Source organism: Hippocampus bargibanti, linkage group LG11 (assembly GCF_051943395.1).
Source record: "Hippocampus bargibanti isolate YZ-2025 linkage group LG11, ASM5194339v1, whole genome shotgun sequence".
Classification (NCBI taxonomy): domain Eukaryota; kingdom Metazoa; phylum Chordata; class Actinopteri; order Syngnathiformes; family Syngnathidae; genus Hippocampus; species Hippocampus bargibanti.
In genome coordinates, this window is record NC_142744.1 from 17026971 (window position 1) to 17099059 (window position 72089).

General features: G+C 44.3%; 2 protein-coding genes across 4 annotated transcripts; both read right to left on the reverse strand.

The window, feature by feature from the left end:
* Window positions 1-3525: 3525 nt before the first annotated feature.
* On the reverse strand, window positions 3526-35305 carry kctd1 (potassium channel tetramerization domain containing 1). Of its 3 annotated transcripts, none has more exons than XM_089008917.1 (5): window positions 35047-35305; window positions 11405-11583; window positions 8637-8781; window positions 6936-7241; window positions 3526-3946 (listed from the first exon to the last, which is right to left on the reverse strand). In XM_089008917.1, exons 2-5 carry the CDS (start codon window positions 11566-11568, stop codon window positions 3782-3784), a joined length of 780 nt encoding a protein of 259 aa, XP_088865043.1. In that variant the 5' UTR covers window positions 11569-11583; window positions 35047-35305; the 3' UTR covers window positions 3526-3781. The 3 variants fall into 3 exon arrangements, with proteins under 3 accessions (XP_088865043.1, XP_088865042.1, XP_088865041.1); XM_089008916.1 differs by lacking the exon at window positions 35047-35305 and adding an exon at window positions 26469-26599; XM_089008915.1 differs by lacking the exon at window positions 35047-35305 and adding an exon at window positions 12884-13540.
* A 24206-nt stretch (window positions 35306-59511) lies between these two features.
* Window positions 59512-66093, reverse strand: aqp4 (aquaporin 4). Its single transcript, XM_089007629.1, has 5 exons — window positions 66005-66093; window positions 63854-64304; window positions 63616-63780; window positions 61337-61417; window positions 59512-59745 (listed from the first exon to the last, which is right to left on the reverse strand). Exons 1-5 carry the CDS (start codon window positions 66091-66093, stop codon window positions 59512-59514), a joined length of 1020 nt encoding a protein of 339 aa, XP_088863755.1.
* Between the last annotated feature and the right edge of the window lie 5996 nt (window positions 66094-72089).

Here is a 72089-nt window from a genome sequence, read left to right on the forward strand (position 1 = left end):
GTTCGGCTGACATAAAGAGGCAAAATCGTTGCCCTAAAATGGCTAAAAATTGGTCGATTTTGCTGCTTAACTCATATTCCAAAAATCTAAAAATAGTCTGAATGTCACGTTTAGCGGATGCACATCAAACATACTGTTGAAAAAAAAAAGGTTGTCTTCCCTTTAAAGTTGCATTAACGTGTTCCAAGTGTCCCGATTTAAATTGCGCTTGTAGAATCATTTATCAATACATGGGCTGGGCCATTTTAGTAGAAAACATCACAATCGTTACTGTATCATTGTCACACACACACAGATTCCTGCGTATGCTGCGTTATTAGTCTCGCTGTGGAGAAATGTACATTTCATAGCAGCAAAGTGATGAAAGGAAGAGAAGAGGAAAGGAAGAAGTGGAAAAACAAACTACAGGACCTGCTGTAAAGGCAGCCACTCTCGAGGCGCCATCTTGAAGTCAAAACTACCGTAAATAAATAAATACAACTATTTATCGTGAGTTCTACTCTCTTTACGTTCTACACAAATCAACCCAGAAACCACCCAAATGTGAATTTAATTTTTAATTTTTAATTTTGATTAAGAGTAGCCTATTTGTGATCAGGTATAGTATCCATTCTACCTGCTCAGTATTTATTAACTGATTTGGAAAGCAAAATAAATGTGGTGCACCTGCAACCTTGGAAAATGAAACTCAACCTAAAAAAAAGGGGGAACAAAGAAATAATAAATTAAAAAAGAGGGAAACTGGGGCACAAGAGGCCTGAAAGCTAGACATAGCGGAGCATCAAGCAGCAGATAGCCACAGAAAGTAGCGATTCTGCCACGAGGGATGAAGACAAGATGACAGGACTCTGTGTGAGATTTCACTTTGGATTTTTTCGGGAGCCCCGCTGGGACTGTGTGGAAGCGCAGTTGACAGGACTCACGTGGAGTCGGCTCTGTTCATCGCAACTAAGTAAAGAAGGCCTCGGTGCAGCCTTTGGTGCACCAGCGTGAATTCTCCGAGGGAGCGAGCGTACGCCTGGCTAATGTTGGTTTTGCCTCTCGAGTGTTTGACTGACAAATGAAACCACATCAAGACATTCAATACTATGTTGTTTAGCTGTATTGTACATGTATCAAGAATGGCAAGTCATTGCATAATTGACTCATATTTTATGATTTATCACTTTATTTATGCTTTTATTTTTCTGTGTATTGTTCTTTTAATTGTAAAGATTCCTTGGGTGTTCAGAAAGGCGCTTGTAAATTAAATGATTATTATATGGGTCATTTGGTCAGTTATTTACAAAAAAACTGCCACCTACACAAACTCAATAACTAGAATGACCCAAATTTAACTGGTCAGACTTGGACTTATTTGTAATGGCCACGTTGGTACTGTAATGGGTGTTACATCCAATGTTTCCTTTCATCACTTATCAAATTGAAGTTTATTGGAAAATTACAACATCGCTGATACGTCTGTGTAAGCTCTCAGTCGTACAGGAGTGGTCCATCGATGAGAAGGTTTCTTCAGCCGTCATCTGTACAAAAGTGAAGGTTTCGGACGTTTCGCCTCCTATCCAAGAGGCTTCGTCAGCGAACTAAAGTCTGACTGGTCGTATCGGCCCCATTTATATATCCCTAATGTCCAGACATGGCGGCGCCGGACACAGCTAACATCGCTGATAGTCACTGACAACTGGTAATACCGGAAAGACGGGTTGGGGGAATAAATAAACGAAAGTGAAATGAAATGAAACTTATCTCCACGTGGCAGACAAATAATGATAACGTAATTGAAAATTCTTGAAAACACATGGCAGTTCACTGGAAAACAGGCAACCAAACAGCTTGGCAAATCTGACATTTATTTCACATTTTTCCTTCAGATTTTCTTTTTTTAATTTATTTATTGCTGCATGCCTCTTTTGGTCAAAACTTGGGAGTGCAGGTCAGTCAATGGTCTTTGAAATAATCCAACTTCATATCAGTAAATGCCACAAATGGATATCCATTTCAAAGTGGGCAAAATTGAATTCATTCATGTCTCAGGAAATGAATTGGCTTGTAAATGTCAATTAAAATCACAAACACATAAACATTGAAAACATTGACAGTCATGTTGTTATGATCACATTTTTAATTCCCTTGCTTGCCTGAAGGGCCAGAAGATGGTAATCGCTTAATTATTTAGAATGGTATTTTGATTTAAATGTATATCTTTAGGCAATTAAAAAAATTATTTCAGTACAAAACACTTCATTGGTATCATAATATTCGGTGTGAAAAAGGTGCGGCGGCGAAGCTAACTTTTGGTGACAACTCAGACATTTTGCACCATGAGAAACATGGGTGGCCTTTGTACCATGAGCCGTAATCCCATATACTTCATCAGTGGTCCAATCATTCACAAGTCAGAGTCAATTGTCAATGCAATTGAATTCATGAAATATGATTCTGATCATACACATCCTTTTTTTGAATAGTGCTAGAGCTTCTCCCATCTGAATTTGGCAGAGAATTTGGGGTACACCCTGGACTGGAAGGAAGCTAATTGCAGGGGACATGCACAAAAAATAAGAAAACACACACACACACATTCATTGCTATGGAGTTTTTTTTTACCTGTGTTATTCAATAGTTTTTTTGGGCGATTATGTATTTAGTTGTTGGGTTTCTTTTGACCCCTCAATGCATTCTCGGGGTGGCCCAGTCCCTATTCAGAACTACAGTATGGTAGTGGAAAAAACAACTATTCACTCTCATTTACACTATGGACAATTTTAACTTTAACTCTTAAGATGAACTCAGGAAAAACTTTGAGAGCACACTCTTGACTGGTTATCATCCAAACACAAAAGGGCTGATAGAGTCACTAAATAAACCAAACCAAAAGCATTTTGGTTTACTTTTTCATATATATATATATATATTTTAATCCTCAATCTGCCACTTTTTTCTTCACTAGGACACACATTTTAATAACAAAAATATGTACACGCTAAGAGTAAATTTGTTTGTAATATTTATTAATTAAGTGTTAGGTTTAGGTTAGTGTTAGCCAAAAGGTCCTATTTATTCTTGAAACCTCACAACTATAAATTTAAACTCATATTAAAATCCATGCTGCACAGGATTTTATCAATCAAATGTAAAAACTTGGTAAATGTAAAAACTGGGTAACTTTTCTCCACCAAGACTATTTTTGTTTTGGGTCGCACGCGACATTGCTGATCTTTGATCTATTATGAGCTTACTAGTAAGTAGAGATAATTATTTTTAGAAGAGTAACACATAGATAAAAAAAAGGGAAGCTTGTATGTCTGTAATTAATGGAGACTGAATTTTGGAGACAGAATTGGGACTGGTCGCTAGTTAATTGCAAGGGGCACATAGACAAACAACCATTCACATCCATGGACAATTTGGCATATTCAATTATCCCATGCAAGCACGGTGAGAACATGTAAACACACGACAGCCCGAATTAACTGTGATGGTGACGTGCTGCTGATTTTAACTCATATTCAACCTAAAGTAGGCTCAAAGTTTTAAAACAAACTTTATTTCGGGAAACAACATATATAAATCTTTTTCAGTTATGTTTTATGGGTTGTGACAATCACAAATGTCCTGGCAATTTCTAATTCAGACGTCGCAAATCTTCCCACAGCTGATGCACCTCTTTTTTTTTATATTCTCTAGAGGATTTTATAAGAAAACACAAACATCAACAAGAAAATAACAAAAGTGGACAAAATGGGAGGAGTCCATAGCATGGAAAAGTCCAGCAGAGTCTTTAGTCTAGCTGCTCTTGCTTTATCCTATTGGAATTTGGTCCGCCACGCTGAGCGGTCCTCCTCAATTCCCGCCGCAGAACGTACTCGCTGAACTGGGACGAGTCCACGCCACCACCGCAGGAGCCGGCGATCTCGAAGCCTCGCTGCTGCAGGCGCTCCAGAACCTGAAAGAAGGCAGAGAAGTTAATTGAGGCCGACAAAAAAAAAATGTATGGCTGCTTATTTTATTTGCATCATGTGCGAGGTCAGCTGAAATATGAGCACAGTTGCAGAGAGCAGAGACAATTGTATCTGCGAGATGGGATTATTTCTTGAATTGCTGGGAACACAATGAAAAAAACGAGCACTCACACAGCAATGAACAATTTCAAGTCCTCAGTGAGGCCGGAGGTCTTCAAACGAAACCACAAATTCCACATGGGGCGACGAGTTTAAAATGCCGAACCGCAGACTGTGAGCCAGACGTGCTAAATGTTAGGGACACCGTGTTGACCCCACTGAGTTTTGCTCCCATGGCATTTGATTAAAACCTGCATTTGGTCTGATTTATGTGGAAAAAGTATGTGATTGGCGTAGGTTTGTCACAAAAAAAAATCACCTGAAGGTTGTAATTTGCAGCCTACATCCAAATCAAGCCCAACCTGTGATTGTGCAACTGCAATAACAAAAACACTTTCATCGTGGTCTCTGCTTGGTATTGAAATCCATTTTTGTCTCCTATGTGTGTCGTGCTGGTTGCGTGTTTGCGTTGGTCTGCATATGTGTTGGTGAGTGAGCTGCCTTGCAGACATCCACAGACGTTCCCTGGGGGCCTGTAGGATCACATTCCATTGAAGAAGCCCGAGGGAGCAGTGTGGCTTTCTCTCCTCCAGCTCTTGGCTCAGCGTGGGCTGCTCAACCCACCCCCAACCCGTTTTCCCTCTTTCTGCCCCTAGCCCCGAGGCCCAATCATCCGTCGAAACTACAAAGGTCCCCCATCCTGCTGGCTGCCCCGCCTCCCTCCTTTCCTTCACTCCACCCCCCTCTCCCTGCCTCCATTAGCTGCAGATACAGCATCCACCGCCGGCGTGCTTTAATAACCAAACAGGATTATGGGCCGTGCCTGGGGACAAGCTGCCAGGGAGCACGCTCAGTTTCTCTCTTGCACTTCAGAGACGGTTTTGTTGTTTTTATTGGAGGGAGGGGGGTCTTTTTCAGGCGGTCCAGATCAATGCCAAATCTATTCAAATGTGCCTCAACGTCTTCAATAATGTATAAGATGAGAAGTGAGAACAACTAAAAAGCTTTTTTTTTTGGAACAGATTGACTGCTCAATGTCATGTCGGTCTCCGCCCAAGTTGTTTGTCCATTTTCGACAGAGCTTGCCCTTGTTCAGGTCGCGATTGAGCTGCAACTTATCGCAACTGACTTGAAGTGAGGTGCACCCTGGACTGTTTTCTAGACTACTGTAGGGCACATGTATGCAAACAATTCATTTGTACTAATAATGATACATTTTGAGTGTGGAGGACAGAAACTTCGAAAAGATGCAAGGACTGGAGTTTGAGAAATATAATAAGGGCAAGGATTCGGGCTCCCTTCATTTGTAAAATAAATTTTAATTAAACCTATCTACTGTAAGCAAGTGACTTACAGAAAACCCCCACATGGAAAAAAACTCATCATGAACCGTTTCTTCTCAACAGAATTTGTAAAAATAAAAATAATGTTTAAAAAATGTATTAGTATTAGTGATGAGTTTTATGTCAGCTCCTTCTGTAAATACAGGACCCAAAATTAGTGTACCCATGAAAATGTCAATTGTGGGTTTGATTAAAAAAGCTATTTATTTCAAATTTGAACCACACATTATTCAGTTTGTATATAGTTTGTAATAGTTTTAGCTATTTCTGTGAATTTTTAGTCAATTTATGGCTTTCCCAAGATGTGTTCCAAATGTCCACCATTTCGTTGCAAGCAAACCTGTACTCGTCTGACAAAGTTGTCAATAATTTATACACACTCCTCTTTCGCGAGGGTGACCCAAAAAGATGCATCCTACTGAGTTCCTCACTGCAGCAATGTTTTCTCCCGAAAGATGATTGTGTGAAAGTGATTGGCAACAGGTTTGCTTGCAATGAAATGATGGACATTTGGAACACATCTTGGGAAAACCATAAATTGACAGAAATAGCTAAAACTCTGGTGAATGGGCTTCCATAAACTGAATAATGTGTGGTTGTAATTTGAAATAAATAGCTTTTTAATCAAAGCTACAATTGAAATTTTCATGGGTATGCATTTTTTTGGGTCACCCTGTATATAGAAATACACCTTTTCAAATCATATGACTTCTTCAAGGGTTTGTTTTGCACGTTTGTTTTGGCAAACATTTTACATTGGATGCTTACATTTCCCATTGTGGGACTATTAAAGGCTTTCTTATCTGATCTTGTCTTAACTTTTTTCCTTTTTTCATCAGCGTAGACTCTCAGCTTGTGTTCAAACACCAATTAACAATGTTTTTCGTGAGCCCATTTATGCTAATTTGCTCTGTGCAGTATGGTAGCATTAAACTGGTCTTCTTCTTCTTTTCCTTTCGGCTTTTCCCTTCAGGGGTCGCCACAGCGAATCAATGTCCTCCATCTATCCCAGTTTTGTGCATCCTCTTCTTTCACATCAGCTACCATCATGTCCTCTTTGACCACCCTCTTTGGTAGAGTGAGGTTCAATTTGGATCATTCATACAATAGCCTGCTTAGGCAAAACAGGTTAGGCAACGTTCGTAATGCTGATGAGGTGATACCGGAGGGAGGGGGGCAAACAGGCCAGTCGTTAGTCAGGAATGTAGGAACAATCAGTGGGGCCACAGGGAGTGGTCCTCTGCTCCCCCCAAGCTGAGAGTAGGGACCTATCATAGCTGTGTGCGCCGCCATGCCTGGACATTAGGGATATATAAATAGGGTCGATACGACCAGTAAGACTTTAGTTCGTTGATGAAGCCTCTTGGATAGGAGGCGAAACGTCCGACACCTTCAAAAAAGTACAGATGACGGCTGAAGAAACCTTCTCATCGTTGGACCACTTCTGTACGACTGAGAGCTTACACAGACGTAGTAAAATAAAATGTATTGTGGCTTTGTCCCTGCGATGTAAGTAGTGGGTTTTTCTTACTTGCACAGAGTTGAGGTGGCAGTATCCATTGAGCGGGAAACGGATGACGTGCGTGGAGTCGTGGTTCCAGCCGGCGTTGACCGAGTTGCACATGACATCGCCGATTTCGGGAAAGACGTCCTCGATCAGCGCCTTGTCGCCACTCAGCGTGATCCTCTCGCCTAGGTCGGGCGCCACACGCACCACCACGCACTCGCAGGGGCGAGACACCCGACCCAGTTCCTGGTCCTGGCGCCATTGCTCCAGCTCGGACAGCATGGGTTGCAGCTGAAAATATCTGGCCTCCTCATACAGCAGGCTGTAGTCCTGCAGGGGACAAGCGCACGAGGTACATTAGTACTATAACACAAGTGAGTGATTGTGACTTCCAGGTCATCTCAGGGCAATACTCTGTTTAGCATGAATAGCAAGGCTGTTTTTATTTATTAAGCTTATCTGTGAAACTTTTCAGTTGGCAATACAGATGAGCAATCTTCAAAGCGACATGTTACCAAAGGAAATCCACCGATGGCAGTGACGTATAATGTCTTGTTCTGGGGTCAGCGTGTATTCTTCCACAATGCCATCACTTGGGTTTCCCTCTCTCTCTGTCTATTGCACAGACTGTAGTGTGTGGACTGCTTTTCTGTCACTGTCCATGCTATCATTGGGTGGCCTTGTGTCAACCATTACAGTAGTACCACTGATTGGTTCTAATGTCATTCATGTTGATCAATACTCATAGACAAGCAGTATTATATTTCACTTGACTATTCATACACCCATCCGTTCATCTGTCTGTCTGCCCAATTCATCCATCCATCCATCCATCCATCCATCCATCCATCCATCCATCCATCCATCCATTTTCTGAATCGCTTTATCTGCACAAAAATCCTGGAGCATGTTGGATGACGAACCTACCGCAGTAAGCAGGGCAGCCCTGATCCGGGTACACAAAGACGAACAACCATTCCCGGTCCCACTCACATCTATGGACAATTTAGACTGTTCCAGTAACCTGCTATTTGTGTACCAGTAGGAAACCCATACAGCCCTCCCCATGGCTGTATGGGTTTCCTGACATGCACATTCCACACAGGGAAGGCTACATTTTTAATCTTGAAAAAGTATGTCAGAAAATGTGAATCACGATAAAAAACAGAATCCCACTTGAGAATGTGTGCATTGTTTGTACAAAAGCATGACGTAAGTGTACAGCTCTTTATTTTTCCAAGCCTTAACATTTTAACAAAACAATGATGTAAAAGACAAAAGTTGATAAGTTTGCATGGGCACTGTTTCAGCAGAAAGCACCGCCGGGCTTTCAAGGCATTGCATTAGAGTTCTCAATGCTGCTTGACTCGGGCTGACATACTTTCCATTGATGCAGCCTCAGTGTGGATAATCTATCAGATGATGTGCGTCTTTACTTTCTCCCCAGGGACAATTCAAGTAATTACGGCCTGAATGGTACACAAGAGTTAAATGATAGAAACACTGATGGGTCACATGTAGTGTAATTCACCCTTGGCACAATGACGGATTGTTTGTTTTCCTCCTTGGCTATCGTTCATCTTTTTGGCCAGTGGGATCCTAACTTGGAAGACCTCCGATGTTTGCCACAATTCGAACATGGTATCATCACCTAAAGGGGCGCGTTATTGTGCATGGCGACTTGCAGAAGCGCTGAGTGGCCAAGGAGATTTTCTGTCCGCTTACTTTGAAGTCGTCTGGGATGAGCAGCTTGGACGTCCTGAGGAAGTTGAGAATGTAGCGGAACATGTGTCCGTCCCTGTCAATGAAGTAGTGCTGCTTCAGGCTGTCCAACACTATGGGCTCGGTGCCATCAAAGAGGCGGCCGATTCTGTGCAGTGACAGGAGACATGTGGGAGGCAAAGAGAGTGTCAGCGTCTCAACAGAAACCGTCTCTTTAGTTTTGCGTGATGTTATGATGGCATGTAAAGGGGACATTCGGATTTTGGGAAATGGGCTCGTCGTGACTTGTACGCAAATGGTTTAGTCATTGGTCTGGTTTGGAACAATCTAAATTGTGAAATTAAATGACGAAGTTAATCCTTTGGTATCTGCCGGTTTCTGAAATTATTTCTGTAAGGAAGCTGTTACAAACTTCTGATTTCAAATTTTCATCACTGACATAACCTGTGTTTCTGTGCCTACGACATAATTAAGATGTGTGAAGATCCAAAGTCACTTTTAAGCAACTGCAAGTGTACACTGTCAAATACACAAAAGGCGTCATGAGGAAAGAAACATCGCATTGAGTTTGGTTGCACAAGCGGTATTAGCCTTAGTGAATAATGTTAACTTCTGTTAGGCAGCACATACATGTAATTTAGTTAAGGCTGCCTGCAACATTTCTGCATTGCCAGGTGCTGGAATTTGTGCGTTTTACATAAGGCATATTTCTGGATAGCTACAATGCTTTAATGTACAGTATTATATACTTTTAGATCAGGCATCTTTCTGAACAGCTACAGGTCCTCTAGAAGATGGATTGGATTCTCAGTGTGCACTTGTGTCACTCATTGTTTTCTTTTCAGATCAAGCTCTGCATAGGTTTGTGATGAAGACATCAGACAGGAAAATCTCGGGCAGTGAAATGCCGGGAGTGAGTCACTCTTGTTGATTTTTCATTGTCAAAGTAATTGTTGCATTATTATTTTCTGGTTCAGAAACATACAATATATAGTTTTCGTTTTTAACAAACAGGAGACAACCTCTGCAAATACCTGAGATAATGGCATCGTTGGTCCGTCTTTTTGTTCGGTTATTTTCAGTGGTCTAGCATTGGAATGTTGGCAGTTGACACAAAATATAAACAATAAGCAGATGTTTGAGGATCATAATTAAACAGGTTTATAGTGATTTGTTTAGCAAAAAAAATTCTCTCGGATTAAGTTCGCTATATGTTTTGATCTTCTGTGTATTTTGGCAACGGCAGGCCCCTACATGTTATTAAAACACCTGGAGACAATTTTAAAAGGTTAAAAAAGTATCCTTGAATGCACGGCATTCACTAAACTGTGCAGAGGCAAGACGTGGTCCGTAGTACCAGAATAATCAAGCAAAAGAAAATAAAGTGAGAGGTCAGGGCCAGCTGGTTGTACTCTGCCCAAGGCAAGCTGCTACTTCCCCTCAGGCGCATTGCCCACAGCCACCTCCCAGCCTCCAGATGGGCCCGAGCCCTTTGGCCTTTTTTTACTGCTGCTGTGGCATCTGTCCACATAAGCCCATTGTCTTTGTCTGCACCATGCTTGCCGTGGTCTACGTCTTCCACCGGATTTGCAGTGCAGGTACACGTGTCCAATTTTGATTTAATGCTGAAATCAGTCTTTTACCACATAAATGTCAAGTGGCATACATCCCATTTGGCTGTGTTTACGCTGACGAGAGACATATTGCCCATACTACACCAAAGTAACACCACAAACATTCACCCCAGGCCGTGACAACAACAAATGTATAATTTCAGAAATAATACAAACATTAGAATTATTTTAGTTATTGGGAATTAGTTATTGAAGTGTCTTGAAACACTGGAAGCAAAATGGGGTGGGGCAGACATTAGCTGCAGGGAAACAGGAGTTACGAAGAATTGAAGGTTTAAAATACTGAGACACAGCGTAATCAAGGCAGCATGAAATGCACTGGAAATCACATTTAGTGTGGACGGTCATTTGGCTAAAACGTCCTTGATCAGAGATTGGGGAAAAGGAGCACACATATTAGCTTTTTTTAATCTTTAAATGTTCATATGAAGATTCTGAACCCGTTTCTGCCAACTTTGTACAAAGCAGAATAATAACAGTATTGCGGAGTCAATTTCCCACAGGTAACTTTTAATCAAATGAAGGTTCATCACAATCAATTTTCAGGGCCTGAGCTGATTCTGATCTTTGGCAGAATGAAATTCGGATAAGTGATTAATTATCCGATTAATTGAAAACAATATGCTAAATATATTAGACAGAATAGAACATTGTTTTACAAGACTTTGTTCTTCTCAACAGTGAGACCAATGGTCAAACGTAAACCAATTATCTTGGTGGGTTGAAGGGATTGTTTCTAAATGTTGTTATTCTTGTCTTATGTTGTATAGTATTGTGTAAAAGAAAAATGCAAAACCAAAATTCAGACATATTTTTCACATTTTAAAAGAGCTATACCAGCTAATCGGCTAATCTGTTGGAACACAATTATTATTATGGTACAACTCTACATCTGCAGGGAAGTAGTCTAAAGTTGACAATTTGAAATTAATTCGATCAATTCTAATGATAGTGGACGAAATTTTCCCCTGAATGTTACAATCTCCTGTCTCCACATGTCATCTCGTCCTTCTTTCGACAGAAAAGTAGTTGAGTGAGAAAACAGCGCCTCAGGTGGTTGCCACCAAGTAGTGCACTTTCCATATTTGTCCAACAACACTGAAATCAAATACTGTACAGTCACACTAGAAAACTCACCGGGATTCAGGGAATTTGGTTAGTGTGGCCAGGCTGCTGGTGTACATGTGTCCCCCCACATCGATGTGCACCGGCGCGTTGGACTTGGTGAGCTGTGCAGGTGTTGGGATGCCCTGGTTGCTCAACGGAGACACCGGCGAGCGTGTGATCATGGGCCGGGACATGCTGGAGCGATTGTCCTGTTAAAACACATGCCACTTGCTGTTTATTTGTTTTGACATTTATTTTCTGTTGCATTCCTCACAAGGGTCGATCGAGGGTGAGATGTAGTCTAAATTATATATTATTATATATTATTATATTATTGTATTTCGTTTTTCTACTTTCATTCCTTTCATCACTTTGCTGCTGTGAAATGTAAATTTCTCCACTGTGAGACTAATAAAGGCATATCCAATCCAATCCAATCCAAATTAACTCAGGACATAAAGGTCAGATTCAAAGCCAGAACCTCAAAACTATAAGGCAAAAGAGCTACACACAAGTGTATTGTGACCTCCATTTATACCTCCATTTATGCTCATTCACCTTGACTTCACTATCTATTTTTTTGCATGTAAACACCACACAGAAAGGAGATTCTAACCCAGAACCTGCAAGCAGGAGGATCATACTGCCCGTGACGAGTATGCATTTTTAAGGTACTTTTTCTACTGTACAATGTTGTTGATAATGCCATGTATATAGTGAAGTATGAGTTCAATCTTGCAAGCTCGAGGACACAGGAAGGCCTAAACCGAGATTCAAACCCAGAACCTCTCAAAAGTTAGACGTGCTGCCCACGACACCACCATCACGACCACGACCATCTTTTGTCAAACATGATTGCGGATCACATTTGGATGTCTGCTCTCTGGTATCCATTGATCGGTGCAAAATCTTGAGTCGTAATTCAAACCCAGAACATCTTCAACGCGAAGCAAACTTGCTAAACACAGAATCACCGCTGGCTAGAAAAACAATGCCATTTTTTAAAATTTACTTTTTGCTCCACACAATGCTGCTGACGACTCGCTGCAAAACACACAACTTGTGGAAAGCATCTTCATTCATTCAAGCAAACATCAGAGTAAAAATTCAAAACCAGAACCTTGCGAACCCGAGGCAGGGATGCTACGACAGCTGGTCTGCCCATCATTTATGAATGTGCAAAACTAAAACATTGAACTAAGTTCTCAGATCAACCTTGACTTGAATGTTGCCAGTATCCACAAGCACTCAACCGCTGCAGGCCAAAGGCCAAATTAATTTTTTATGAGGATTGGTGGTGCGGGTTACTGTCTGAACAGTAACATAAAAACACCATTAGTGGTACACGGAATATGACCCAAAAAGTTTAAACTTCGCAATAATACGGCTTTACAGTGATAGATTGCTGTAAAACAAATCAGCCATACGCACCGTGCACCCTCCTCCCCCGACCCCTCCCTCCCAGGAAACAAACGAATCTTTGACTCCCGAGAGAAAAGCGGCATTTACCTGCGTCGGCATGATGCTATTGGGCGAGGAGGTCACCGAGTGGTCATTCTGCTTGAGCGAGGCGGCGGGCAGCGGCTCCCCGCGAACGGCGTACATGAGCGATGTCTCCCGACACTCGGTCGCCCGCATCGGCGCTCGTTTGAGTGGAGCGTGCGCCGCCGCCTCGTCCGCGGAGGTGATTGGCCGCGGTCGCTTCCTAGCCTTCTGATGCGTCAGGTCCATAATATCCGTCTCGTCCATTTTTTGTTGTGCTGTTTTGTTTGCCGTCGCGAGGTTTGATTGGTTGTCTTCTTTCGTCCGTTTGCGTCTTTTCTGTCCGCTCTAATGCGAAGAGGAGGACGCGCGGGGAGAGCGTGGCTGTCAGGCGGAGCAGCTCGCTCGCAATGGCTGGGAGAAGTCAAAGCCCCCGACAACATTAGCATCGCAACGCCCGCGGCTCTTCGAGGCTGTCGCTCTTTCAGCGGCGGCAGGTACGAGTGTCGCATTTTCACGGCCAAACCAATCCTGTTTCTACACTCGCTTCTTTTTTTAAACCCCTTCCCATTTTATGAAAACGTGTCTGAACCCCCACACCCACCCATCTTCTTCTTGTATGGCTGACCCGTGCACCCTCTTTTTTTCTTGTGCCCCTCCTCATGCTGATGCTCCAGTAACAACCACAACTACAGCTTGCATTCAAAGCAGGAGTTCTGGACTTTTAAAGACGCACTGGAATCATGGATCTTGATAAATTAGGGATGGCCATTTGACAATTCCCTACATAACACGGGTCCATACAAAATGAGAAAAACATATTTTCAATTTCTGTTTTTCCAGGAAAAACAGTAATGCCATTTATTTTACCCTACTTGCTACTTTTTAGGTGGTCCGGTAGTCGATTGGTTAGCGTGCCGACTTCATAGTGCAGAGGTTGTGAGTCCAAGACCTGGTCCAGCCTCCCTGTGTGGAGTTTGCATGATCTCCCCGGGCCCGCGGGGCTTTTCTCCGGGTCCTCCGGTTTCCGCCCACATTCCAAAAACATGCATGGAAGGCTTATTGAACATTCAAAATTGTCCCTAGGTGTGAATGTGGATGTGGGTGGTTGTTTGCCAGCCCTATGATTGGCTGGTAACCAATGCCCGAAAAAGGCTGGGATAGGCTCTAGCACCCCCGCGACTCCAATGAGGATTAAGCGGTACATACACAAAATGGATGGACGGATGGATGCTCCTTTTGAACCAGAATTGAATTTGAACCAGTACCAGCGGTTTCCTACTAGCTACTGCTATTTAGCATGAGTGGATGCATTGTGTGTGTGTGTGTGTGTGTGTGTGTGTGTGTGTGTGTGTGTGTGTGTGTGTGTGTGTGTGTGTGTGTGTGTGTGTTTGTGTGTGTGTGTGTGTGTGTGTGTTTGTGTGCGTGTGTGTGCTTGTGTGTGTGTGCATGTGTGGACAAGATGTAGGTTGACAAGAAAACTCAGCCTTTCATCAAGTAATACATTGATCCACGGTCTTCATTATTGTATACAAAATACATACAAGTACTGTTCTACACTGCTTTCCATGTATGCTTTACAACTGTACAAAAATGTGATTTTCATGAAACAAATGTTGATCTTGTATTTCAAGAAATAAAGCAGCAGATTACCATCCCTACCTCCACCAAAAAAAGAAGGGGAGACTATTGAGAAAAATGAATTAGATATTTGTGTTTTACATTCAAAACTACCCCAGAAAATGTTGGAGAATTTGTTTACACATTTCCCTTTTTGTGCAGACGGGTGTTTTTTGTCATTGACTTGACTTTATTTTATTGAATCTTCTAAGGTCCTGTGTCAATTTCACTGTCACTGACTTGTCATGTACCACAACGTTACAATTGCAACGACCAAATAAATGTTCATTATTACTTTGGTACACTCTAATTGATATATATAATTATGAGTGACTGAAATTTGCAATCAGGGACACTCATCAATATATTCTGCTCTTGTTGCCATTAGGAGTTAGCGCAGATAATTTCAAAGAACTAAAGTCACGGTCTTCATCATCAATTACTGAAAAAATATGTCTCATTTGAATGGTACAACTCATTGTTTATCTGCAACACTTGCAAGGGAACACATGTTCAAAACATTTCATGAGATGTACAAAAATGTGAAAGGAGTTTTTAAATAAAAAAGGGATGGAATTTGATTTTTAAATTATTTTTTTAATGCATTGTACTTGTACTTTTTTAGTTAGTCACTTGGGATTGGATGGAATTTCTCAGAATCTTTTGATCCCTCCTTGTACCGGCTAGTGTAGAAGTGCCACAGGAATGCAGACCAGAAGGGTTAGCATAGCATGGACGTAGCACAGCTTCCCAGTGGCAACATCGGTTACACTTTTTACATTTCTACATGGCTGTCGTCGAATCCATCCTGTGTTCTTCCATCACCATTTGGTTCGGGGCCGCCACAAAATTGGACAAAATCCGACTTCAACGGACAGTTCGGACGGCGGAAAAAATCATTGGCACCGTCCTACCCACTCTCGAGGACTTGCACACTGCAAGAATCCAAACAAGGGCGTGGAAACTCCTACTGGACCCTCCGCACCCTGCCCACCACCTTTTTCCAGCTACTCCCCTCAGGCCTGCGCTACTGATCCATGCGCACCAAATCCAGCAGACATTTAAACAGCTTCTTCCCCCAAGCCATTAACTCTTTAAACAGTAACCCAAATAGAACTGTATAGTGCCTCTGCAATTTTTTGATGATGATATTAGTGCAGCGTGTTCTACCAGAAACAAATTACTTGTGTGTTCTACATACGTGGCAATAAAGATGATTCTGATTCGGACTTAAAAGAAGTATTTAACTCATTTACTGCCAGAATTGCAAAAATGTGTCCACTCCAGTGCCAGGGTTTTTGTCATTGTCACGCGAATTCCAGGAGCCGCAGAATATTGAGTTTTAGGACTACATAACCAATCAATGCAGCGCAAGAAACCTTAGACTCTCTTCTTTCATCAGAAAAAAAGAGTTAATTCCTAAATCATATGGTTCTGGAGTTATATGAGCTTGAAATGAGAATGGCTGTTCAAAATACAATGCGATACATATTGGTTTATATAGCGCTTTAAGAAGGGCGGCCCGGTAGTCGAGTGGTTAGCACACTGGAGTTTGCATGTTCTCCCCGGACCCGCGTGGGTTTTCTCCGGGTCCTCCGGTTTCCTCCCACACTCCAAAAACATGCATGGCAGGCAGATTGACCACTCCAAATTGTCCCTAGGAGTGAGTGTGAGAGTGACTGTTGTATGTCTTTGTGTGCCCTGCGATTGGCTGGCAACCAATTCAAAGTGTCCCCCGCCTCGTGCCCGAAGACAGCTGAGATAGGCTCCAGCAACCCCCGCGACCCTAATGAGGAATAAGCGGTACGGAAAATGAGATGAGATGAGATGAGAGCGCTTTAAGAACAGCTGAAGCTGGAACAAAGCACTAACATGGAAAAAAGGGGAATGCTGCCCCATTGTGGAAGGAAAAAAAAACATTTCCAGAGATTCAGCCAGAGCTTTATCGGCATCCCAGCAAGTAAAAATAAAACCAGAGCAAATTCCGGAATGCCACTCATACGTCATATTTTTAATTCCCGAATAAATTCGTGAATGGCAGTGAATTAGTTAATTGTCGGTTGCACATGACCAACACGTGCAAAATTGTCATACAAATATATTTTGAACACTGTTTCGCTGATGTGCACTGGATATTAGAATTGATGTACCATATTTTATAAGTATAAGGCATGGCCCCAATAAATGGTGTATTTTCAAACTTTATCCTTATATAAGACGCACCGGACTGTAAGGCGCACGATGAATGAAAAACGTTTTCCAAATATAATACGTATATAAAAGTTTTTCAAATATAAGGCACACTACATTATAAGGCGCTACATTGGAGGCTGGGGTTATGCACTACTTCATCTACAGGGGAAATGGAGTCTGTGGCTGCTGACAGTCTTTGCGAGACCTGCTGTGGCTTAATATTACTTCACATATAAGGGTCATCTTTTGAAGAAAATTAAAAGGTTTTGGGTGCGCCTTAAACACCGGAAATTACGGTAAAACATATAAAAAAATATTTGCCATTCCAACAGCGCAGGTTCCCAAATGCACTCTGTTATACATGGGATTAAAATGTCTCGTTCACCTATAACAAGCTTGTTTTGGGAACGTGGGTGGATGCTGGAGTGAGAGAAGCCATGCCATCAATCAAAACTGTTCTGTTTTAAGTTGTCATCTAAACTTCTGGCTGAACTCTCCCAATGAAAGATCCTAAAATGTCGCCTTCAGAGAATCTTAATAGTTGTCAAAATACAGATAAGGAACAACAACAGAATGTAACTGGTCCTTTGAAAAAAAAAATCTGTTTCATGCAATCATTATATAAATAAAATCTAACCTATAAATAATATAAAAATATCGCCTAATATCTAACCATCAGGAAACATTTCTTTTACAAAATGGTGGCAATGGCAATTTGAAAAAAAAGGTCTTCTGCTGCATCTATTTGTCAATTTGATTTGGATGATATGTTCAGGCCCACTTATGAGTTTCCCTGGTCTGTCATACTAAAGTTACAGATGGGTGGCGAGGCGTGTGGAGGTACAGCAATTTGAACAACACTCCGATTGAAATTAATGAGTTCAAACATTGGCCTTAAAACATGCACACTGGCGCGTCTTGCTGGCAGTGTGAGTTTCACACCTAAGACTACCCAATTAGCAATTAAGCTTGCCTTTGAGTGTGGGCCCGCAATGTGCTGTGTGATCCCAGTCTGATTTGCATGCCATTTGTGCACGCGCTGATAAGCAGGCAGGCGGCAAGTTTTAAAATTCAACTCTAGGATCCCTCGCAGAAGGAAGAGGGAAGCTGCGGGGCAAATGAGAGAGAAATCACATGGCTGCTCTTGAAAAGGCGACCTGTGTAAGGCAGCCGGCAAAGTGCGTGGGATTACACTCAGAATGCAGGTAATTTGCTCCCTGACTAATTTGTGGAGATGATGCTGCCTGCATGTGTGCAAGTTCGAGAGCAAGGAGGGTGCCCGTGGAGAGTTAAGTTCTGAAAATGGCTCAGTGGAATTGGATTTCCTCAAAGCCTTGTCATCGCAAAGGTGGATTGAGTGTAAAATCTGTGAGGCATTATGGAAAATAGCAAGCAAGACAGGCTGAAAGGGAAGTGGATGCTGGGTGGGCGGGAGCAAGGAGCAATGTAGCGCAATATGGTGTTGAGTCGGTGGAGGTACACAGAAGAATGCATGCCCGTTAAATCCACTGATGTCCACCTCACAATTTCAGTGTCACACCCACCAATACATTCTGAAGAAAACACACACTAATCCTAACAAAACTGATATTTCTCTCGTTTTTATCCAAAAGTGAATAGGCCCTATTAGTAAAATGACAAAGGGAGTTTGATATTGCAAACTAAACTAACAATTAGCCAAGCATTTCCAAGTCTTCATCTTCTTCTTTTCCTTTCGGCTTTTCCCTTCAGGGGTCGCCACAGCAAATCAATGTCCTCCATCTACCCCGAAACAAAAAGTTTAAGTCAGGAAACAATAAGTTCATCTCTCTCTCTCTCTCTCTCTCTCTCTCTCTCTCTCTCTCTCTCTCTCTCTCTCTCTCTCTCTCTCTCTCTCTCTCTCTCTCTCTCTCTCTCTCTCTCTCTCTCTCTCTCTCTCTCTCTCTCTCTCTCCCCCTCTCTCTATGTGGTCAGTGGTCCAGTAGCTAACGCATAAACCTTATAGTGAAGAGTTCATGGGTTCGATCCGAGCTTTTAACCTTGAGGTTTGAATGTTATCCCCCTGCATGGGTTTCCTATGCACTCCGGTTTGCTCCCGTATTCGAAAAACATGCATGGCTGACTGATCAAACAATCTAAAATTGTCCATTGGTATGAGTTTGTGTGTGGTGGTTCGTATCTGCGTGTCCTGCGATTGGCTGGCCACCAGTTCTGGGTGTGTCCCGCTGCTGCCCGAAGACAGCAGGGACAGGCTCCAACACCCCCACGACCCTTGTGAGGATAAGACCATCCATCCATCCATCTTCTGCCGCTTATCCGCAGCAGCTTCAGTAGGGAAGCCCAGACTTCCCTCTCCCCAGCCTCTTCTTCTAGCTCGTCCTGGCGGATCCCGAGGCGTTCTCAGGCCAGCTGGGAGATATAGTCTCTCCAGCGTGTTCTGGGTCGTCCCCGGGGTCTCCTGCCAGTGGGACATGCTCGGAACACCTCACCACGGAGGCGTCCTGGGGGCATCCTAATCAGATACCCGAGCCACATTATCTGGCTCCTCTCTATGTGGAGGAGAAGCGGCTCGACTTTGAGGTCCTCCCGGATGACCGAGCTTCTCACCTTATCTCTAAGGGAGAGCCCGGACACCCTACGGAGAAAGCTCATACCGGCCGCTTGCATCCGGGATGTCGTTCTTTCGGACACAACCCATAGCTCGTGGCCATAGATGAGGGTTGGGATGTAGATCGACCGGTAGATTGAGAGTTATGCTTTTTTGGCTAGCTCCTTCTTCAAAGTCCGCATCACAGCAGACACCGCACCGATCCCCCTGTCGCCCTGTCACTCCCTCACACCCTCATTCGTGGACAAGATTCCCATATACTTAAACTCCTCCACTTGAGGCAAAATCTCCTCCCCGACCCGGAGAGGGCAGTTCACCCTTTTCCGACTGAGAACCATTGTCTCAGATTTGGAAGTGCTGATTCTCATCCCAGCCGCTTTACATTCGGCTGCGAAACGCTCGAGAAAGAGGTGGAGAGCTCCACTTGAAGGCCCCAACAGTACCACATCATCTGCAAAAAGCAGAGATGCTATACTGAGGCCACCAAAACGGAAACCTTCAATGCTTCGGCTGCGCCTAGAAATTCTGTCCATAAAGGTCATGAACAGAATCGGTGACAAAGGGCAAGCTTGGTTGGGCCCAACTCTCACTGGAAACGATTCCGACTTATTGCCAGCAATGCGAACCAGACTCTGACGTCGGTCATATAGGGACTGAACGGCCCGTATCAGGCGCTCCTGTACCCCATACTCACGAAGCACCCTCCACAGAACTCCACGAGGGACACGGTCAAATGTTTTCGCCAAGTCCACAAAGCACATGTAGACTGGTTGGGCGAATTCCCATGCACCCTCGAGGACCCTGTTGAGGGTGTAGAGCTGGTCCACTGTTCCACGGCCAGGACGAAAACCACACTGTTCCTCCTCAATCTGAGGCTTGACTTTCTAACGGACCTGCCCCTCTTGAACCCCTGAGTAGACCTTTCCAGGGAGGCTGAGGAGTGTGATCCCTCTGTAGTTGGAACACATCCACCGGCCCCCCTTTTTAAAAAGAGGGACCACCACCCCGGTCTGCCAGAGGCACGTTCCCCGATGACCACGCAATGTTGCAGAGGCGTGTCAGCCAAGACAGCCACACAACCTCCAGAGCCTTTCGGAACTCCGGTCGGACCATGGTGACTTCAGCTACAGAGATCGGAGAGTCCTCCTCGGAGTCCCCAGACACTGCTTCCTCCAAGGAAGGCGTATTGGTGGAGTTGAGGAGGTCTTCGAAGTACTCTGCCCACCAGTTCATGACGTCTCGAGTCGAGGTCAGCAGTGCCTCAGCAGTGTTAGTGGTGCACTGCTTTCCCTTCCTGAGACGCCGGATGGTGGACCAGAATTTCCTCGAAGCGGTCCGGAAGTCAGCTTCCATGGCCTCACCGAACTCCTCCCATGCCCGTGTTTTTGCCTCAGCGACCACCGAGGCTACATTCCGCTTGGCTAATCGATACCTGTCAGCTGTCTCAGAGGTCCCACAGGCTATTTACGCCCGATAGGACTCCTTCTTCAGCTTCACAGCATTCCTTACCACTGGTGTCCACCAGCGAGTACGGGGGTTGCCGCCACGACAAGCACCAACCACCTTATGGCCACAACTCCGATTTGTCGCCTCAGCAAGGGAGGTACGAAACATGGTCCATTCGGACTTAATGTCCCCCTCCCCCGTGACTTGTGTAAAGTTCTGCCGGAGGTGGGAGTTGAAACTCCTTCTGACAGGGGATTCCGCCAGACGTTCCCAACAAACGTTTGGGTCTGCCAGGTGGGACTGGCATCTTCCTTCCGCCAACGGAGCCTACTCACCACCAGGTGGTGATCAGTTGACAGCTCCGCCCCTCTCTTCAGTGAGTGTCCAAAACAAATCCAATGATACAACTATAAAGTCAATCATCAAACTGCAACCAAGGGTATCATGGTGCCACGTACACATATGGATACCCTTAAGTTTGAACAAAGTGTTTGTTATAGACAATCCGTGTCGAGCACAGAAGTCCAATAACAAAACACCACTCCTGTTCTGATTGGGGGGGCCGTTCCTCCCAATCACGCCCCTCCAAGTCTCACTGTCATTGCCGACATAAGCATTGAAATCGCCCAGCAGAACAAGGGAGTCCCCAGAGGGATTGCTGTCCAGCACACTCCCTAAGGTCTCCAAAAAGGATGAACTGCTGTTTGGTGCATATGCACAGACAACAGTCAGAACCCGTCCCCCCACCCGAAGGTGGAGGGAAGCAACCCTTTTGTCTACCGGGGTGAATTCCAACGTACAGGCGGCGAGCCGGGGGGCAATAAGTATGCCGACACCTGCTCTACGCCTCTCACCGTGAGCAACTCCATAGTGAAAGAGAGTCCAACCCCTCTCGAGAGGGCTGATACTGGAACCCAGGCTGTGTGTGGAGGCAAGCCCAACTATGTCTAGTTGGAACTTTTCGACCTCGTGCACCAGCTCGGGCTCCGTCCCTGTAAGAGAGGTGACATTCCACGTCCCAAGAGCTAGCTTCTGCCGTCGAGGGTCGAACCGCCAGGGTCCCGGCTTTTAGCTGGCGCCTAGCTCACAATGCACGATCCCTCTGGCCCCTCCCATGGGTGGTGAGCCCTTGAGAAGGGGGACCCACGTTTCCTCTTCGGGCTGAGCCCGACCGGGCCCCATGGGTGTAGGCCCGGCCACCAGGCGCTCGCCAACGAGCCCCATCTCAAGGCCTGTCTCCAGAGAGGGGCCCCGGTGACCCGCGTCCGGGAAAGGGAAAACAAAGTCAATTTATGTTTTTCTTCATATGGGGTCTTCTGAGTCGTACTTTGTCTGGTCACCCAGGAACTGTTTACCATGGATGACCCTGCCAGGGGCATAAAGCCCTAGACAACCTAGCTCCTAGGATCATTGGGACACACAAACCCCTCCACCACGGTAAGGTGACGACTCATGGAGAGGTGTGAGGATAAGAGCATCGGAAAATGCATGGATCAATAAATGGATGGATGGATGGATGGATGGAGTGCTCTTACACTGGCCAAGTCAATCACCAGACCTTCACCCAATATACAGTATTTGCCCTCCAAAGGGCAGACTCTCAGAAGAAATCCCCAAAAATAACAACAGCAAAAAACAACTGATATAGTCTGCAGTAAAGGCCTGGAAAAGAATTTCAAATGAAGAACTCAACAATCTGGTGAAGTCATTTAGTTTCTGGCTTAATCGAGTCTTTGCAAGTCAGGGTAACGCCGCCAAATAACAAATTATTATTTACTTTATTAATTATTATTCACTTTTAGTTAATTTAATCATGTCTGGACCGAAACGCAAATTGGGTGGCTCCTGACAAAAGATGCTCTCTTCTGAGTTATTCAACACTTCTCAATGGAAATTCAATCAAATCAACTGTTGTTCCATATTAATTTTTTTATCTCAAACCCAAATATCTTAAGTGTCCGAACAACAAAAACAAATGCAGTTACCTTGCTGTTCCAATACTTTTGGAGAATCTCGTAATAGAAAATGCCATTTATTGATAGATAACATTTTTAGCAGATTTAGATTAATCCAAAAGTGATTAAGTTACATTAGTTTCACATTACTGTTTTTCAATTAGGTTACAGCCTTCATCTACGTTCACAGGTAACAAGAAACGGTTTCAGAATTCATTTTTCAAGTAAACCTCCTGAACCTTGTTGCCCTCCAGCTCAAAATAAGATGAAAAGTAGCAGATGGAAGCGTTTGAAGTTAACTTTTTTTTTCTTTTAATTTCTGAGTACAGTTTAGCATGAGAAAAGCCTGGAGGTTTCAGATTTTCAAAATATTATTTATCCCCGTGAGGCAGGGTGGATGCTATTTGGCATAAGTGACACCCATTTGTCGTACAACATCCACAATGCTCGTTCCTATGAACAAAGAATCATCCAGAATACATCTATGGATTGATCAGGAAAGTCCGCAATCATTTTAATGATCACTTTTGTTGTGTTTCCTCATTGTTTGTGATTGATGACTTTCTTACCATGGTGAAAACTGTGATCCATTTCATCGATATTTTATTACAGCACCGTGAAACTCCAGCGATGTGACTTCATGCTTACTTTTCCAGTCTAATAAGGCAACAATTATGCTACCATAACTGGAGTCTTCTGGGGTCTTCATTGAAGTGGGAGGACGAGACTCACTTTTTGGAAACTAAAACATTTCTGAATTTGTTTCAAGACGCATTTTGGCAGAATTGTTTGTTTATGCCGCTTGTGGAATCACATTGCTCCATAACAAATGGAACAAATCAGAATCAGAACCATTCAAAAGCCACACCAGGCATTCCTTTTAGTTCCCGTTCTGTACTGCCGTGTTCTCCTCAATTTCCTGTCTGCTACAACAGTCACAGAGTGAGGGATCAACATCATGCAGATCTTCCATGTTTCAATTAGCATTTCAGATCAGAGCATGAAGATTCAGTGGAAATTGGGGGTATTTACATAAGCTGGATGGGTTGTCTCTGTTTTTTTGCCCCTTGGCCATTTCGTCTCAAATGTCCACACGGCAAAGACGACGAACTGCACATGGGCTCACTTAAGTAAAAAAAAACACAACTCAAAACACTATCATGTTGTTTATTGTTGTACTCCTAAACTGTTGCCATCAGACTTTTGATGTTTGATGTGGTGAAGACTCTGCACAGCATCACACTGAGGCATGTTTGTCACATTTCTCAGGTGTAACGCAACTCAAATATGAGAAACAGAAACACTTGAGTTTGATGTTCAGTGGTGATGTCACTTCCACACCACTGCAAAATCCTGTTCTAAAGTTAGTGTTCAATGAATATCACAGTGTCAATTAAAATTGTCAAGGTATACCAAATAAAGTGACAGAGAGAAATTTGAAATGGAGGACATTGATTCGCTGTGGCGACCCCTTGAAGGGGAAAGCCGAAAGGAAAAGAAGTTTTATTTACCTTTGTGATGGTAGTTGTCAATGGATGATGAACAAAAATACCCATATATATATATATATATGGTGGCTGGATAGCTCAGTTGATAATGCATCGGTTTGGCATATGGGAGACGAGGGTTCGAATCCCACTTGTGGCAGAGAAAATGAGCACAATGACATCATCCAGTGTGGGTCCTTGGGCAAGACCCTTCACGCTAATGCCTACCTCATACAATGATGAGAGACAATAAATGGAATGACATGCCGGCTCAGACGTCGCCCGGCCAAACAAGGTCTGCGTCAGGTGCTGGGGAACCAGAGCACCCTGATGAAAAATGGGCTACTGGAACAAAGCGGAGATGGACGAGATGCGATAACATGGCTCTGTTGGAATGCTACTACTCAAGCAACCCTAGTCAGAGGGGTTACATGCGGAGAATGGGGGCTGAATGGTTACTTCGAAACCCACAGTCACGGTTGACCACGAAACAACTAGTAGCTCAGTGTTCCAATGTCCACAAACGGCAATTGCTATCACAATTTGAGATTGATGAGGTACAACACAAATTCCGAGGTGAAGGGCCCCAGGCTGCCACATCACAGGAAGAGGTTCAACCAGAGATTGGGAGGCAAGCCCCAATGAATAATGAGATTGGGAAGCCAGCCCCAATAAATGAAATGCTGAGCGAGGCAGCAAATGACCTGAGAGATAAGATCATGGCAAGAATGAAAACTGGGCAACGAAGGCACCGATTACAACGGCTATGTGAAGTACCACCTGAAAGTCTCATGGAAACTGTGAATGCAGCACTGAGAACGATCCCGACCGGAACGATCACGGAAACCAATGAGCTGATATACACCTCAGCATCAGTGATCCTAGAGATGCTCGGCTACAAGAGCAACCATGAGAGCCACGAGATTCATTACCCACCATGGAAAAGACGGTTGGAGGCCAAGATCAAGGCGGCTCGGAAAGCTGGTGTATATAATGTACAGTGACTGTACATTATATACACCAGCTAAACTGTATAAATTTAGTTCATATACTAAAAGCTTTTGAACACTTTAATAGCGATATGCAGAGGGACAGCAATGCTGTCTCACTGCAGAGCAAGCCAGCACATAGTGATAGCATAGTGATAGCATAGTGATTGCGCAATCCACGGTGAGGCTCAGCCGGCTGCTGCCTCACCGCTCGTCTCTACTTGTATTTGAACGGTAAATGTGAAAATTCAGCGATTTTGAAAAAAAATCCAAAAATGGTGAAGTTAAATGGAAAAGAACGTTAAAGTACAAATCATTAAATAAATATAACTGTTTAATTTACTGTATTTTGTCATTTGATATTTCCATGATGACAGGTGAGGCACAGCCTCACCTGCCTCCCCTGACTGCACGTCACTGACTATGATATCATTATGCTCGGAGACGTATGTTATGTGTTGGTTCGGCGAGGTGATGAGCACCATGCACTTAGCTGGCCCTTTAAGAGGCTTCCCTGCATTGCACAATTCTGCCATGGGTGAGCGCAGAGCCCGCACAGTTGCTGTGTGATTTTCAAACAGCACCATCAGGTGGTCATTATTGACCTCACACAGCATCGCTTTTTGATAGCTTCCAATTCAAACATATTGCAACATATTGTCTTGTGCGTTCATCGGTGTATAATACATCTATTTTAAATTATCATGTTATTGGTCTGAGTGCATAAAACAGCCCCGGGGTGTCGTGTTTGGGTTGGGCTGGGTGTTTTTTAAAATATATTCAGAGGAATGGGTTCAGACGTGATCAACTATGCTGGATCACAATAGGACCATTTTTACACAAGACGCCACTAGCGAGGCGCCGTAAAAGAGAAAATGCAAACATGAAGACACGTCTTAATTTTTTCTTTCTGAAAGTATTCACTTGATTCTACGTTCTCAAAGAAGGACATCATGACTTGATCTTCGAAGAGAACGGAGGGGGGGAAAGAGCCTGGGGCGTAATGACTCCACAATGGCGTCTGTCAAATAGAAGCTGCGGGCCAGCCAGAAAGTGGGACTGCGTTCATGACCCCAACGTTTTGACGAACATCGACCGACTCGGCGCACGTCTTTTTTTTCCCATACCGGACGTTTTTCGCTATACTGTATTGTTAAATCACCCTGTGCCATCCTCGCGCGTTTCGATTGGAGTCTCTATTCATAAACCCGATCGAGTGCGGGAACACCAGGAAGCGGTTAAACGCGTTTGCAAAGAGCGTCGGCACATGCGTAAAAGCTGCAGCGCCACCTTCCAAGACAACCGGATCGGAAGCGAGAAGAAATCTGATCTTACCTGGTGGAGTAAAGTCGCTTTTTTCGATTTTAAAAAATATCCCCCTATCAAACTCTTCTCTTGCAACCGCCAGCGAGAAATGCAATAGCTTGGCTAAGGTAGACAGAATAAAATGGAGAAGAGTTGCTCCGGGGCTCGCCAAGCCCTCAAGGCAAAGTGAGGATACAATTAGCGCATAACTTGCCTCCCAGTGTAAAAAAAAAAAAAAAAAAAAAAAAAAAAAAAAAACCCTCAAACCCCTTTTTGCTCCCTTTCTCTTTCATTTTTTTGCGTTTCATACAATCAAATGGAGAAATCAGATGTTTTTAAATTTAAAAAGAGCTTGGCGTCTCACAAGGGCTGATGTTAATCGTTGTGATTAGTTTTGATAGATAGGTGCCTGGGGCTAGTGGATGGAGCGTTTCTTTTTGCCAGCTAGAGAGAAAAACAGCACTTGATGATAATTATATAGATTGCTGCTGCTTTGATTTTCTTCTCTCTTTTTTCTTAACTTGATCAAACATAACTGCTCCACTTGTTGAATGGCTTCTGCAATGAAGAGAATGAAATGGTCACTGGATAGTTTTTTCGAACTCTTTCTCCCCGCAATCAAGTCTGAATCAGTGCTTGAGACTCGTGTACGTGTGTGTGTGTGTGTGTGTGTGTGTGTGTGTGTGTGTGTGTGTGTGTGTGTGTGTGTGTGTGTGTGTGTGTGTGTGTGTGTGTGTGTGTGAGTGCGAGACCGTTCGCGTGTGCGTTTGCGTGCGCGCGTGTGTGTGTGTGTGTGTGTGTGTGTGTGTGTGTGTGTGTGTGTGTGTGTGTGTGTGTGTGTGTGTGTGTGTGTGTGTGTGTGTGTGTGTGTGTGTACTGAAGGGAGAGCTCATTTGAAATGTTCAGCCATGCATGTTCTCACCAACAAGATGGAGCCTAGGTGATTTACTTTTTCGTCTTTTTGTTCTTCAGCAACAAGAACTTGGTACAGTGTAGACAATGTAAATAAAACATATAGGTCAGTGGTGTCAAATATACGGCCCGCGGGCCAGAACCGGCACACAAGGAGGTTTGATCAGGCCCACAGGATAATGTTAAAGTGGAAACATGCACGAACGACACAGAATTCATATTTTTAATGGCGTAATATTCAAGGATTGTCCACTAGGGGTAGAGTGGTGCTTTTTCAACTGCGGTTTCAACACCCTCATTAGCCAAAATGACATTATCCAAACGGAAAAAAGCAGATAAGGGGTGTAGAATTTTCAATGAAAAATGGACCCCATCATTTTTTTGCAGAGATGCGTGGGAACCTTTGTGCTTTGTGTGTTTTCAACAAGTTTCCGTATTTTGGTTATTTATCGAAGAAGATACAAAATGTAGCCACAAGGGGGCACAAGCCAGTGTATTATTGTGCCGGTCCCAAGCCCGGATAAATACAGAGGGTTGTTTCAGGAAGGGCATCCGACGTAAATTTTTTTGCCAAAACAAATATGCGAATCAAACCTCTGAATCCCATACCAGATCGGTCGAGGCCCGGGTTAACAACGGCCGCCATTGGTACTGATGACCTCCAGGACTCCAGATGAGGAACGCTGAAGGACAGATGGTGGTTGACTTTGCTAAGAGAATGGAAATGGCTATTGTGAATACTTTCTTTCAGAAGAGACAGGAACATAGGGTGACCTATAAGAGTGGAAGCAGAAGTACGCAGGTAGACTACATTTTGTGTCAACTGTGCCATCTAAAGGAAATCAGTGACTGCAAAGTAGTGGTTGGTGAGAGTGTAGCCAGACAGCATAGGTTGGTGGTGTGTAGGATAATGCGGGAAGTGAGGAAGATGAAGAAACCAAAGGCCGAAGTGAGGACAAAATGGTGGAAATTGAAAAAGGAAGAGTGTTGCATGACATTTAGGAAGGAGGTAAGACAAGCACTGGGTGGGCAAGTGCTCCTTCCAGGTGACTGGCAAACTACGGCGAACATAATCAGAGACACAGGTTGGAAAGTACTTGGTGTATCCAGTGGAAGAAAGGTAGATAAGGAGACTTGGTGGTAGAATGGGGAGGTGCAGGAGTGTATACAGAGAAAGAGGTTAGCAAAGAAGAAGTGGGACACTGAGAGGACGGACGAGAGTAGACAGCAGTACAAGGAGATGCAGCGCACGGTTAAAGTAAAGGTGGCAAAGGCCAACAAGAGGCCTATGATGACTTGTATGCTCGGCTGGACAGCAAGGAAGACGAGACCGATCTTTACAGGCTGGCGAGACAAAGATGGTAAGGACCTGCAGCAGGTTCGGGTGATTAAGGATAGAGATGGCAATGTATTAACAGGTGCCAATTGTGTGATGTCAAGATGGAAATAGTACTTTGAAGAATTGATGAATGAGGAAAATGAGAAGGAACAAAGAGTAGAAGACGAGACTGTTGTGGACCAAGACGTAGTTTACTCATACCCATTTTTAAGAACAAAGGAAATGTGCAGAGTTGTACTAACTACAAAGGAATATACATACAATGAAGCTGTGGGAAAGAGTAGTAGAAGTACAGAGAAGGTCAGAAGGAATTGCATTGTGTCTTAGTAGATCTGGAGAAAGTGTACGACAGGGTGCCCAGAGAAGAGCTGTACAATCAAATGGAGAACGGGGTGGCGCTGTCGGCCCCGCCTGCACGAGGAAGTCTGGAGTGACAGAAATGTATGTCAGAGCGATGCAAGACATGTATCATGACTGTAAGACAGTTGTTAGTTGTGCTGTCAGTGTGACGGAGGAATTCAAGGTGGAGGTGGGACTCCACCAGGGGTCAGCTCTAAGCCCCTTCTTGTTTGCTATGGTGATGGACAGGCTGACAGACGATGTTAGACAAGAATATCCTTGGACTATGATGTTTGCATACGATATTGTTATCTGTAGCGAGAACGGGGAACAGGTGGCGGGGGAATTAGAGATGTGGAGATATGTCCTGGAAAGGAGAGGAATGAAGATCAGTCGCAGCAAGACGGAATACATGTGTGTGAATAAGAGGGATCCAAGTGCAAGCGTGATGCTACAAGGAGAAGAAATAAAGAAGGTGAAGGATTTTAAGTACTTGGGGTGGAAAAGAGGTGAAGAAGCATGTCCAGGCAGGCTGGAGCGGCTGGAGAAAAATGTCAGGTGTGATGTGTGATCGGAGGGTTTCAGCTAGGATGAAAGGAAAAGTGTATAAAACAGTGGTGAGACCAGCCATGATGTTTGGACTGGAGACAGTGTCACTGAAGAAAAGACAGGAAGCAGAGCTGGAGGTAGCAGAGCTGAAGATGTTGAGGTTTTCTTTGGGAGTGACCAGGTTGGATAGGATCAGGAATGAGTACATTAGAGGGACAACTCATGTTAGAGGCTTTGCAGAGAAAGTCAGAGAGGCCAGACTCAGATGGTTTGGACATCTCCAGAGGAGAGAGAGTGACTATATCGGGAGAAGGATGCTGAGCCTTGAACTGCCAGGCACGAGACCGAGAGGAAGACCGAAGAGGAGGTTTATGGATGTGGTCAAAGAGGACATGAAGGTAGCTGTTGTGAGAGAAGCAAATGCACAAAACCAGGATAGATGGAGGACATTGATTCGCTGTGGCGACCCCTGAAGGGAAAAGCCGAAAGGAAAAGAAGAAGATAGAAGAAGATGCACAAAACCTGGTTAGATGGAGGACATTGATTCGCTGTGGCGATCCCTGAATGGAAAAGAACATATACAGTAAAGTCTCGTTATATCGATATCGGATATATCGATACTATTTCTATGCACGCACGGAGAAAATTACATGCAAACAGGGTCGGATATATCGATAGTCCCGGTTATATCGATATTTTTTCGGACTCCCTTGAATATCGATATAACGAGACTTTACTGTATATGGTAAAAAGGTGTCAAAGTCAATGTCACGGTTTGCAAGGTGGTGATGGGGTTTGTGGATCCCAAAAAGTAGGCAGGAGGGAGCAGGAGGTTGTGTTTGACAAATTGTATTAAAATAAAGTCAGCAGGAACAAAATCTAAAACATCAAAATCATCTGAACAGAAAAAATACAAAGTATCAAAAGAAAACCAAGAGTAAAAGTCCGCCAAGGTGAAACAAACACATGCACGGCATACAATGCATACATAATGCACAATGCATACAATCGCATACAATGACCCGACACCGAATGGTCGTGCCGGGAGTCCTTTTGACTGCCACTGATTGAAACGACCACACCTTCGAGGCTGCAGGCAGGGCTGACAGCGCTACCTGTTGGTCGCCAATCCGACCGTGGCAGGCTGCCACAGATCGGGACGATCAGCACCTGTGCAGGTGCAGGCGGGGCCGACAGCACCACCCGTCAGTCGCCAACCAGATCATGACAGTCAAGGCCCGGGGTCCAACTCTGACCCCGTGAAAGCAAATCAATGATGTGAGAAAATTTAAATTGTCCCATGTACACCACTATAGGAGTCATGTTTAACTTCAAATTTGAAATCTAGTTATTCATTAATTGTTTTGGCCGCTCTACATGTAATATGTGGAGGGAATTAAACATTCGAATGTCTTCCCCAAATTCATGTGTGGAGACCGTCAATAGAATGTGGCCACCGGACAAAAAAAAAAAAAAAAGTTTGACACCCTTGGAATTGGATAACGTATTAAGTGTTTCAGATGTCTCTCAGTTATGAGATTCTGCATTTGAATCTGGGCAGGTTTCCTTTGTGGAATTTGCATATTCTTCCTGTGCTTGGATGGATTTTTGACGACATGTTTCATTCCCATTTGTGCAAAAAATTGCATGTTTAGGTTCAATGAAGAGTCACATTTTTCTTTTGGTGAGAATGTGAGTATGAATGGCTGTATCTCCTGATTGACTAACACCATATCAGTTTTTTCTCTCAGTTAGCTGGGATAGATTACTCTCATGGAATAAATAAAAGTGTTGTTATCATGTATGTGGCAAGTTCAGTCAGTTAATTACCATTTGGTCATATTATTCGCAGAGGTGTCAGTAGTAGTACATTAACATTCTGTACTTAGATTAAGTCCAGGCACTGGTACGATGAAGGGAAAAAATGTGAAAATGAGTAATAATAATAATGATTCATCTGCCGTACACCAGTAAATGTGAATACATACACAGACTCGGAAATGTACTTAAAGGGGAAGCCATGTCAGAGATTTTCAGTGTGTTCTAAGCATCACCAATAGTCTCAACAAAGTATTCTGGGTTTATATACATAAGCACACTGTACTTTGTTTAAGACTGTGCTAGGCACAGTGTTTACGACTGTGCTAGGCACGGTCTTAAAGTATTCTGTTTAGACTAGCGGGGAAACAGAATATAATCATGGAAAACAATTACATCCCACCTCACTTCCCCTTTAAACGAAGACGAAAATAAAAGTGGTGGGCCGTGGATTTCATCGCTAGGCCTTAAGTAGTACTACATCCGAATCAAACCAGACTGAAAAAAGTGTGGTGTGATTTACTACAAGTCCAACTCTGGCCTGCGCTGTCTTGAAGGCGCTGGTCAACATACCCCATTTGGGTTGCCAACTCGAAATCTGATTGGTTAGAGCAACGACAGGTCCAACTGATTGTGAAGGCGTCCAGGTAGACTACTGACCCTGGTAACAAATGATGGCTGAAATGTGATTGGTTAAATGCTTTGTTGTGTGGCGCGACAGCAAGCAGGGGGAAAGATGATAAAAGTTCACTCAGCCAGATGCAGGAAGGGTATTGTGAGTTTTATTTATTTGTAACACTGCTCTCCAGGCTGTCCTTTATCCTTCTTCTTCCTCCTCGAAGTGACCGGGTCAGTCTGGTTTTAAAGGTGTGTCATGATGCTAAAAGAAATGTTAAATAATTTTGTGTGTTTTGGATTTTGGATGGGAGAAAGGTGCACATTTCTCCCCATCCAAAACAGTAGAGTTGGGCGACCACTAATTGATTGAGACTGATTGAGAAGGTGATTGCAACCACCTGGGAATGGCCAATTACCGCTGGGATCTGATTGGCCAGAAGCTCAGGTGAAGCACCTTTAAAACTAGACTGAGCCAGTCACTTCGAGGAGGAAGAAGAGGGACAAAGGACAACCTGGAGAGCAGTGTTACCTGGGGCCTGCCGAAAACTGATATCAACTTCAAATAAAGAAAACTCACAATACCCTTCCTGCATCTGGCTGAGTGAACTTTTATCCTCTTTCCACCTGCTTGCTGTATCGCCGCACGACAAGGTGCTTCACCTGAGATTCTGGCCAATCTGGTCCCAGCGGCAATTTGCCATTCCCAGGTGGTTGTAATCACCTTCTCAGAGTCAATTAGTGGTCGCCCAACTCTACTGCTTTGGATGGGGAGAAATGCGCACGTTTCTCCCATCCAAAATCCAGAAAACACAAAATTATTTAACATTTCTTTTGGCATCATGACATGCTTAAATACGAAAACACGTCTATAAGCAGCACAACAGGGGAAAAGTAATGAAAGGAAGCTGAATGACAATTTGGAATAATTTAATAAGACTTCATGAACATGGAATTAACAGTCCGTGATTCAGACATAATTTCAGGCCAGCAGAGAAGGCTTTGCAGGCCTTGACGGTCCGCCACTAGAAAAAAAAAAAGTCAGTTATATATAGTATTGGACTGGATGCACAGAATGTATGTATTATGGATGAACAATTGACGTAGATAGAAGTGAAGTCAGCAACATCCATCTTACTTTGCCAATCGCGAAGGCTGCTGAACTTGAAGGCATTGATTTTTCCCCAGCATTTTCACTTTTTCTTGCTGACGAAAAGGACTTTGAGTCTTGCATACGATTATACCAATAAGTCTGTTCGATGTGCTATATGTACATTTCATCCGTGAGAATACATTTTCAAAGGTGTATCCTTTCAGAGCTTGTTGGATATTGCATACGCTGCTATTTAGCATCTGGCCAGGTATGCCTAGCATTGCCCATCCCACCCAGAAAATACGTGTCCCACAGAGGCAATGTAACGGAGGCTCCAAGTGTTGTTCCAAAGGTATTTGCCCCCTAGCATTGTGGCTGGCACATGATTCAGCAGAGGCTCAAATGTGGAGGCTGCACGCACATGTATACACACATTTTTATGTCATTAGTCTGACAAACCACTGTGAGCAGATCATGACCGCAGGCCACCACAATCCCATACGTTTGCCATTTTCCAACCAAATGGAGTTCATTCATAATGGCGGTCCTGGCACGTCAATGTTGAAAATATGCATCAGGCGTGTGTTACGATTTCCTGGCCCAAAATCACCAAAAGCATAAACTGTAATTTTGCTGTGGGATAAAGGAAGAAGGGGATTGGTCTCTGAGAACAGCGGCTGTGTGGTACTTTTGCGAACATGTTTTTCAGATTAGTTGCATATGTGAGCTCGCTCTAAGCAGACAATGGATAGATAGATAGATAGATAGATAGATAGATAGATAGATAGATAGATAGATAGATAGATAGATAGATAGATAGATAGATAGATAGATAGATAGATAGATAGATAGATAGATAGATAGATAGATAGATAGATATAGATAGATCCTTCACTGCTGTTCTAGGTGACCTTGACCACCTGGGTGTGGCTGGCACAATAAGTCAATACATACTTGTCACGCACATATTCCTGCCTGCCTGGATGCAGGAGCCAATCAAATTTTAGTGGAGCAGGTCCTGCTTACAACTCCAGTGGTATTCATGCATTCATATAGTCACTCTTGCAGAAGATAAAGAATGTAGTACATGAGTCTGGGTCAGCTTTTCTGTCTACATGTGTAGCTCCACTTTTTGTGTTCATTTCGTAAATGTCATGTCATCGCCTCAGCAATGCCAGTCATTTCCTACTAAAGGCTAACCTTTGTGGCTATGTTTCATGTTTCGTTTTACTGTAAACTCTAACTGAGAATTGCCATAAAAATCTATGATTTTTTGGGGGGTTTAAAGGAATATTTATGGCATTTATCCTGGTTACCAACATACAGTACTCAAGCAAAAAATGGCTGAATGATGGTCCTTTTGTCTTAAAACTATTTACTACAAAATAATGTACACTGTAGTTGTTTTTTATGATCTTGCTATGTCGGTAACATGTAGTGACTACATTGATAAATTACAAAGCAACATTTTTGTATGTCTGTTGTTGATGTAATCACTGGTCTATACAATACTTTACAATACAATACTTTAGACAAAACTGACTGCTCCTTTGTAATTCAAGAAAAAATGTAAGAGTTTGAATTGCTCAATGCTTTCATTAAAATAACTAAGTGCAACATTTGTGCCTTGACTTGAAAGATTACAATAATCAGGAGATTCGGAAGGCTGGAATGAGCCCGATTATCCGTCTATGCATACTCCGCTGTAGCTGGTCCTAAAATAAACAATGAATGTGCACTTTGTGTCAACCCATTCATTTGCCAACAACCTGGGGACACTTGCTGTGTCTTTCTCCATGCAAATGATTGAGTATGTGTATGCATGTATGTTGATAAAGATAGCATACTCCACATTTTATTCTAAGTTGTGACATACAGCGGTGAACTTTGGTTTTCAGTTGGATGGATGACAAGGTCAATAAGTAGTGAATATGTTTACTCACAAGTGGACAGTGTCTTCGACCTGGACAGTGGACAGAGGAGTCCGTGACAGCGAAGGGGAAGAAAGACAGGACGAGGCGGCTGCTCGCTGGGAGGCTCCAATAAAATGTAATCCTGTTACATATGGTTCCCACTTGAGGGCAACAAAAATAATAAAGATTTCCCTAATAATGCAAGCCAAAAATCCAAATGGAGCACAAGACCCGCGGTCAAGTGGCACACTTGTACATACATCCTCTCATTAGCACCTCTGCTGTCATGCCAGAGAGAGGCCTCCGAGATGTAGGAGCAATGGCTAGGCAAGAGTTAAGTCAAACAAATGTGTTTCATCAAACTGCACTTTGCGCTGCTCTACATAAGAGAATTGCAGAAAGAATGAACGTTGAGCGGGGTGGGAAGTTGGAAGCCCTGAGGAAACCAATCCGCACTTGCAGACCTCCTTTCCTGTGTCAAAAACACAGAGATCTCAGGTGTGCACTACCAGATGGGATTGTTTGTGTAGCAATCACTCTCGCGCATCATAAACATAGTCTGGATTCACACTCCAGCCACGAGTGCCCACGATATGATTCTTCTGACATTTTCCATGTACTGTGATACCTCAGCTTACGTGTCTGTAAGACCAAAAGTGTGGCTTCCAAACATTAATTTCCCATAGGAAATCATTAAAAATGAGAATAATCCGTTGCCAGGTCCCCATAAAACATAATTCTCTAAAAAATAAGCCTTAAAACAACACAAAATATACATTATTTTATGTATAATAAATGCAGTGACGTGCGGTGAGGTTCATGGCTGGTGAGGCACTGACGTCATCACAGTCAGATTTACAAACATATGAACTCCACAGAGTAGCTTATTCACCATTTGATTGGCAACAGTTAACGTGTTTTGTTTAAAATGTCATGTAAGCATTCTTTATCTACTGTATACAAACTCTCTCTCTAATTTTCCGTATCGCTTATTCCTCATTGGGGTCGCGGGAGTTGCTGGAGCCTATCTCAGCTGTCTTCGGGCACGAGGCGGGGGACACCCTGTGAATTGGTTGCCAGCCAATCGCAGGGCACACAAAGACATACAATAGTCACTCTCACATTCACACCTAGGGACAATTTGGAGTGGTCAATCTGCCTGCCATGCATGTTTTTTGGAGTGTGAGAGGAAACCGGAGGACCCGGAGAAAACCCACGCGGGTCCGGGGAGAACATGCAAACTCCACACAGGGAGGCCGGACCGGGATGCGAACCGACGACCTCTGCACTGTGAAGCCGGTGTGGTAACCACTCAACTACCGGGCCGCCTGTCTCAATGAAGATCACTCCCAGTGAAGAAAGTTGTCCTTGATCAGTCCTGTTCCGACTATGTTTTCAGTCTTTTGCGCTGAGAATGACCGCTGCACTGATGCTTTAGTAGGTGGAACCATAGAAATAGATAGGTTTAGAAGTGCCCAAAGGAGGCAATAGCACTGCGCCCCGCGGTCACCAGGTCGTGACGTCACCGATGACGTCACGAGTTGTAGCCTCTGACACAGTTCCGTACCATATGAATAATTTTTGCTCGTTTTTCGTCGATTTTCTTGCGGTATTCGAAGAAATTCTAATGCTTTGTGGCTGTCAAGTTATGTTGGTTTTTTTTAGTTCTCCCCCTAACTTGAAAAGGGTTTTGACTGTGTTGACCGGGATTACACTGGGACTTCACTCTTTGACTCCAATGATGAGACAGATTTCTCCTTTCTTTTTCCTCTTTTATTTTGGACTTAATCGTCTCTTTTCTCATTGAAAAGACAATTGCAGATTGCAGGCTGATTTCAAGATTGCAAGTTTGCAAGTTTGCAAGTGTGCAAGGTGAAAAACCTTTGAAGAAGGTAAAACACAAACAGCAATTAGGTTTACATTTGAAGGCTTAACAGGCTGGTTTTGACATTAAACCATCAAATCAAATGATCAAATAAACAGTCACAATAACAGGTTCTCTCACCCTCAGCCACCCTGGTCTTTACACAGTTGAACTCTACTGTCTTGGTAAACTCCTAGAGCAGTACTTGAACCGAACCGAACCTGAGCAGTGTTGCAACTGACTATTTTAAGGAGTGGTTGCTTCTGGTGAGAGCCTTTGATTTCTGAATGGCTTTCAGCTGCTGGCACACCTGCCTTCATTTCAGCTCTCTCCTCTGGGGGAAAAATGGTGCCACTCATTTTTGGACTACAGCTTCGGCCATATTTGTAGTTTTTTACCAAGACACTCATTTTTGGACTACAGCTTCGGCCATATTTGTAGTTTGCCGAGACAATGGCTAAATATGTTTTAGAAGACAACTACTTCACTCTCACGTCGTCTTTCGGCGCGATGTGAAGTCGGACAAGTCCAAAAATCTCAACTTTCAAGATCAGATACGCTTTGGATTATAATTTTTTTATAATCCAAAACATACAATTGCAATTAAATACACAACTATTGATGTATATTTATTTAGAGTCTAAAAATGTTATGAATAATAGAAATGACAGCTCTTTAAGATTGAAAATTCCAATACATAGTATAATTATCTTTTGAGTGTGATTGTAACCAATCTTCAAACGTGAAAAAAATAACATTCATAAAGAATGATCATACTTAATTGGTAATCGGAATTGGACTAAATCAGAAATTGTAGAGGATTAGGTAACACTGTGTATAGTGTATATACGTGTGAAATCTACAACGGATCAAAAAGATCGAGAAGTAATTATTAGTATGTTGTATGAGCAGAGTCGGCTAACCTGGGGCGCGTTTCACAAAACTTTGCTATTTAGCAATATTGCTAAACGTTAACAATATTGCTAAATGATGTTTAGTGAGACACGTTTTTAGCGTTAACAATGAATTTAGGAATATATTAGCAATATTGCTAAATTAGCAATGTTTAGTGAAACTCACACCCCTGCAGTTCAAATTTAGTGTCGAATTAGTTACATGCTTGAGGAGGCAGAGCCAATTCAATTTCATACTAATGAAGAACAGCTAGAACGTACTTATACACGGTCGAAGATCGAAAACAGAACGAAAATTAGTTGCTAAAACATCGCAAAACGATTTTTTTTTTCTTTTTATAGAAATTTCATTTTCACTCACTTGAAGAACGAAATTCCTTTGTTTTTCAGAATCAGAATCAGAATCAGAATCATCTTTATTGCCAAGTATGTAGAACACACAAGGAATTTGTTTCCGGTAGAACACGCTGCACTAGTATCGTTGTAAAAAAAAAAAACTGCTAAGTGGCACTATACAGTTCCATTTTGGCTACTGTTGAAAGAGTTCAAAGAGTTAATGGCTTGGGGGAAGAAGCTGTTTCAGCTCGTAGTTGAAGCATCCGTAAGCGAAACATTGCGGCCCCCAACTGTTGTTCCTTTTTACAGCATCCATACGTTAAATAGACCTAAATACGCTCAAAACTATCCTATTCCTACGCCAAACCAAGCCACGTTACTATGGACGGTACAACTCGTGCCGTCACTTCCGGGTTTGCAATCAACCTCGTCTCTACGCCACTTCTAAACCTATCTATTTCTATGGGTGGAACAGTGAGCACGACCTGGAGAAACTTTGTCACTTCAGGAACAGTTTCAATGAGACCCTTCTTGGCCAAAAAGCTGAGAAGCTGCCCAGGAGATTTACATTCATCCCTCACCGTTTGTGAGCTATAAAGTCTGGTGTTGGTCTTCCTTTACTTATTATCTCCTGCTTCGATTGAAAGTCCAGTTGAGAAAATTATTTCAATTTAGATATGTTATCCACCATTCTGAAAATAATGCCAATCAACATGAAAAAAATGACTGGATGGTTGCACTTGACTTGCTAACTGTTTATTGTAGCTTGCTGTCACTAATTCTATTATTCTGGAGCCGAGGAGTCGCAAGAAGAATCTGAAACCACCAGTGCCCCCCCCCCATGAGGCAGGAGAACTGTGTGCCTCACCTCTGCACACAGTTTTGATAAAAATAAAATAAAATAAACACTGTAGTACAGTGTTTATAATGTACAGTGACTGTACATTATATACAACAGCTAAACTGTAGAAATTTAGTTCATATACTAAAAGCTTTTGAACACTTTAATAGCGATATGCAGAGGGACAACAATGCGGACTCACTGCAGAGCAAACCAGCAGTTAGCATAGTGATTGCGCAATCCATCGTGAGGCTCAGCCGGCTGGTGCTTCACCGCTCGTCTCTACTTAGTATTTGAATGGTAAATGTGAAAATTCTGCGATTTAAAAAAATAAAAAATAAAAAAATGGTGAAGTTAAATGGAAAAGAACGTTAAAATAAAAATCACTAAATAAATATAACTGTTTAATTTATTTTGTCATTTGATATTTCCACGATGACAGGTGGCACAGCCTCACCTGCCTCCCCTGACTGCACGTCACTGAATAAATGTGCTATTGTATTGTAATTAAAGACAAACTGTTCTGTATAATAAAGTTATTTTATTTACCTTTGTGATGGTCGTTGATGTAGTTGCCTCTTGATGATATACAAGTGAACTTGCCGTGCTTTCTCTGCAATAATACCCTCACACACTGTCCCCTGCTAGCTGCTTTTTGTTGATCCAAATCAACAGAAGATTTTCAAAATCTTCTATTGCCTGAGACCGTTGCTTTGACAACACAGAAACACCCTTAGCCACACTAACAATGGTCGATTTAGCACACTGGTAGTGGGACACAAACGCACACCTCGTTCGTCTTTCTCGATGATCTTCTTCTGCTCGACCGTAATTTTCTTTTGTGTCCTCTTCGACTGAACACTAGCCTGTGGTGGGGTCTTTTTCGGTCACATAATAGCAAATGTATCCTTCATAACAAACCACGTATGTCACATCTGCACTCAGAGAAAGGGTGTGTGGAAAGATAGTCCGGCAGCCACGGTGGCGCTGTTCAATCATGTGGTCGGTGTTCTTCCGCCGAAAATTGGTCCGCCAGCCATTGTGGCGCTCCGTGTGTTTCCTGAAAACGAATTTTTATGCCAATATTATATTCTCGCGAATTTAATGTTAGTGAGGCGAAAGGTTTCGTGAGATAAGTGTTCGTAAGCTGAGGTATCACTGTACTGTATAGTAGTTATAAAAGTGACAGTCTGCAAGCACACATGCCCATATTTCATGTCAATTACTCCATGACTGTATTTGGGTAGTCACAACGTGAAAGTAAATAATAGTAGGGTTTTATGGCGCATTTACCCATGAGTTAACCTTTTTGTTTACCTTTGGGGTTGCCATTTTAAATTCTATGGTGGGGTGAGGTTCAATTTGAATCGTTCATACAATGCTGCTTAGCAACACAGGATTAGTAATACTGATGAGGTGATACCGGTGGAAGTGGGGCAATCAGGCCAGTCGTTAGTCAGAACAATAGGAACAATCAGTGGAGCTGCAGGGAGTAGTTCTCTGCTCCCCCAACCTGAGAGCAGGGACCTATCATAGCAGAGTCCGGCACCGCCATGTCTGGACAGTAGGCATATATATATAGGGCCTAAACTACCAGTAAGCCTTTAGTTTGCTGACGAAGTTTCTTGGATAAGTAGCGAAACGTCCGACACCTTCAAAGAAGTACAGATGACGGCTGAAGAAACCTATTCATCGATGTACCACTCCTGTACGACTGAGAGTTTACACAGACGTATTGAAGAAATCTCACACTTTTCACCCTTAGAAGTACAAATGCATTTCTTCTCAGTGAGGTATTCCTAGTTGTAATGGTGTGTGTGTTGGTTTTGCCATGTTGGGTGTTCCATATCTTTGCATAACAAGCTTGCCTTACCCCGCGGGACCATATTGACAAACGCTCCAATGTATGTGATGTGATGGTGTAATGAATGACTTATTATTACACCTACGCACCCTTTTGAATGCCTTGCCTCAAATATTCATCACGAGTGACAGGGTGAGTGAGCAAATCAATCATAATCTCAAGAGGGTGTGAATTATTAAGTGAGCCAGTGTCACAAAACCTGGCAATGGCAACTTTATTTATCTCCGTGAGCGTGTGTGTGCGTGTGTGACAGCATCAGAACCGAGTGTGACCAGCCTTCCTTTTGCTGCGTCCTCCTGCGAGCCCGGAGCTCCACACTCAAGGCACTTTGCAGAATCAAACAATTTCACGCAGCTACTGGAGGAGGAAATGAACTGGGCCGCGAGCAATAATGAAAGTATACAAATGTTATTACAGACTCGCCTGCTACTGTCCTACTTTAATTCAAATGTGGGGACTCCAGGCAGCGCTTACGGTGCAAACCTTCCCGAATAAATCAACATTAGCTTACGTCTAAATTATTAAGGAAGTAGGAGACTTTCTTGTTTATAGTATGAATTATTGAACGAGTGTTTAACACAGTTTTTCCTCCATGAATCCCCAATTATTAATTGCTAATGATCTTTAAGGTGTGTGTTTTATCTTTTACCCTTTCTTCACCACAGTGGGGATTGAAATTATAAATGCAAATTGTCAAGTGTGAAGAAGTCAGTCTGTACTTGATGGAAGTGTGTACATAGTGTTTGTTAGCTTAATGAAATTTATGTTTAAAAAGGAGATGTTCCCCCGCTGCATGTGGACTGCAAATGAATGCGGTGTGTGTGCGTGCGTGCGTGTGTGCGTGTCTCTGTGTGTGTGTTTGTGTGTGTGTGCGTGTGCGTGTGCGTGTGCGTGTGTGTGTGTGTGTGTGTGTGTGTGTGTGCGTGCGTGTGTGTGTGTGTGTGTGTGTGTGTGTGTGTGTGTGTGTGTGTGTGTGTGTGTGTGTGTGTGTGTGTGTGTGTGTGTGTGTGTGTGTGCGTGTGTGTGTGTGTGTGCGCGTGCGTGTGGGTATGTGTTTGTGTGTTGGTGAAGGTACCACATGTAAAGAATCTGTTTTTGTATCTTTTTTTAAACATACATTTTAAAAAGAGCATATTACCCACAGTCAAACAATAGTATTAGAATAATGGTCTGGGCCTGTCTCACTCTTTCAGGACCTGGACAGTCTTGCTGTGATTGATGGAACCATTAATTCTTTATTTACCATAACATTTTGCGGGGTTCTTATTATGAGGCTTAATATTCATAAATTTGACGTTCGTATGATGAAAAGTTCGTATTATAAGGCGTTCGTAAGTTGAGGTCTCACTGTACGTCTGTGTAAGCTCTCAGTCGTACAGGAGTGGTCCATCGATGAGAAGGTTTCTTCAGCCGTCATCTGTACAAATTTGAAGGTTTCGGACGTTTCGCCTCCTATCCAAAAGGCTTCGTCAGTGAACTCAAGTCTGACTGGTCATATCAGCCCTATATATATATATATCCCTAATGTCCAGCCATGGCGGCGCCGGACACAGCTATGATAGGTCCCTACTCTCAGGTTGGTGGGAGCAGAGGACCACTCCCTGTGGCCCCACTGATTGTTCCTACATTCCTGACTAACGAGTGGGGGAAATGGGCCTGTATATATATATATATATATATATATATATATATATATATATATATATATATATATATATATATATATATATATATATATATATATATATACACCCCTCCATGAGTCGTCACCTTACCGTGGTGGAGGGGTTTGTGTGTCCCAATGATCCTAGGAGCTAGGTTGTCTGGGGCTTCATGCCCCTGGTAGGGTCACCCATGGCAAACAGGTCCTGGGTGAGGGACTAGACAAAGTACGACTCAGAAGACCCCGTATGATGAGAAAGTCAAATGGACCTAGTTTTCCCTTGCCCGGACGCGGGTCACCGGGGCCTCTCTCTGGAGCCAGGCCTGGAGATGGGGCTCGTTGGCGAGCGCCTGGTGGCCGGGCCTACACCCATGGGGCCCGGTCGGGCTCAGCCCGAAGAGGAAACGTGGGTCCCCCTTCTCAAGGGCTCACCACCCATGGGAGGGGCCAGAGGGGTCGGGTGCAATGTGAGCTGGGCAGCAGCCAAAGGCGGGGACCCTGGCGGTCCGACCCTCGACTGCAGAAGCTAGCTCTGGGGACGTGGAATGTCACCTCTCTTACAGGGAAGGAGCCTGAGCTGGTGCACGAGGTTGAAAAGTTCCGACTAGACATAGTTGGGCTTGCCTCCACACACAGCCTGGGTTCCGGTACCAGCCCTCTCGAGAAGGGTTGGACTCTCTTCCACTCTGGAGTTGCCCACGGTGAGAGGCGTAGAGCAGGTGTCGGCATACTTATTGCCCCCCGACTCGCCGCCTGTACATTGGGATTCACCCCAGTAGACGAAAGGGTTGCTTCCCTCCGCCTTCAGGTGGGGGGACGGGTTCTGACTGTTGTCTGTGCATATGCACCAAACAGCAGTTCAGTGTACCCATCCTTTTTGGAGACCTTAGGGGGTGTGCTGGAGAGCGCTCCCCCTGGGGACTCCCTTGTTCTGCTGGGTGATTTCAATGCTCATGTGGGCAATGACAGTGGGACCTGGAAGGGCGTGATTGGGAGGAATGGCCCCCCCGATCAGAACAGGAGTGGTGTCTTGTTATTAGACTTCTGTGCTCAACACGGATTGTCTATAACAAACACTTTATTCAAACATAAGGGTATCCATATGTGCACGTGGCACCAGGACACCCTTGGTCGCAGTTCGATGATTGACTTTATAGTTGTATCATCGGATTTGCGGCCTCATGTTTTGGACACTCGAGTGAAGAGAGGGGCGGAGCTGTCAACTGATCACCACCTGGTGGTGAGTAGACTCCGTTGGTGGGGGAAGATGCCAGTCCGACCTGAAAGACCCAAACGTGTTGTGAGGGTTTGTTGGGAACGTCTGGCAGAATCCCCTGTCAGAAGGAGTTTCAACTCCCACCTCCGGCAGAACTATACACATGTCCCGGGGGAGGTGGGGGACATTGAGTCCGAATGGACCATGTTCCGTACCTCCCTTGCTGAGGCGGCAAATCAGAGTTGCGGCCGTAAGGTGGTTGGTGCCTGTCGTGGAGGCAATCCCCGTACTCGCTGGTGGACACCAGTAGTAAGGGATGCCGTAAAGCTGAAGAAGGAGTCCTACCGGGCTTATATAGCCTGTGGGACTCCTGAGACAGCTGACACGTATCGACTAGCCAAGCGGAATGCAGCCTCTGTGGTCGGCGAGGCAAAAACACGGGCATGGGAAGAGTTCGGTGAGGCCATGGAAGCCGACTTCCGGACCGCTTCGAGGAAATTCTGGTCCACCATCCGGCGTCTCAGGAGGGGAAAGCAGTGCACCACTAACACTGTGTACAGTGAGGGTGGGGCGCTGCTGACTTTCGACTCGAGACGTCGTGAACCGGTGGGCAGAGTACTTCGAAGACCTCCTCAACTCCACCAACACGCCTTCCTTGGAGGAAGCAGTGTCTGGGGACTCCGAGGTGGGCCCTCCGATCCTTGTGACTGAAGTCACCGAGGTGGTTAAAAAGCTCCTCGGTGGCAAGGCCCCGGGGGTGGATGAGATCCGACCGGAGTTCCTAAAGGCTCTGGATGTTGTGGGGCTGTCCTGGCTGACACGCCTCTGCAACATTGCGTGGTCATCGGGGAGAGTGCCTCTGGATTGGCAGACCGGGGTGGTGGTCCCCCTTTTTAAAAAGGGGGACCGGAGGGTGTGTTCCAACTACAGAGGGATCACACTCCTCAGCCTCCCTGGAAAGGTCTATTCAGGGGTCCTAGAGGTGCGGGTCCGTCGGAAAGTCGAGCCTCAGATTGAGGAGGAACAGTGTGGTTTTCGTCCCAGCCGCGGAACAGTGGACCAGCTCTACACCCTTAGCAGGGTCCTCGAGGGCGCATGGGAATTCGCCCAACCACTCTACATGTGTTTTGTAGACTTGGAGAAAGCGTTTGACCGTGTCCCTCGTGGAGTTCTGTGGAGGGTACTTCGGGAGTATGGGGTACAGGAGCGGCTGATACGGGCCGTTCGGTCCCTATATGACCGATGTCAGAGTCTGGTTCGCATTGCCGGCAGTAAGTCGGAATCGTTTCCAGTGAGGGTTGGGCTCCGCCAAGGCTGCCCTTTGTCACCGATTCTGTTCATAACCTTTATGGACAGAATTTCTAGGCGCAGCCGAAGCGTTGAAGGTTTCCGTTTTGGTAGCCTCAGTATAGCATCTCTGCTTTTTGCAGATGATGTTGTACTGTTGGGGCCTTCAAGTGGAGCTCTCCAACTCTCGCTGGAGCGTTTCGCAGCCGAATGTGAAGCCGCTGGGATGAGAATCAGCACCTCCAAATCTGAGACAATGGTTCTCAGTCGGAAAAGGGTGGAGTGCCCTCTCCGGGTCGGGGAGGAGATTTTGCCTCAAGTGGAGGAGCTTAAGTATCTGGGTGTCTTGTTCACGAGTGAGGGTGAAAGGGATCGAGAGGTCGACAGGCGGATCGGTGCGGCGTCTGCCGTGATGCGGACTTTGTACCGATCTGTCGTGGTGAAGAAGGAGCTGAGCCAAAAAGCAAAGCTCTCAATCTACCGGTCGATCTACGCCCCAACCCTCATCTATGGTCACGAGCTATGGGTTGTGTCCGAAAGAACGAGATCCCGGATGCAAGCGGTCGAAATGAGCTTTCTCCGTCGGGTGTCCGGGCTCTCCCTTAGAGATAAGGTGAGAAGCTCGGTCATCCGGGAGGGGCTCAAAGTCGAGCCGCTTCTCCTCCACATCGAGAGGAGCCAGATGAGGTGGCTCGGGCATCTGATTAGGATGCCCCCGGGACGTCTCCCTCGCGAGGTGTTCCGGGCATGTCCCACTGGCAGGAGACCCCGGGGACGACCCAGAACACGCTGGAGAGACTATGTCTCCCAGCTGGCATGGGAACGCCTCGGGATCCGCCAGGACGAGCTGGAAGAAGTGGCTGGGGAGAGGGAAATCTGGGCTTCCCTACTGAAGCTGCTGCCCCCGCGACCCAACCCCGGATAAGCGGCAGAAGATGGATGGATGGATGGATATATATATATATATATATATATATCCTCGTCTCACCCCTCATGGGTGGTGTCTGTCCCCCATTTTAGCTCGGGTTGCCAGGAAGCTTGAAGGTTCTGCGCAGTATCCGTGCTGTTCCCAGCACTGCGCTTTTCTGGACCGAGATATCCGATGTTGTTACCGGGATCTGTTGCAACCACTCGTCGAGTTTGGGGGTCACGACTGTCACCTTTACCTTCCAGGCTCTCTCCAGCTCCTCTCTGAGCCCTTGGTATTTCTCCATTTTCTCATGTTCCTTCTTTCTGATGTTTCCATCACTCGGGACCGCTACATCCACGACAACGGCTTTCCTTTCCCCTTTATCTATGACCACGATATCTGGTTGGTTGGCCATTACCATCCTGTCGGTCTGTATCTGGAAGTCCCACAGGATCTTTGCTCTGTCATTCTCCACCACCTTGGGAGGTGTTTCCCATTTTGACCTTGGGGTTTCCAGTCCATACTCCGCACAGATGTTTCGGTAGACTATGCCAGCCACCTGGTTATGGCGGTCCATGTAGGCTTTCCCTGCCAGCATCTTACACCCTGCAGTTATGTGTTGGATTGTCTCAGGTGCCTCTTTGCACAACCTACACCTTGGGTCTTGCATGGTGTGGTATATCCCTGCCTCTATGGCTCTGGTGTTCAGGGCCTGCTCTTGAGCAGCCAGGATGAGTGCCTCTGTGCTGTCCTTCAGGCCAGCCCTCTCTAGCCACTGATATGACTTCTTGAGATCAGCCACTTCTGTTATGGTTCAGTGGTACATCCCATGTAGGGGCTTTTCCTCCCATGATTGTCTCTCTTCCAGCACCTCATCCTCTGTTCCCTATTGTCTGAGATAATCTCTGAGTACATCATCCGTTGGAGCCTTCTCTTTGATGTATTCCTGGAGCTTGGATGTTTCATCTTGGACAGTGGCTCTCACACTCACTAGTCCACGGCCTCCTTCCTTACGGCTTGTGTACAGTCTCAGGGTGCTGGACTTGGGATGGAACCCTCCATGCATGCTGAGGAACATCTGTGGTCTGAATCTCTTCCTTTGGCCACCTTATTATTCCTGCAGGCTATCTGACCACTGGTAGGGCATAGCTGTTTATTGCCCCAGGTACTTGTTCTTGCCATTGAGCTGGCTTCTGAGGACTTGCCTCACCCGCTGGAGGTATTTGGTCATAGCCGCTTTCCTTGTTGCTAGTTCGAGGTTGCCATTGGCCTGTGGTATACCAAGGTACTTGTAGCAGTTTTCAATTTCTGCTATTGTTCCTTCAGAGAGTGAGACCCCTTCAGTGTGGACTACCTTGCCCCTCTTAGTCATCATCCGACTACATTTCTCCAGCCCGCATGACATCCCAATATCACTGCTGTAGATCCTGGTTTTGTGTATCAGGGAGTCTATGTCCCTTTCGCTCTTAGCATACAGCTTTATGTCATCCATGTAGAGGAGGTGACTGATCATAGCTCCATTTCTGAGGCGGTATCCACAGCCTGTCTTGGCGATTATCTGGCTGAGGGGTTTCAGTCCTATGCTGAACAGCAGTGGGGAGAGTGCATCACCTTGGTATATGCCACGTTTGATGGACACTTGCGTTAGTGGCTTGCCATTGGCTTTAAGTGTGGTTTTCCACACCCTCATTGAGTTTGCAACGAAGGCTCTCAGGGTCGTGTTGACCTTATACAACTCCAAGCATTCAGTGATCCATGTGTGTGGCATCGAGTCATATTCTTTCTTGTAATCAATCCAGGCTGTGCACAGGTTGGGATGTCGGGACCTGCAGTCTTGTGCGACTGTCCTGTCAACCAGCAGCTGATGTTTTGGCACCTCTAGTATCTCTACCAATGCCTTCCGTTGCTGGCTTTAAAATCCTCAATAAGGGCCAAACCTCCAGGTTGGCGCATGGCGATATCGGTGTGAATTAGCCGTGCTTTCTCGCATAAAATAGCTTTACTCAAGCTGTTACCGGATAGCTGCTTTTCGTTAATCCAAATTAACAGAAGTTTTTCAACTTCTTCGATTGCCCGAGACCATCGCTTTGAGAGCATGGAAACACCTTTTGCAACAGACGCACCTTTGATAACTTCTCTGTTCCGGAGAATGGTAGCAATGGTTGACTTAGCATAGCCGTGCTCGGCCACTAAATCACACAAATGCACACCTCGTTCGTGTTTTTCAATGATCTCCTTTTTCTCAGCGACGGTGATTTTATTTTGTGTCTTCTTGGGCTGAAGACGAGCCTGTGGTGTTTTTTTTTTTTTTTTGGTCGCATAATAGTAAAATTATCAGCAAAAAGCTCCAAGGAGGCAATCGACGTGTGCATTCAATGAGAGGGGGTGTGGAAGGTAGCGCCAGCTGGAGCGCTGTTCGGTCATGTGCGAGCTCTCCCTATCGCACCCCTCACACTACGCAGGCGAACCCAGGCGCTGTGCTCAATTCTTGATGTAGTGCTCACTGGTTTTTGAGCAACAACCCTCCGCTTACGTTAGCGATGAGGCTAAGGTTGAATTAATTACCAGACTGCTCACGGGCCAGGCAGAGTCCTGGGTCTTGGCCGTCCGGGAGTCCCAGCCCGAACTATGCTTATCCTACCCGGACTTCGTGGCCGAGCTTCGCCAAGTGTTCCACCACCCAGTCACAGAGTGCGAGGCTGAGGGACTCCTCCATGACTGCACACAAGGAACGCGTTCGGCCACTGAGTATTCCATCGCCTTCCGCATCCTGGCTGCCCGGAGTGGCTACAACGATCGGGCGCTGAGAGGAGTGTTTCGTTGCGGACTTAGCACTGTTCTCAAGGACAAGTTGACCACCTGCGATGCTGGCACCACCCTCAGCAAGATGATCGATGTAGTCATCTGCTTGGACCATCGTCTCCGGGAGAGGCAGCGGGAGCAAGGCACCCAGAGGACCAGCAAACCCGGAAGCAAGCAGTGGACGACCATACCCGGCGGCAACGAGCAGGCGCGACGCCAGGAGGGGTCTCCAGAGCCGATGCAGATGGGGAGCGGGAGTGATCGTGCCGGGGGTCGTCGCGCTCACGGCCCTCCACCAAAAACCTCCAGCAACCGTAAATCCCCGTCTAAACGGCGACCGCGGCACCCGTCGGAGGTGTCGAGGACGGCGCCCGTCAAGCAGTTGGAGTTGGACGATGAATTAATTGGCCCGTACAATTTCCAACCTATACGGGCGTTAGTGGATTCGGGGGCGGACGGGTGCTTTATCGACCCCCAACCGGCAGCGTCATTGGGTTGCGGCATTGAGGAACTTAAGATCCCCAAGGAGATTCTCCACCTTGACGGCCGACTTTTAGCCAGGGTCACACGAGTCACCGCACCACTCAAACTCCGGCTGTCGAACATCGCTGGTTTTTGCTCATGCCCTCTCGTAACGTGCCTCTCGTGCTGGACCTCCCCTGGCTCAGCGCCCATGACCTTTCCATATCGTGGGAGGGCCCCACCATACGGGGTTGGAGCCCCTACTGTTACGCTGTCTGCAGTCGGCTACGGCAGGGCGAGACCCCTCCCGTGGCGGCTCGCCCAAAGAGATCTGTCTCGAGGGTGTGCCGTGTTGTTACCACGATCTGCGGGAGGCATTCAACAAGGAGAGCGCGCAATCACTGCCACCCCACCAACCGTATGACTGCACCATAAAACTGCAGCCAGGGACTCCAGTACTGGACTCCCGACTTTACCACATTTCTCACCCAGAACAAGAAGCCCTGTGCACATACATTGACTCTTCCCTCGCGGCGGGACTCATCCTACCATCAAGTTCTCCGCTCGGCGTGGGGTTCTTCTTTATTGGAAAGAAAGACAAGTCCCTGCGTCTATGTGTATGTATTACCGGGGTCTGAACGACATCACCATCCGCAACAAATATCCTCTCCCCCTCATGGATTCGGCCTTCGCGCCCCTCCAATCGGCCACCATATTCACTAAGTTTGATTTGCGTAGCGCATACCATCTGGTTTGCATCAGAGAGGGGGACGAGTGGAAGACTGCATTCAAAACTTTCATAACTTTGCTTCTGTGAAATGTAAATTTCTCCATTGCGAGACTAATAAAGGCAAATCCAATCCAATCCAACCAAAACAGCCTTGGGGCATTTTGAATACCTGGTGATGCCGTTCGGACTCACCAACGCTCCCGCCGTATTTCAAAGCCTCATCAATGATGTGCTCAGGGATTTCCTCAACGTATTTGTCTTTGCTTATTTGGACGACATCCTTATCTTCTCTAAATCCGCAGAAGAACACCGGCAGCATGTCCGACGGGTCCTGGAGCGGCTCCTGCAAAACCGGCTCTATGTGAAGGCAGAGAAGTGCGAGTTCCACGTCCGCTCTCTGTCTTTTCTAGGGTTCATCGTGGAGCAGGGCCAACTTCGGGCCGATCCCGTCAAGACCAAAGCTATGGCACTCCATGGAGTCTTTCCCTGCCAGCATCTTACACCCTGCAGTTATATGTTGGATTGTCTCAGGTGCTTCTTTGCACAACCTACACCTTGGGTCTTGCTTGTTGTGGAATATCCGTGCCTCTATGTCTCTGGTGTTCAGGGCCTGCTCTTGAGCAGCCAGGATGAGTACTTCTGTGCTGTCCTTTCGGCCAGCCCTCGCTAGCCACTGATAGGACTTCTTGAGATCAGCCACTTCAATTATGGTTTGGTGGTACATCCCGTGTAGGGGCTTTTCCTCACATTCTCTGAGTACATATTCCGTTGGAGCCTTCTCTTTGATGTATTCATGGAGCTTGGATGTATCATGCTGGACAGTGGCTCTCACACTCACTAGTCCCCGGCCTCCTTCATTACGGCTTGTGTACAGTCTCAGGGTACTGGATTTGGGATATATATATATATATATATATATATATATATATATATATATATATATATATATATATATATATATATATATATATATATATATATATATATACAGTGATACCTTACCATTAATTTCCCAGGTCACCATAAAACATAATTTTGAACTAAATAAGCCTTAAAGGACAACTAACGTCACTTTTTGTTTTTAACTGACACCAGAAAAACGTTTTATAGCATCTAAAATACCCAAAACATGCATATGATATTTTTAGTCAAATGCAAAACACCAATATTATTAGTGTCCAAATCCATATTAAAATGTCTGCAAAATTCTGCAAAAAAATTGAGCTGTGAATTGGGAATTTTCAGAAAGTCCCGCCCCCAGTTCGTGACGTCACGGCAAGATGTCTTGCATTGCTAGTGAATCAAAACAATGGCTTCAGATTCAGAGAATATGCTTTCTTGTTCCACATCCAGTGCTGAATATGATTCAAGTAGTTCTGAAGAGGAAGGCATACATGTTTGCAATCGATTAAAGAATTTCTATGCGCCATTTTGAGGCAACGTTGGGGGAAAATCTCTCATCCAAAAAAAGAGGCACAAAATGGCGACCTCCTGTGGCCACCTCCGTTTCCACAGGCTGATAAATTCCTTATATGGCGGTTGGACGCCCTCTTCTGGCCTCCTGGCGGCTTTTGGGTGCAACACGAGGTCCTCAGTGTCATGATCTGGTTGGCGACCAACGGGGGGCGCTGTCGGCACCGCCTGCACCTGCACAGGTGCTGGTCGTCCCGATCAGATTGGCGACCAACGGGTAGCGACGTCAGCCCTGCCTCGCAGGTGCTGGTCGTTTTAATCACTGACACTTAAAAGGACACCGGGCACGACCATCCGGTGTCGGTTCATTGTTTGCTGCATGCATTGTGTATACTGTGCATGTGTTTGTTTAACCTTGGCGGACTTTTACTTTCGGTCTTCTTTTGATACGTTTTATTTTTTTTGTTCAGATGATTTTGATGTTTTACATTTTGTTCCTGCTGAACTTTATTTTAATACAATCTGTCAAACAACCTCCTGCTCCCTCCTGCCTGCTTTCTGGGATCCGCAACCGCCATCGCCACCTCGCAAAACCGGGACAGATTGAATCGACCAACCATCGGATTCCGCAGGTACATCGGACGCGTCTCATTTTCACCCTGTGCCTGGCAATGCTACGTCCATGTTAGCCCAAGCCTCGTCGAGTTTGAATTGCGTCACTCGACGAGCCGTAACGTACACGTAAACGTCCGGCCGAGACCTCCTTCCAGGTGGCCGTCCAGGGTGACACTGGGTGTCTGGCAGTGCACGCCCACGTCCAGCCACGCTGTCGTCGTGCATGACGAATTGAGTCTCATCCACAACGAGCAGTGCAACGTCCGCGTCAACGTCAGTCCGAGACCCCACTCACCGCTGGATCCCGGAGCGGCTCAGGACTGGTCTTGTTTCCCCGGTGCCGGGCTGTTCACGCCCACGTCGGCGTCCGGCCGAGACCTGGTCCCATACGGCCATACGGGGTGCCATTCTGCGCCTGGCAGTTCGACGTCCACGTTGAGCCATACGCCGTCGCGTGAATGTGCGAGGGATCGCACTCACGCCCACGACGATCCGTGCCGCGTCTTCGTCCACCCCAGGCCGAGTCCCGTTCCCATCAGGCCGCCGCCCGTCGTATGCTGGAGAGGCAGCGGTTGCCGTCTCCACCATTGTTCCCTGGCGAGTGGACCTTTTGGGAGACTGTTGGGACTTCTGGAAGCAGCCCCTTGAAGGGGGGGTACTGTCATGATCTGGTTGACGACCAACGGGGGGCGCTCTCGGCCCCGCCTGCACCTGCACGGGTGGTGGTCGTCCCGATCAGATTGGCGACCAACGGGTATCGACGTCAGCCCTGCCTGCAGCCTCGCAGATGCTGGTTTCTTTAATCACCCGGCACGACCAGCGGTGTCAGTTCATTGTTTGCTGCATGTTTGTTGCATGCATTGTGTATGCTGTGCATGTGTTTGTTTAACCTTGGCAGACTTTTACTTTCGGTCTTTTTTTGATACTTTGTATTTTTTCTGTTCAGATGATTTTGATGTTTTACATTTGGTTCCTGCTGACCTTTATTTTAATACAATTTGTCAAACAACCTCCTGCTCCCTCCTGCCTGCTTTTTGGGATCCGCACCCGCTATCGCCACCTCGCAAAACGTGACACACAGACCAAACAAGTACAGCAAAATACATTGACGTGATGGAAGGAACGCTACAATGCGTTTTTTTCCCCAAGATGGCGCCTGAGAAGGCAGCCATCAGCAAGTGCTCTCACGAGCCTTGCTTTTTTTGTTTTTGTCTTGTTATTGTGTTTTCTTTTGTCACTTTATGTTGTGGTGCGTCACGTGGAACAGATACAGATTGTTTTTCAGCATTTTTGGCCACGACAATCATCAAGGAGGAGACTGTGCTTTTTTTCTTCACAGCCCCGCTTTATTCAGCGGAAATGTCAGTGGTGTTGGACAGTCTGCGGTTGGATGGATGCATGGCTTGAGGAGCCCGCAATAAGAAAAAAGGAGCGTCAGCGCAGAGCGCCGATGCGTGTGTGGAACTGTCGCGGCTTGGAATTGAAGCGGATTCATGTGGGACAGGAGATGTGAGACAATGTCTTTTCGTCAATGGATGCTACAGCTTCGTGTTTGCTTTCAACATTTAGCTTGTAGTAGACGTACAAATTCCACCATGACGTCCCTGATCCACTGCTGACATGGATGCTTTGATCCTCTCTTCTTTCAACTAGAACTGCTTCATGTCATCACAAAGAGGGTACAGCAAGTCCTGAAGAATGAATGACTCTGTGTCTTTGTGTTGTCATAATTGTTATTTATTTTATTTTTTATTTTTTCCCAAAATGGCGGCGCGTGAAAACGCAGTGGCTCCCCTCTCCCGGCAAATTGGCATTTTCATGTTTATTATGTTTGTTAAAGTAATTATAAGTGCCTTGCATGCTGGGTCTGAGAGGACAGTAATTTCATCTGTGCTGTATGTCATGCATATTAGCATATTTGACAATAAAGCTGACTTTGACTTTGACTTTTTACGGTAAAGGGCGGTCCTTTAGTGACGTCACGTACGGACTCGTCACCAACTCAAAAACAAGACTTCCTGAATATTCAGCGCGAGTCTTAAAACGCAAAATATAGCTATATGCGGTGGAATCTTTGTAAAATACTCTCAGTAGAAGTCATTTGAAGCCATTTTACACATTATGGACCCGGAGACGTCGGTTGTCCTTTAAAACTACACAAAATACACCTTATTTTATGTATAATAAATGTGCTATTGTATTGTAATGAAAGAAATAAACTGTACCATATAATAAAGTCATTTTATTTACCTTTGTGATGGTCGTTGATGGATTGATGGAATGGATAGCTTTTTGCATAAAGTGTCTCAAGGAGCTCTGGGTTGTACATCTTAGAAGTTCTGATATGTATATATATATATATATATATATTTTTTTTTTTTCCAAGATGGCACCTGAGTAGGCAGCCATCAGCAAGTGCTCTCATGAGCCTTGCTTTTTTGTAGTTTTTGTCTTGTTATTGTGTTTTCTTTTGTCACTTTATGTTGTTGTGCATCGTGTGGAACGGATATGGATTGTTTTTCAGCATTTTTGGCCACGACAATCATCAAGGAGAAGACTGTGCTGAGCGGTTGCGCCTTTTCGGCAGCATGGATATGCCAGTACTGTTTTTGAATCGGAGGAATGTCGGAGCCATTTGACTGTCATCGCTGGACAGCTCTGAGGCCATTGTGTTTTTTGCGCCTGTAATGGGCGGCATCTTCACAGCTTTTGTTCAGCGGAAAGGTCGTGCTGTTGGTCAGTCTGCGGTTGGATGGATGCATGGCTTGAGGAGCCCGCAATAAGAAAAAAGGAGCGTCAGCGCAGAGCGCCGATGCGTGTGTGGAACTGTCGCGGCTTGGAATTGAAGCGGATTCATGTGGGACAGGAGATGTGAGACAATGTCTTTTCGTCAATGGATGCTACAGCTTCGTGTTTGCTTTCAACATTTAGCTTGTAGTAGACGTGCACATCGCACCATGACGTCCCTGATCCACTGCTGAAATGGATGCTTTGATCCCCTCCTCTATCATCTAGAACTGCTTCATGTCATCACAAAGAGGGTACAGCAAGTCCTGAAAAATGAATGACTGTGTCTTTGTGTTGTCATATTTGTTATTTTTGTTTTTCCCAAGATGGCGGCGCGTGAACACGCAGCGGCTCCCCTCTCCCGGCAAATTGGCGTTTTCATGTTTATTATGTTTGTTAAAGTCATAAGTGCTTTGCATGCTGGGTCCGAGAGGACAGTAATTTCATCTTTGCTGTATGTCATGCATATTAGCATATTTGACAATAAAGCTGACTTTGACTTTGATTGCAACAGCAACAGATGCAGGCAGACACACGTGAACCTTCATTAATAGCTGGTTCCCTTGCTTGTCTTTTCTCTTCAAATTGTAGATGGCTTGTGCGGGTTATTTGTGGAGCTAGATTGATGGGATATTTTAACCTTGCAGTCTACACTCTGCCTTTGAACTATAAATAATGTTGAAACGAGTCCAAATTTCACTGTGTTTTCTATTTTATCACCTTTTCACTTTTGTTGTCTCTGTCGTCTCACTTTCCTGTGTCATGTGCGACTCAAGAAGACTGGTGGGAATAGAGGACAAAAAAAGTTTGCTGCCATTTTCAGCTCCTTGTTAGGATACTACTCTCTTTGTTCACTTCAGAGCTCCAGCTCCAAGAACCGGCTAGTTCGTGAACGAACTCATTGTGGCGCTCCATGTGTTTCCCGAAAAATAGTTCTTATGCCAAGATTATATTCTCGCAAATTTAACGTTCGGAAGGCGAAAAGTTCGTGAGCTAAAGTTTTCGTAAGCCGAGGTATCACTGTATATATGTATGTGCGTGTGTGTGTATACACGTGCACACAGAGGGATAGAGCACATATATTTACATTTCCGATTAATTAAAATGATCAAAAGCAGATGAGGGAGGCCTGTGGTGTAACAGACGTGCATATTGGAGAAAATAACTTCAAAATAGTCAGATGGGCCTTATCAGTCACAGGCTTAGCTGCACATGTCTTGAGTTGGACAGTACTGTACTGTCTTCTTTTCCTTTCGGCTTTTCCCTTCATGGGTCGCCACAGCAAATCAGTGTCCTCCATCTAACCCGGTGTTGTGCATCCTATTCTTACCCGAGCAACCTTCATGTCCTCTTAGACAACATTCATAAACCTCCTCTGCCCTTTGTTTTGGTCTCCTGCTTGGCAGTTCAGGGCTCAGCATCCTTCTCCCGATATCGTCACTCCTTCCCCTCTGGACAGAAGAATCATGAAACACTGGACGTGATGTTATAGAATGAATAGATAGATAGACAGATAGACAGATAGATAGATAGATAGATAGATAGATAGATAGATAGATAGATAGATAGATAGATAGATAGATAGATAGATAGATAGATAGATAGATAGATAGATAGATAGATAGATAGATAGATAGATAGAGAGATATATAAACTATAGATAGATAAACCAAGCTGATAGATAGATAGATAGATAGATAGATAGATAGATAGATAGATAGATAGATAGATAGATAGATAGATAGATAGATAGATAGATAGATAGATAGATAGATAGATAGATAGATAGGGAGCGAGAGAGAAAGAGACCTATGAGCCCAACAAGGGTCCTTCCTCTTCATCCAGAGCCAGTGGCTGCTTCTTTCTGCCGCTTCAGACTGTACTGTACTGTAAGTACTGTATATCAAAGTGCGACATGGAATGGGCTCATTGGAGGCTCGTGGACGCCCTCCCCTGGAGAAACACGAGGTGAGCTTTTATTTTACACGAGACCACTATGTGACGCTGTTTTCACATTCTGAGTGTACGCGCACGTGTTTGTGGGCGTGTGTGCGTGTGCGCGCGTGTATCTGTGCGTGTACATGGGTGTTTTTGATAGTGTGTGTGTACGCGCACGGGAGTATTTTGAGGTAGGGTTGTGATGACATCAATTTGTGTCAATGACGATGAGAAACAAATCACAATGGATTTAGTTCACACGAAAACTTAAAATAAATTAGTCATGCAAAAGTTATTCTAGGTGAAGCACTTTTTTATTGTTAGGGGTATGCTCTATGCTTTACCTGCTTCTACAAAAGGTCTGAATTGTAGCACACACCCCCATCCGACAAAACATTTTGAGTAGTCGATCATCAAAAGCTAAAAGTTGCTATTCGTCTCTCATGTATTGCGTCGATAGTTATGTAGTCAATATTTTGATAAAACTTTATTATCACATTCCATAAAATTCACAGCACCAATTTCCAGAACAGATGATGCCACAGTTGAATCCAAATGAAAAGCTAAACAACCGAGTCATCCATCTTTTATTCAATGATGGAGTAAAACTGGTAAACCAGTGCATGAAATTTATTACAATAACCATATATTCTCCGAGTATGAAGTACACTTATTTCAGTGTAAATTAAAAAAATATAAATCTTTTCACAAGAGCATACGGCTATGCACTGATAAATTAACTTTACACAGACCTGAACGATTGGATCAGATCATCAGATATTTTGCACCTTATGCAAAAATCAGCAATCGACTGTAATGTGTTAATTCACTAATCGATCAGTGCCATCACTTATCATCTTTGTAAAACAAGACTAAAAACAAAGACACTCATTCACTTTAGGTACATTTTGTGCTGCCATTAAATAACTCAGTTTCTCAGTCTGGTTTCTTGATATTTTTTCACCTATCCATCCATCCCTCCACCCAGGCATCACTCCCTCCACCCACACATCCCTCCCTCCCTCCCTCCCTCCCTCACTCCCTCCCTCCATCCATCCATCAATCCATCCATCCATCCATCCATCCATCCCTCCACCCACGCATCCATCCCTCTACACACGCATCCCTCCCTCCACCCACGCATCCATCCATCCATCCATCCATCCATCCATCCATCCATCCATCCATCCATTCACACTCACACCTATGGACAATTTAGAGCATGGGTGTCAAACATACGGCCCACCGGCCGGTTCCGGCCCCCAAGGTGGTTTGCTCAGGCCCGCAGGATAATTTAAAAGTGGAAAAATGCACGAACGACACAGAATTCATTTTTTTTTTTTTTTATGAGGTGCAATTCAAGGATTGTCCACTAGGAGCAGAGTTGTGCTTTTCCAACCGCGGTTTCAACACCCTTATTAGCCAAAATGTCATTATCCAAACGGAGAAAAGCAGATAAGGAGTGTAGAGTTTTCAATGAAAAATGAACCACGTCATATTTTTTTACAGAGATGTGTGGGAAACCTTTGTGCTTGGTGTGTTTTCAACAAGTTTCAGTATTTTGGTTGTTTATAGAAGATGCACAAAACCGGGTTAGATGAAGGACATTGATTCGCTGTGGCGATCCCTGAAGGGAAAAGCCGAAAGGAAAGGAACATAGCATAGACGGTATAATTTTAATGCTTCGGCCCACTTGACATCTACTGAGGCCATATGTGGCCCACGATGCGAAATGAGTTTGACACCCCTGATTTAGAGTGTTCGTGCCTTTCATGTTTTTGGAATGTGGGAAGAAACTGAATTACTGGGGACATAGGCACAAGTAGAACATGCAAAGCACACACAAGAATGCTGGAACCGGAATCAAATCCTGCACCTCTGAACTGTGAGGCAGCTATCCCAATTGATTTTTTTTTTTCATCCATTGTTAAGAGCTTTTTTTCAATGCAGTGTCAAGTCAATCTTTCTCTGCATTGAATGTTCAGCTTTTTCTGGTTTATATGAGAATGCTTAGCCTTTTTTAATATGTGAACCAATTCATTTCAATGGGCATCAACTATAGCCTATTTGTGGGCCGGGCTGGTCTCAATGTCTTTTGAATAACGGGGTTCAAATGTACAGTAAATACATGGTGATAGGTTAAAATTATCGTTCCCTCTGGTTCATGGCTCTTCACGGTGTTAGAAGATGGTAATAAAATCAGCAGGAACCGAGGTGTTGAACAAAAAAGATTATTTTAATCTTGTAGACAGCAGGGATATTGTGAGGTCGGTTGAAGAGGGCCAGAGAGAGAGATGGCACGTGTTGGGAGAGCGTTTATAAAGGATAGGATGTGACATCATGTAAAGGCGGGCAGGATGTGACATATCAGGAAGTCCAAGAAAAACAAAATGATGCAAAAGGGAATAAAGATGTTTAAAAATGTTTTGATAGCGAATTGCCTTAACATATGGCAATTGTGGAAAACCTACCGATTAGAGAGAAGAGTAGGCCACCTTACCACAGTTACCTTTAGTTGGGTCGTATTACTCTTAACCAGAAGTAAATGTGACACTAATTCTAAAATAAGGCCCTGACTTGTTCATTGTTGCTTAATGAAGATCCTCCGTAAATTGGTGGACCATGAATAACCATTTGGACTGCAGCCTTTTTCCGCTGCTATTAAAGTGATATGGCAACATGTCATGAAAATTGTTCAGTGGACAAACCCTCTTGGGCGGTAAACACATTCAAGAATGAATTATCTGAAGTGATAGGAGGTGTAAGGTCGGGGGACTCAAGATGAAAGCCAAAAACTGTCGTCATTCTGTCCATACAGTAGCTTACTCTACATTCTCATTCCGAATCTGATCGTCATACAGTGGAGAGCACTTCCCTCGTTGGCGGCGGGTCTTTCCGATCGGTCCTCTTCTTCTTTTTTACTGGCTGCATGGACCCTGGCCCGTCCTTGTCCACCTCCTTGTAGTTAACAGTTTGGTCCTTAGGAATCACCTGTCCTGGACTTGGCTTGCCACAGTCCGGGCAAAACAGGAAATCATATAGGAGAGCAGCGACGACACCACCCACCATTGGCCCCATCCAGTAAACCTAGAGAGGGGTACAAAATACAAGTATTAACATCTTATCCATGTTTTTTTTAATCATGAAGTCCCCACACAGGTAAAATGAAAACCAAGAAAGCACACCACATCTACAAAAGCTATTTGCTCCCATACCAAAACCAACCTGTCTGAGTCAAAGTCTAAGAAGAAATGGAAGCTACGTTAATACAGTGATACCTCAGTTTACGAACGCTTTAGCTCATGAAGTTTTTGCCTCGCAAACATTAAATTTGCGAGCGTATAGTCTTGGCTGACGAACTAGTTTTCCGCGGACGAACCAAACCACACAGCGGCAAGGGCTAGCAGACTACTTTTCGGCGGATGAACACCAAACCACACGGTCGAACAGCGGCACGGTGGCTGGCGGACTAGTTGTTGCCACCCCCTTTCTTTGAGTGCAGACGTGGTTTGTTATCAAGTGGATTACTTTTGCTCTTATGGGACAGAAAAAGGCCCCGCCATAGGCTAGTGTTAAGACGAAGAGAACACAAAAGAAAATTATGGTCGAGCAGAAGAAGGTGATCATCGAAAAACATGAACGAGGTGTGCATTTGTGTGACTTAGCGTCCCAGAACCATTATGCTAAGTCGATCATTGCTACCATCCTTAAGAACAAGGAAGCTATTAAGGGTGCGTGTGTGGCTAAGGGTATTTCCGTGTTGTCTAAGCAACGGTCTCAGGCAATAGAAGACGTTGAGAAACAGTAGCAATATAATGGCACATTTATTATACATAAAATAAGGTATAGTTTGTGTAGTTTTAAGGCTTATTTAGTAGAAAATTATGTTTTATGGGGACCTGGGAACAGACATTCTCATTTTAACGGTTTCTTATGGGAAATAAATGTTTGGCAGACAAACTTTTCACCTTACACACACTTTCTGGGAACCAATTACGTTCGTACGCTGAAGTATCACTGTATGTTGTACCTGGTAAATAGATTGTGTTGTTACTTAATAGGCTGTAATCTGTGAATTGGCAGAACTCAACTACATGCAGATCTGTGAGAAATCGCTCAGCATCTTTTTTACCCCAAATTAGGCCAGATTATGATCCAGGGTCTCTATACTTTTTGAATGTATTGTAGCACATAGCATAAAGTGGACAAGAGTAGGGTAAATGAATGGTCAGCAAACTTTGCCAAGGGTAATCTCATTCATAAACCGGATGTGACAATAGTGTCATTCATGCCATCTAAACCAATCTTTCAAACTCTAGGACACAGGTGTCAAAGTCAAGGCCCGCGGGCCAAATCTGGCCCGCCGCATCTTTTTTTTTGGCTCGCGAAAGCAAATCAAACTTGTTAAATTCCATAATGATTGCTAAAATCTGAGCCAAAATTTCATATTTTTGGATGTCAACCACAATAAAAGTCATTATTCTTGACTTCAGATTTGAAAACGAGTTATTCATTAATTTGCTGTGTGCTCTATATGTAATATTTGAAGGGATTTAAACATTCTAATGGGTTCCCCAAATTCATAACGGCCCTCGAGAGGAAACCATAACTACAATGTGGCCCGCGGCAAAAAATGACTTTGACACGCCTGCTCTAGGACATCATCAAGCTTTCCCACCCAATGATTCGTATAATTTGTCAGGACCACTGCTGGGCCGAAGGAACGAGCAGGGTTCATGCTGGCTCCTGTGTAAGGAATCTGCAAAGTCATAAAAGGCAAAAGTTACTCGTCACAATAATGCGGAATATTCCAACACAAGAAAAGAAAAATCATTTGAGCAATTCAGTGGGTGTCTCCCTCCTCTAACTCAACTGATTCAAATGATGAGCCTCTCCAAGCTTGCTGATAAGCTGCTTATTTGAATCTGGTGTGGAGTCGGATGGAGACGTGAAGCATGATGGACAGGGGCATTCGAGGCGTGTTTTGGCAAGGTCTCAGAGGCAGGTTGCCATGCAGTGATAACTACAAATAAAGATGGGCACGTGGGTGTGAATTCGCACACAGAAGTGCAGTGTCACACAGCTTGGTATTGTTAAAATGATAATTTGTGGTCATAAAAGGGCAGATCAATATCTCATTAATGATGAGACACAAGGGTCTGAGAAGATGTGCAGAGCAGCTCTTAGCTTTGTGGAACGATTTGGCAGTTCCCACCATTGACAACAAACTACCAGAGACACGCAGTGCCATCCAGACCTCGAGCACTATTAAAGAGTCAGTCACGTGGGACAATTTGAAATTTTGGTTTGGGTTTTAGCAAGGATCATGACATTTCACAAGTTTGGTTTGCTTTCGCTGGCTGAATAAAATGATGTGGCGGGCCAGATTTGGTCCCCGGGCCCTCTGTCCTTTAGCTCTTCACACACAGAAAATGGTCAGCAAGGGGCAGTCCTGGGCTTCACTTGACTACCCTGACGACACATCTGGATTGAAGAGTGCTACATTTATATTTATCATGTTATAAATATAGGCATGGTGCCACCATAACAGGTTTTGCTGAGACCAACAGGAAAGATGGCAGAGGGATCTCAAAGTGAAAATATTTTAGTACTCATGTAGGCTGCTACGAAAAAAATGGAGAAACTTGAAATTGGTCTGCAAGTGTCGAGAGGTCATCGAGAACCCTCAACTCACTGAGAACCTTATGGCTGCAACTCACAATTATTTTAGTCATCGTTTAAATAGAAGAACAGAATCTCGTGATTCTAAAAGTCATTCCATCAGTATACAGCAGAATATTCTGTCAAGTATCTCTACCGCTTCACGCTTCCATTCCCCTACTTTATTAATTGCCTTGCATTAAAAGTAACTGGTAGGGCGGCCCGGTAGTCGAGCGTCACTGGGTGGAGTTCGTCTGTAATCCCTGGGCCTGCGTGGGTTTTCTCCCGGTCTCTTCCACATTTCAAAAACATGCACGGCACGCTGTACGCTCCAAATTGTCCCTCGGTGCGAGTGTGAGCGTAGGTAGATGGTTATTTGTCTCTGTGTGCCCAGCAATTGGCTAGCAACGAATTCATGGTGCCCCCCGCCTAGTGCCCGAAGACAGCTGGGATAGGCTCCAGCATCACCCATGGCCCTAATGAGGAGAAGATCGGTCTGCAAAATGGATGGATCTAACTGTGAGGGTGTCGGATGTCATTTTGGCGAAGAAAAGACTGCCGAGACATAAGGAAGAGAACGTCAGACAGTATTGATCTGTTTCCCCACCGAGACATCAAAATGCTCCGTCTGAGGTACAATTGAACCCTCTAGGTTTTCATTTGGCACAGATAAACCAAATATTGCCGCACACATGTTGTTGGATTTGTGACTAAATTTGGAAGCACAAGAAAATACACAATTGAAGTAAAATACAAGGAATGGTAAAAACAAGGAGGCCACGGGACAGCAGGCAATGCGTCTGGTAATCGATGGCTAGATGTGGACAAATACCACACCACCCAGTGTTATTCAATGTTAACCCATTTACTGCCAGATGTGCCAAAATGTGTCCACTCCAGTGTCATTGTCACTTGAATTCCAGGACCCACAGAATATTGAGTTTGAGCACTACATAAACATTCAATACAGTGTTAGAAACCTTAGATTCAAAATACAATGCTATACATACTGTACATATTGGTTTACATAGCGCTTTAACAACAGCTGATGCTGGAACAAAGCGCTAACATGGAAAAAATGAAAATGCTGCCCCCCCATCGAAAAGAAAAACCACTGCCAGAGACCATGGCTAGCGCTTTATCGGTCATATCTTTAATTCCCGAATAAATTTTGGCAGTGAATGACTGCCAAACTGTGAAAATACATTGCACGGAATAACAGCAGCAAAATACTGGTGTCCTCGCTGCCTGTAATTCACCATCATTTTACAACCAAATTATTGTTAGTTTACTCACCCCAAATAGGTGACCAATCGTTACGGACAATCCAATGGCCAAGGAAGCAGATCCACCAAGGTCAGTGCGTTTAGAGTCACATGTGGCAAAAATGGTGAAGACCAGCTGGAATGTTAAGAGCAGCTCCACAAGGAAGCCCTTTCCCACCCCCATGTCTGCATTCACCTGAGCAAACACTTTTAACAATTATTATTTTTAAAAGAAAGACAACCTACTGTATATTATCCAGAGTCCTCACCAAAGTAATGCCTGTATTGCTGTTCTTTACGTTCGTGGGTGTGACAAGTTGCACAATCCCGGAACCTGCAATTGCGCCCGCTAACTGAGCCACCAAGTAGAACAGCGCCTTTACTATGGTCACTTTCTTGGTTACGAGCATTGCCGCCGTGACAGCCGGGTTTATGTGTCCGCCACTGATGTGGCCAAAGCATTGCACCAGGGTGGCAATGCTTAAGCCGAAGCACAGCGAAATGCGGACCTGGGGGTCAGGTGTTGGCGGTGCAGTTGTGACTGCTGACGATCCAGCTGGGATTGTTGACGATACATCTCCTGTATCTGAGGTTTTTGAGTGCCAATCGATGGTGGAGCCCACCCCGAGAAGCAAGAACAGGAGCATGGCCAGGAATTCTGCAACTACAGCCCTCCAGAATTCCTTGGTCTTTAAACTTTCCACTCCTATCATTTTGCTCCTGTGGTAAATAAAATGAAAAAAATGTTGCATACGCCACACAGATTTACACTGATCTGCACACACATTTACAAATGTCTCCCATAGTGAAAATATTTTGTTCTCAGCGGTGTTCACGTTTTTACTTTAAACTTTGAGCTTTGGTTTATTTAAGTAGTGACAGTGTGTCTCATCTTCCCATTAGGAATAATTTAATCCTACATTAGACCAACTGGTAAATAGTCGAAGTGGCAGTTGTATTATTTTTTTCATGAGATAAATAAAATCAAAATTTGCAAGGAATAAAAAGTTGTAGCAACAGTCATGGTTGTGAAAATGATGCATTTTCTTATATGTAATCAATTTATTGTTGAGTTAACATCTAAAGCAGAGATCACACATGCTGATTTTTAATTTCTTAAGCATTGTAACCATCTTTTCAGTTAGTGTTTTAATATATGGCATGTCTAAAAAGCCGGTGCTAGCGCTGTTAATATGGCATGAGACCTTCTTGTGACATACTCAAAATCAGCCCTTATCATTCATAAGCGCCAACATTGTATTGCTGAAAAGACGACGATGCATCACAATCATTTTTATGGTCACTTCAAAACTGCCTGTGCAACACTGGCACATCTTCAGTCCACAAATGTTGTTATTTTTACACATTAATTCGCAGTCTAAAGTATTGAATGTTGCTTGCTTTTTATGTTCATGGAAAGGTTGGTGTTTTTTTTCACATAAATTTGCGGTGCACATTTATATTCATGTTTGAACATTCACATGTGGAAAGGTACACCCCTCCTCTATCCACTAAAAGGCAGTGTTGCTGTTTCTGTTAAATGAGTCACGTTTTTTGTTTTTGCTTTGGTTTTGTTTGCAAATTGAAGACTGCAAAAAAACGAAAAAGGACCCGGTATCTGATCTTTGAATTGTGTTTATTAAACTTAAGCCAGGAAACCCAGTGGGAGCTCCCCTTAAGATAGCTTCACCTAAAAGCCGGAAGATGTTCTTCCACTGCTTAGTTTCCTTCTACCCGGAGGCAACAACTTAAGAGATCTTCCATCTGTTCATCTTAATTTGACTAACTGAAAATTCTCAAATTCTGGACAATCTATGGTATGTGCATAATCCACTTTAGAAAGTTCACAAAACAGATGAAACTGAACAAGGAAACTTTTGTCTCAAAATATTCCCATCTAAATTTGGTTTGCTGAAAAGCAGACGCGGCCAAGATTTTTGTTTTTCAGGCGCTACTACGCGCTAGGAAGTAAAATGCTTATACAACATGTACCTGTTAATACATGATGTTGTTAATAATAATGTTACAAGATATGCTTTTTTTCTGTATCCTTTGAGTTGAGTCTTTTCAGCGTTTTTAAGTATCATTTGCACATTATGGTCTTTTAATTTTCAAACAGGACTTATTTTTTTCTTTACTTTGCTGTAAATGTCCTTAAAACTTTTGCTTTATTAAATAAGCTACTTTTTCTCGGCCTTTAAATGCCTTCAGCTGTTTATGAATTCTTTATTTAGTTGTGCTTTTTGTTGTGTCATCAGGGCAACAATTTGGATATTACTCTTGCAAATCAATGCTGGATCGTAACATTTTGTACCATACAATCCATAGCTGGTTGACACTATTTGTAAAAGTAATTGAACACTGTGCTGTCACTTCATAAAACAGGCAAATGCAGTAACATACAGTCAACCAGTACTTACATAGCTGTAGCAGGTTGCGTGGAGCTGATGGCACCTCTGTCATTCGAACGTGATCCTGCAATGGTGCCTTGGGATTGCACGCCTGGCATCACCTCTTAGGAGTTATAATGCCTGCAAATTGGGAAGAGTCAGGGATTTTTACTCGCTATGCAACCAGTAAAAGCGAGTGACCGTAAATTGAGTCAAACAGTCTCATCTCATGAGGTGGGTTGCGTGCTGTCCAGCCCTCAAATAGAACACACACGTGTGTGTGTGTGTGTGTGTGTGTGTGTGTGTGTGTGTGTGTGTGTGTGTGTGTGTGTGTGTGTGTGTGTGTGTGTGTGTGTGTCTGTGTGTTTCTGTGTGCATGGGCAGCACGGTGGCAGAGTATCAGCGGCACCAAATAAATCCTCTCTATAAAACCCAAGTATCTGGTTTGTTTGCCGTATGATTATACTGCAGTGTGTTAAATTTCTCCTGTTGAAAAATCATGTGAGCATTTGTATTGTGACATTGTTTTGTGGTTGTCATCAGGTACTGTATGTTGTGTAAGCATGCCCTTTTCTCATAAAGAACATGCGGAGGGGTACCATATATCAATGTACCTGTAATTGATAAGGTTTGCTGTTTTTTCATCAGTCTTTGTTATTGAAACACAACCAAGCCAAAACAATCCTTCTGTGTGTCATCAATATTCTTAACCATCATATTATGCTGGAAAAAAAATCACATTGATTATGTTGTAGGTCATTTTTACCCGTATGTAAAAATCCACACAAAACAGTCAAATAGGTGCATCGATGAAAAGGTTTCTTCAGCCGTCATCTGTACTTCTTTGAAGGTGTCGGACGTTTCACTTCTTATCCAAGAAACTTCGCCAGCAAACTAGTCTTACTGGTAGTTTAGGTCCAGACATGGCGGTGCAATGATATGAACTATCAGTGGGGCTGCAGGGAGTAGTACTCTGCTCCCCCTAACCTGAGAGCAGGAACCTATCATAGCAGAGTCCGGCACCGCCATGTCTGGACAGTAGAGATATATATATAGGGCTTAAACTACCAGTAAGACTTTAGTTTGCTGACGAAGTTTCTTGGATAAGAAGCGAAACGTCCGACACCTTCAAAGAAGTACAGATGACGGCTGAAGAAACCTTTTCATCGATGGACCACTCCTGTACGACTGAGAGCTTACTCAGACGTAAGTCAAATAGGTGACAAACATACTTGAAAAGAGACAACATATTTTCTATCCCATTGGGATATTTTACAACGGTTTTGAAGAAAGGAAAAGGATGTCCGGTGCTTTAATCAACACAAAAATGGAAACGGGTAACAGTGACCCCTTAACATAACACATGTATAAGCGTTTAAAGAGTTAGATGTTACTCTTTATTTTGTATTGATATTTGTTAATTAATTGATATTTGTAAAATCTCCCAGGGAAGTGACACACATGTATCCCACAGCTTGATCGTGGCGTGGAGTCGAGCAAGTCGTGCTGTGAAACTCCGTCCGACACTGTGTGGGTCTCTGCGAGTTGCATGTGGCGGAGTCTGAGTCCGAATGAATCTGAACTCCTGTCCCAGGACGGGTGCGCTTTTATACAATTTTCAACCGTGGGAAATGTGTCAGACTAAGACGCACATCAAAGAGATCAAAGCCACGGTGCGCACCTGTGACGCCACAGGTTAAATGCAATGCAGGTTACATGGGTACAACTAGTTGTGCATGGTGTCACCCTCGTAATAAGTAAAAGTATCACCGTCTAAGTTCTTATTTAACTTTTTAAATGTAAGATATGTTGTTTAATCAGATTGAACTTTATTTTTCATGATTCTTAAAATATTTTTAGTGTGCAATACATTTTAAGATTTAGTATTTTCCTCATATTTAGGACAAGTATAAAGTTCATACCATGTATACCAGTTGTTTATAATGACGCATTATCGATGAATACCGGGGCACACTGCAAAACTGTTTCTTTATCACAATGGTGGTGGTACACTAAGAGCACTTTTTCGGTGGTCGTTTGTGTTAAAGTTTGAGTACCACTGGATTAAAAGAAAGCAATGTATTTATTCTAGGAAGTGCGATAATGTTGTCATGTTATTTGGACAATACATGCATCCTTTTTTTCTGTTAAAATGAATCGTTTGAACCGCAACCTCTGCTGCGTTTTGTAATTTTTGAAAGTTGGAATCTACGTATTAAATGGCAACGAATGAACATAAAAAGGAGACGAATTAAAAATATCATCAACCGAGTTTAAAAATTATTACTAAATTTATGTTACTAATTGTGCGTCTTGTATCGATTTTTTTAGCGTAGATATATATGTGGTATTTTGCGTGATAACGCTCCATATTGTCGATGAAATAGTCTTACTCACAGCACACGCCTCTGCTCTCCTTGCAGGTGTGTTGATGTTAATATTTGTATATTTAAAATCGTTTGTCCCTCAAAAAAATGAATGACCAAACATGATACTAAAACGCAATTTTAAAGGAAAAGCGGTTGTTTTGAATTGCTAACCTGATGCGCGAAAGGCCGTATGTGTAAGCACGTTGGCAGATGAAATATTCTTTATGTCGGCGATCACGACCTCATTTCGTGTAGATATATGTGCAAAACGTTCTGATTTCGTAAAGTTCATTCAAACACTCGCTGGTCTTTGACGCTAAGTAAACGTTCGCATTTAAAACCCAAGACGTGTTTGTTTTTACATGCGCCGATGACATACGTCAGTTTGCATATTTGAGACGTCTCGAAGCTATTTTAGGAGCCGATAATAAAGGCTGAATGTTTGTTTATGTGAATTCTTGCACATGTGTGACAGGTTGAAATGTATCTTATTTAGTATTTTGGTTACATTCGCATTGTTACATTGGTTTACAAATGATATCTATCGAAAATGTTTATTTAAACAACGAACGTCTGCTTCGGTTAGTGTTTCGTGTCAGACCGATTTACATGGTTGGACAGGAAGTTGTTGTGCGCATACGTTTGCATTACATCTTGTCATTCGAAGGAAACCACTGTTGAGTCTAGACGTTTTTTCGGGATGCCACAACACCGTATCTCCCTTACCATAGTGGAGAGCGCAACACATGCAGTGCAACGTGATGCTAAAAGCAAGTGTATTGTGTTTCCTTTCGTACCTGAATTTTCGTTTGTTTTGTTCAGACCACTAGATCGTCAAAATTCCTAGGTAATTGAACGTCCTAGCAGTTATTTAGAGCTAGTAGGGCAGCTCGATGGTGTACACTCATTTTTAGTCGCACCCTAAGAATGGAATGTCTTAGAGTCTTAAATGCCACTCTGGTGTTTGGGCTATGATGTTGACTGTAATAAAGGGATAGGAACTAAATGTGGACATGTCACATTAGTCTCAGTGCCAATAAATCATGTTCGCTTTTTTTTTAATCAAGAAAGGATTTCACTGCAATAGGGAAGAACAACACGTTTATTTACCTCATTATACTTGACCTAATTCTTGTACACCTAGTTCCATATGAACAATTAGCACGCTAGTCATACTCGCAAAGACAAGTAAAGCCACGAGGCATGTGCCTTTATTTTACATTCATATGCAAATCAAGCACGTAAACATTAACAAACCACATAAATCATTATGAAGGCAGTCTCGCTGTGAAAGCTGCGAGGCATCACACATATCAGGGGGAGGCCCCGCTTGACTAATTATTGATATTTTACCACAATTCTCCCAATTTGCATGTGTTTCAAGTGCAGTTTAGTCGGTGAATGCTTGTTGGTATGGCACATGTGCATTTAATTAAGTAAACCTCAGGATGATGTTCAATTTGAACCAAGATCATTTTCTTTGTGAATCCTCCACTTACCTTTGTAGTTTAGGATAATAGTTTACGATGCCTGTTGATTGGTATGCCTTCTGTTGCACAATTGTATCAAGGCAGTTTATGAATACTGTTGAAAGGATGTTCAGTAGAACCTCCCAATGTTTGGTGTTGACGTTCACACGTGGCCAACAACGGGCAACTACCCACAGCGTTAGCTTAGTTGCAGTAGCTATGCGTAAAGGACACTTCGTCGTCCCTCATTAGGCATCATACAATTATGACAGATTAATGGAACGCATGCAGCATATGCATGCGTTTCGCATGCAGCATATGCATGCGTTTCGCATGCATCGATCCCAGTGCCGAGTTAAACAATTCAAATGAGCATGCTCAGAACAATGTCAAATAACTTGCCCATCCCGAGGGAATCGTTCAAGGCGGCTGTAAACTAATGTATCTTGGGAACCGGAGTCATAAAAGCATGCTTGGTTAGACCCTGTCTTTGTGGGCCTCAATCGGCAATACACTTGCACCTAAAAGCTAGCAACCACTCATTTGATGACAATGAGGTTAAAATCTTAGCGAAAGAACATAGATGGTTTGAAAGGGGGGTAAAAGAAGCGATTCTTATAAAACAACAAAATCCTTCATTAAACCGGTCTAGTGGGGCGAGGTTAAATTTGAATCGTTCATACAATAGCCTGCTTAGGCAAAACAGGTTAGGCAACATTCGTAATGCTGATGAGGTGATACCGGTGGGAGTGGGGCAAATAGGCCAGTCGTTAGTCAGGAATGTAGGAACAATCACTGGGACCACAGGGAGTGGTCCTCTGCTCCCCCCAACCTGAGAGTAGGGACCTATCATAGCTGTGTCCGGCGCCGCCATGTCTGGACATTGGGGATATATAAATAGGGCCGATACGACCAGTCAGACTTTAGTTCGCTGACGAAGCCTCTTGGATAGGAGGCGAAACATCCGAAACCTTCAAATTTGTACAGATGACGGCTGAAGAAACCTCATCGATGTTTGTTGATTAGTGGGAAAACAATGTGTTTATTGCATAGGAAATGCTAGCTTTTCGTTCCCTTTTAAGAGTCACAGTGGCAGATATTTTGTTAATACACAATTGGAAGAGGCCTAATTCCTATTTTAAGACATCCGATTCCTGTTGTAACTTTTTGCTGCCATGAAGCATTTCCCCAAATGTGCCACTGCAGAGCAAAGCAATGGAATAGTGTCAGTTGAACCATGCAGCGTCAGTCCAGCCATAATGCCGACCTTATAACAGAGTGCTCATCTGCTCATTGTTCTTTTGCCAATTTTGTCACCTGCTGCGGATTTTATTCTGATGCAGAATTTTTCCACTTTCACTTATGTCTCGCCCTATCTTGTTCAACTCCAAAAGGTTTGACAGCCGGATAGCAATTTTCCGTAACTTGCACTGCTGCAAAGAAGGCCTGATACTGTTCCAAGGCTCCTAAATGGAATCCGTAGCAGGATTCCCCAAAAAATCAACAGACAGATGTTATGATGCAGTTTAAAAATGAATGTGCTGTTGTCAATTGTGTGTTGTGAAACACTTTGCAAAGAATTTTCATCCAGTTATTAAAAGAAATATGTTTCTGTCATATCCTCCTTAGCGCCGTCTCCCCGTGTATTTCGGATCCAACCCTTTCCTATTTTTCTTCTACCCCCGAGTCCTGTCACCACTCCTCGAGCAGGACGTGGCATAATACACCGGCCAACCATGGATCTCACCGGTGGAGACAAGTTCATATCGCCTTAGCCCATTAGGCGGAGCGTTCGAGCCAGCTGGCGCAAGCGGTCTCGGAAGTCCACCATACCGTGTCCACGCTGGCTCAACGCCTACAGGAGGTTGAGACACGCCTTCCTCCCCTCCTATGAGTAGGCGCGAGCTTCCACTACCGCATCCCTCACGCTACGCAGGTGAACCCGGGCGCTGTGCTCAGTTCCTGATGCAGTGCTCGCTGGTTTTCGAACAACCCTCCGCCTATGTTGGCGATGAGGCCAAGGTAGCCTTCATAACCAACCCTCCGCCTACGTTGGCGATGAGGCCAAGGTAGCCTTCATAACCAAGTCCTGGATGTTGGCCGTCCGGGAGTGCGAGCCTGAACTATGCTTCTCCTACCCGGACTTTGTGGCCGAGCTGCGCCAAGTATTCCACCACCCGGACCCAGAGTGCGAGGCGGAGGGACTCCTCCACAACTGCGTGCAAGGAACGCGTTCGGCCGCTGAATACTCCATTGCCTTCCGCATCCTGGCTGTCC

Coding starts and splice junctions, on each gene's coding strand:
- kctd1 (XM_089008915.1), bottom strand. CDS start 13,123: ATGGACGAGACGGATATTATGGACCTGACGCATCAGAAGGCTAGGAAG. Junction 11,584..12,883: donor ATAGCATCATGCCGACGCAG/GTAAATGCCGCT, acceptor GTGTTTTAACAG/GACAATCGCTCCAGCATGTC. Junction 7,242..8,636: donor TCATCCCAGACGACTTCAAA/GTAAGCGGACAG, acceptor TGTCCCCTGCAG/GACTACAGCCTGCTGTATGA.
- aqp4 (XM_089007629.1), bottom strand. CDS start 66,093: ATGCCAGGCGTGCAATCCCAAGGCACCATTGCAGGATCACGTTCGAAT. Junction 64,305..66,004: donor ACGCAACCTGCTACAGCTAT/GTAAGTACTGGT, acceptor TATTTACCACAG/GAGCAAAATGATAGGAGTGG. Junction 61,418..63,615: donor CGATTGGTCACCTATTTGGG/GTGAGTAAACTA, acceptor ATGACTTTGCAG/ATTCCTTACACAGGAGCCAG.